The sequence below is a fragment of the Aphelocoma coerulescens genome, chromosome 3 (assembly GCF_041296385.1).
Source record: "Aphelocoma coerulescens isolate FSJ_1873_10779 chromosome 3, UR_Acoe_1.0, whole genome shotgun sequence".
Lineage (NCBI taxonomy): Eukaryota > Metazoa > Chordata > Aves > Passeriformes > Corvidae > Aphelocoma > Aphelocoma coerulescens.
In genome coordinates this window covers 92,039,746-92,111,834 of record NC_091016.1, presented here as the reverse complement: position 1 = coordinate 92,111,834, position 72,089 = coordinate 92,039,746, and the positions used below count along the sequence as shown (strand labels likewise).

Genomic DNA, 72,089 nt, shown 5'->3' with positions numbered 1-72,089 from the left:
GAGATACAGACAGAGTTCACTGGGATGAATTTCTACCTCTTGGTGATTTCTCTCCACCTTTCTTGGGAAGCTCAGCCTTTGCTAAGCAAAGCCTTAATGCATTGCTCAGTGTTACTGTGTTGAACATCCTCTAGCAGCACATTTGGCTTGACATTAAAAGGAAAATAATTCAGCTAGTGAGCTGTACAGAACTATTGCCAGCTCTAAAATTGCAGCTATGCTTGCTGTGCCCTCTTGACACTAGCACTCAGATCACAGAGATGCTAAGTTTGTTTACAAATAATTTTGAATTAATGGCATTGGTGCTGCTAGTATTTTGAGCTGACTGCAGATATAATCATGTCTTTTTTTCATGCCTAAGCTGATCAATTGGAAATTAACCTTGGTGTCCAGGTTCTCTAAGGTGATCAGCATAACGGACCCTCGTTAGCAGCATGAATTTCAGGAGCATATTTCACTCATATAACACTGTTAATATGGATCAGATTGTACAACTAGGTTCTATGATTTTTAGGGACTCAGATGTTGTCAGTAGGAAAAATGTATTTCTCTTTTCAAGCAAAAAGAATACTGCTGGCTTGTTCTGAATAGATCCCATTGAACCACCTTGTTAGCATCTCTTAATGACATCCCTGCTTCTTCTGACTCCTACCATGAGTACTTTTCTTCCTAAAGAAAAAAATGGACAGTATTATTTTACAGCAGATTCCTGCATTGCATGGGGAAGATGAAGATTAATTACGCAGTAGAACCTGAGTATCTGAAAGCCTGTGACCCAAACTTCTCCCTCTAACAAACTACTTCTTCCATTATTATCTTCCACTTTTGTATTGATTTGCATTTAGCTGAAAATCCTTGATGACGCCTGATTCAGACAACCAGGATTTCATGGCAAAGCAATGGTGCCCTAGCAATCTATAACACGTTAGAGTATTCTTTCCAGAGCAACATTAAAAAAAACTCCATGAACTTGCATCTCTGTGACATGGTACTGCTATACTGTGCATAGTCTCCTGCTCTGTTGCATTAATTGACTTAGAAAAGTTTAAAAACAAAGGAGAAAAATAAAACGATCTATGAACCAATTTGTGAAATACATATTTAGAGTTACTCAGAAAGACAAGATGAACTCCCAAAACATAATTATGTTTTCATAGCTTGTTCAGCTTAAGCAGCAATTTGAGTTCAGTGGGACTTGAATTTATTCCTGAATTGTTTGCTCATCATTTGATATTACATTGCCAAGTAATGCGTTATTCTCCACTGTCTTCAAAATGTGAGATTATAGCTTAGTGTATATAGAATGAAAAGGCTCTGTCAAGTCTTTGTCCTGTTGTCACTATGACCAGCAAAAAAGGGAAGAAATCCACAGCACAATTAATCATGCCGGGCAGTAAGACAGTAAACCATTTCCCCCCTGGTTCTGCCTTTTTCCAGCACTGTACCTACATTTGGAATCATGATAATTCTTTTTATTTATTATTTTCTGTCAAGTTCTAGTCACTGGCTTCTTCCTCATCACTGTTTTGTATTCTTGACTTCTTGTCTTACGGAATTTCTGAAGACAAGGCAGTGGTAGGAACACGAGTTCACCAATGACTGATGTAACCTACTAAGCACACCTTAATTAGAATAATTAAGGAAACCATTAAGGAAACATTTGTTAGACCCTTGCTTTTGCAAATGATGTACTGCAGATCAAATGACAAATACAGATAATTTTTCTTACAGAGGACTCTGTCCTCTATTTCCCCTGTGCATACTTTTCAGCTGTAGACTTGGGCCAGGCTCTGTCCAGTTTTTCACCCACTGAAATGATTCTTTATTTATTTTACAAAGAGCTAACAAAAAAATTACAGGTATTGTGCTGCTCTTTGCTCAGGTGTGTCAGTCCTCTATCCACACCCTCAGTGCTGTATATCCCTCCCAGCAGCACAGCTGATATTTAGCAAATATTACAGAATGATAGAAGATGTTCACCCACTCATTTTCAAAACGCTTTTGGGAATAATGTGCTCCACTTGACAGGGCATTCCTGCTGAATGAAGCTAGAAGGAAATAATGTCAGCTCATGCTCTTTGTCTTTGTTAACAGTCCCCCGTTTTCCATTAACATTAGCTGTGTACAAAGCTCAATATTGAAAGATGACTGTATGCTGATTTTCCAGACTGGCAAGCGGAAAATTGGCCAAATATATATTACGAAGCACATGCTAGACAGCATTAAGCACTAGCAGTTTAAATGAAAGAAAAAGTAAAGACAAAGAGGTATATCCATCTTCAACTGATGGACTTTCAAAGGATGATCTATTGTGAGGAGTCTCACTTGTCACCCTGGAAGAAGCTGCTTTACACCAGCACCATCATGAGTAGCTTCCAGTCCCAGCTGTCAGAGTGGGGATGGGGAACGAGTGCACTGAGTCTCTCATTCATACATGTGTCAACATTCTGGGCTTAATGAACCACCTTTTCACAAATCCTGTGAGAATAGCAGCCCTGTGGGGATAGTTGTCTGCAGGGATTAGGTACAGACCTTGGGATATACACAAGAGCCTTGTCAACCAGGCTCTTGCACATAACAAGGCTGTCCCACAACCACAGGTGAAGTCAAACTTCTTTTATCAACCTCTGCCTTCCGCTTGCCCCAGTACCTTCGGTGCTATCTGGTTTTCCATCACACATGGAATGAGAGGAATGGATGACCATCCTGGAGTGAGAAATGGGACAAAATAAAGAGTGATGGGCTTAAAACCTCCCATTCTTCCTTTTCCAAGGGGCTAAAGATACTGTGAAAATACAGGACTCTTCCATCTGGAGAGGAGAAAGCTAAGGGGGATTTTAAAAATCATGTAGGTGTTAAACTGAACTGCTAATCAACCTGCAATACTAGAACTAGGGATATATACTGAAATAAGTGATAGAGCATCTCAAAGCCCATATATAAAAAAGTGCATCTTTACATAGTGAGTAGTGAACTTCTCTGGCCACAGGGGACTGTGGGGGCAGATGGTATCAGCAGCTTCAAGTGAGGCTGGACAAATTCAGGCCAAAGGTCTGGCAGCCAGACCATGATTCGCTGTTTCTATGATTCTATGAGTCCATGACTCAGATACTAAAGAAAATGAGCAGGGATGTACCCTATGATACAGTGAGTGTGGACTATGTGGATTACCTCCATCCCTGGAGGTATTTAAAAGAAACCTGGGGACATAGTTTAGTATTGGATTTGGCAGTGCTGGGTTAACAGCTGGACTTGATGACCTTAGAGGTCCTTCCAGCCTAAACAGTTCAACGAGTCTTTGATATTGTAAGCATTGTCCGTTCAAGACCAGGAGTCTGAGATAACTTCTGGTTTCTGTTTGGAAGCCAAGGATAGCTGGGGCAGCAGCTGGATTGCAGTTTGGAAATGTGCCTGTGAAGGCTGTCCCTTATCTCATTAGGCTGAGGAGACAAGTCTCTGTGCTTGATGAGGTTGCCTTAACAGCTTCACAAACAGCCGCAACTGATCATGTTTAGAAAGGCTGTGAAGGGAAGCTAGAGCCAAGTGCTTGTCAGTCTAAGCATGGAGAGCATCCTCCCTGAATGCTTCCCTTGGACACAAGAAAATTGTGAGTTAATGTGATACTTTAATATTATACAGCTCTGCTTTGGAAGATTACTTTGAAGAAATTCTGATTTACAGCAATAATCACATAGCTAATGAATTTTTTTCAATTGAAGAGAATGAGCATAATCTAGTTATAACAACTTGAGAAGAGTGTGACCAGTTTTTACACTAAAGTCAAACAGGATGACCCAGCTAATTATAGTTTTGACATCCTGATATCAATCCTGGGCAAATTAATGGAATGACTGATATGGGGCTTGATTCATCAAGAATTAAAATAAGGGAATATAATTAATACCAGCTAACAGGACTTTAATGAAAATAGATTTAATCCTGTTACGTTGATTTTTTTAAATGACGTTTCATGTTTAATCTGTAAAGATAAGAGAGTAAGTAAAAAACACATGACCTATTATGTCATCACAACAAAACAAATACACACATATAAAGTTAACTGATATGTAGTAAAAGAAGGATAAACCATTTCACTGACAGCGTCTCCAAATGTAGTCATTAATTTGGAATCACCAATGGCCTGGTGGTTCTAACTGGTCCCACAGTGTTCATCTGAGGGGCCCAGACTTGCAACAAAATTCTGATGCTAATGATATTTGAAGACGACACAAGAGGGTGTGAAAGCAGTAAGTAACAGAGAGAATGAGACAGACAGCAGCATGGATTGCTCTTCAAGTGTGCTGAACATGCATTTCAGGACAGTCTGAGGGAAGCTGTACACCTGTGGGACAAAAGAAATGTAGGTAATGCTTGAGAATGGAGGAATCTGTCCTATTGGGCAGTGGTTGTGAAAAGAAGCATGTTGGAAAGATATAACTGCAAAGTCTGACTGTGCACAGCGGTAACAGGTGGTGCAAACTAATGAGAAAGCTCAAGTAGCATTGCTGCACTGCATAGTCTCCTTTGATTTCTTGATTTTACTTCTGTAGAAATAGTGTTTCTATAATGTGCCTTCATCTGCTTGCCCTTTGTGGAGTGAGTCTTTTTTACCCTTAGCAGCCTCATCAGTGCTGGGTTCTTTCTGCACGGAAACAAAACAAGTTTCTAGTGCAGACAGGATGAAAAATGTTCTGGAGGAGCCCATCTCTCTTCACTGCGAGGAGATGATATTTGGGAACTAGCAGAGACTAAGCCTCTTCCTTCTATTAGAGACAGTTAACACTGAATAAAATGAAGCCTGCTTGATAGCCAGAATTTTAGACATACTTAGAGACCACAAATCCTTTTGAGTGTGAATGGTGATTGGACTGTCTGACACTGAAGTGGATTAAGATTTCTTTCTAGTCAAGATAAAATGACAATACTTGTTAAAATGGTTTGAAGTGGTTGTCTGTGTTCCCTGGAGCTATCTGTGATCCTTCAGACCAGAAGAAAGAACTTACAATATTGAAATTAATACACTTTGTACCACAAGCACTCACCATATGACATGAAGAACAAACATAATGTGTTACAGAAGCTAATAGGCTGCAAATTATTTTCAAGGACTTGAATGAGTTCAGCAGTAGAAAAAGGTAAATTAGAACATTCTTACAAGAAATGCATTAAAGGAGTTTTGAATTGAGAAGCTGAGAGAGCATTTAGACAGAATTCAGCAAAACAAATGTTGGTTACAATCAAAGCTATATATTGTAAAAAGATGAATTGATGATACAACACGAAAATGTGTGTGATCCTATTTATTGTTCTAATTGGCTATGTCTTGATAAATACCAGGAAATGATTGATCTCTCATCACAGATGCTTTGTGAGTTTGGTGGTGGTGCAGCATAAGCAATTTTAACAGCTGTGTATAGTTATTACAATTCACTAGCTGAAACAGTAATTTTCTTTAAATATTTTTGATTACTTAAATTAGCTCTAAGGTTAGAGCATTGCGTTTCCTCGGGGATACTGCAGGTGCATAAACCATTTAGTGAAAAAGTCAAAACCCTTTATTTCTTGCATTTTGAGTGAAATCCTGTCAATTATTTTCAGTAAAGGTGAATTTTCATCCACTCTTTCTACTATTTCTGAATTTTACAAATATTGGATAATGACACTGAACACAGTAGTAATACTTGCCTGTGCTTGCAGAGTGGGATCTATACATGGAGAAACTAACAAGGGAATATTTGCAGAGCTTGCTCAGGGTTGTCAAGAAAACTGTTAGTGTTAGAACATTTTAAAAAACTCTTTTATCAGGAAGAGTCTGATGTCAGGCAGTTCTAAATGTAGTGAAAAGATATTTGAAATATTTAATTCCATTTCTTGCTCTTGAATATTCATGAACTTCAGAAGGAAAACTCATGACATAAGATTAATGCCATAACTTCAGGAAATCCATAGCTTGGAATGACCAACTGGGACAATGATGAAGCTTAACATATAGTGAAAAACATTGTAATATTCTACTCATTTTGGCCTCAAGCTTGACTGAGTTAATCCACCCCCCATGTGGAGACTACGCTACAGTGACATTGTTAAATAACTACAGTGACATACATTTCAATTACATCTTTATACCCAGCCTCTTGTTATTCAGTAATCAGAAAATAAAGGCCAACTTAAAAAATATATATACAAACAGAGTTAGTTACTCAGCTATTATCATTCAGTAGTTATTGAACTACTTGTGCCACAAAGTGAAGCAGCAAATAAATTAATAAGAAGGTTTAGTGGTAAAAGTGATTACTGGTAATAGAAAATAGATATGACAATTTGAATTCAAAACGAGCATGTACATTGAAAAAAATCCCACATCTAATCAATCAAAATGATGTGTTTTTTAGAAGGCTTTCAAAATCTGTTCAGCAAATTTTGTAGACACAAGTAAAACTAGCTTATAATGTCTTCCTTGTGGACACAAGATGTGGAACTAAAGAGAACAGAGAATACTAAAGGAAGCTATTTTTTTTTCCTAAAGAAGACAGCTAGATGTAGAGATAACAGAGCCATGCATCAGTATTTAGATTTTTAAATATTTTGTCAACAGTTGTATCAATTTGTTGTTGTCCTCAGTTTTAAGGATGTTGGACCACTGAGGAGCACGTGTCTTAGACAGATGGGGGAAATGATGTTGAAAGACTGTGAGTCTGAAGAAGTTATAAATACAAATAAGAGGAGCACCAATGCTGATATGTGTGTTGAAAGCATATTACAGGCAATTATTCAGAAATACATATCATTCCATAGCTTAGGAGAAGGAAGCAGGCAGGAATTTTTTCTTCAAAATAAAGCAATAGTTCATGCATTTAAAATAAAAACTCCAACGCAGTTCAATATTTGTCCCAGCTGGAGAAGAAACTAATATGGACATTTCGGTTACACTGTGCACCTCCATGAAAACAGCTGATTGAAACTTTCTGATAGCACGGAAGCAAACTTCCTACAACCATTCCTGCATGCTCCCATTCCCTAATTTACTTCACCACATTTAATGTAATTAATTTGGAAAGAAGGAAGTGCAGTTTTCCCAAAGGAGTTTCCTGACTGACAGCTGTTTTACATAATCAGTGCAGAAACAGCAGTAGTGGAGCATACTCCAGCTATTACCTCCTAATGGACATTTACTTTGCTTTGCTACTGTTTTGCTCAGCACAAAAGATTGCAACACAGATAGGAAGATTCAATTTAAATTCCTTCCCCCATAAATTGAGTTCTTTAGCTAAGTGTGCACGTTACAAAACCTTTTGCTTTGGGGCAATAATGAGCACCCAGTGCCCTGTCAGTCTGCAAGGCACCTAGGTATTCCCCAGAAATACCTAGGTGCTCCACAAACTGAGTATAAGTTCAAAAATCCTCCCTGCTAATGAGAAAATAGTAACCTCTTAGACACTATTACCATTTTGTAACTGTGAAGTTAGGAGAAGTAGGGCTCCAATAATGTTTGTAAAACCATTTGTGAGTACTTAATGAAGGGAACGATATTAATTTTAATAATTAGTCAAGCCTATTGGATTGAATTTGTGAGGTGAAATGGAAAAACACTATAAAGAAAAAGCAAGTAACAGTTTGATGCTTTTATGTGGCAAAGTTTAGCGGCGAAGGGATGAGAGTAGTAAATATATAATAAATCAAATATTTGATTTCTCCTGAGCAATGTTTACCTAATTTGTGTGAGGAAAAGAATCATATCTTTCCCTATTGGCTCATATAATATACAGGTAACTTGTAGGACTTGTGTCTTTAATTGTCTATGTTTATTTTAAATGAAATGCTGTGTATTTTTCTAAGGTGTATCTGAAAAGACCCATCACCTTTGTAGGTGTTCCCCCTCCACACTGTACCTGTAGGTGTTCAACAGTAGGTGGTGCTCCCAAGGTAAATCATAGTCTAAAATGCAAATTAAATAATGTTTATTGAGGAAGTAGAACTTTTGGGGGTTTTTAATATGGCAACTGAGGAGTATTTAAAGTGTAAACCTCTAAAAAGAAATTAAATATTACACTAATTCTAATTTTTAAATTGTGCAAAACTACATGACCACTCAAACAAACATGGAAGATGTGCAGTTTTCAGTCTGTTCTTTTTCTTCCAAATATTTACACAACAAATTGTTCACTTGGCTTATATCCTGGCTATGGAATTTCTGTCCATGTGCTTTATTGCCCAGATGCCATTCACAGTTTCTGAGAATGTACGTATGAAATCCAAATTACCTATATGATTTTCAGTTGTTAAGTGCTTAATGTGTTTTATTGGCAATTGTGCAATTTAAATGTTCTTTTTTAATTACATCCTAGATTAATAGCATGTACCATGTGATCTTAAAAAACCTGGAATGTTTTCAGTGTTATAAATAGCAATAGAAATTAGCATTTTCTGTTGGCCTTCTATGTTCTAGGCATCCTTCATTCATTATACGCTTGCTTTTCAGTGTTGTTTCTTGAATTTGGTTATACAAATATGGTCTCACACATTCTTTATATGATTAGAGACCATCACATGGGGAACAAAACTTAGTACACTGAAATTCAAGCTCGACAGAACATCCTACAAATTCTTACTGGAATATAGAACTAAAGTTAAAATTGCTGTTGAAAACAAATCACAAAGATCAAATGTCCCAAATAGCTTTCAAAGAGTAGGGTGTTGGTATTATTTTTGTTTGATTGTTTGGGGTTTTTTTCTGATCAGTAATGGACTTTCCTTGCCTGTTCATATTTCTGTAGGAGTTCAGCAATATTTGCACAATATCCTATTTGTGTATACACAACCTGAGAAATATGGTAATTTGCAAAGAGTGTATTGTGTTAATTATAGTAGGTGCTTTGCCTATTTATGTATTCGAGCAGCTTGAACTAAATTGAAAGAATAAAACCAATGGGGCAGGAAAGTCCAATTAAAAGTACATTAATCAAATGTCCCACAAATGCCTTTCCTCTCTAATACATATTGTTGCACTTTATGTTGAGTGCCTGTTTGATGTCAATTGTCCTTCTGTATCTAATGCAGAATCTTGTTCAGTCAGTGTGCAGTAATAAATGTAATTGTCGAGTGCCTGGTTTTGGGTAACTCATTTATATTTTTATAGATTTTATAGTTAATTTAAATTTTAAACCATTCTTCTTTTAAAGATTAATTATAACCAAGAAATAAAGAGAAATGGGAAAGTGACTACCACATTAAGAAATGACTGTTTGAAACACAGGCTGCTTTTCATCTACCATAGTTGCAGTAGAGTTTCTTCTCCTCTGCACTGCAATAAGTTGAAGTAGACTGTTGGTTTTCACATAAAAATCAAACTTGAAAAGTGCTTCAACAGAGCACTTAAAATTTGTTCCCTAGATACCTGATGAACAAAATTAGCTTGACTGAGCTTCTAGTATAACGCCATAAATCAAGAATAGGTCTGTGGGATCTCATGTGAAAAGTTTATTTTGTTGCACTGATGCATTTCTCAATAAATAAATGAATACTTGTGGCTGTGCTGAAACACAAATTAGGTAGTCAAGTAATCTGAGAGTTGGACATAGAATTCCACTTCTTGCTTCATTGCAGTTTCTTTATACGATGCCAGGCAAGACTTTTAGGACCAGATCTCAGAGACAGAAAAAAAGAAGGGAAATTAAAACAAGATTCATACAGAATTTAGAATCTGAATCTGCTCTGTCCAATCCTGGGCGTGCTTTTCCGTCCCTTATACACCTAAACCACACTCCCATTTTAGGGCAGCCCTACTTCAAACAAGGCTGAGTAGTCTGGTGTCTGCTCAACTATAGGACCATCCAGGAAGGAGGCAGCTTGTCCCCGAGGGGGGTGTGTCTAGCAGGCATTATCAGCACACACGGAATGAATGCTGACAAGACTGGGCTCCCTACAGAACCCCACTGTACTCACTGTTGAAATATAGACCCTTCAGGGTGGTACTTAGGTGCTGCTATGAAGATAAAAATAGAAGATTTCCAGAAAATGGCACATCAAGATAAAATATTTCTTTATCCATAAAGGGCTGGAAACCCCTCAAAGGAGTGACTGGAGTTTAAATTCTCTCAAGCTGGAGAGAGATCTGGAACCAGACCTTGGTTTAGGTTTCTCACTGTAAGGCAATTGTAAAAAGTGAGTCACTCAGCCTTCTCCTTTTTGGGTGAGAAACAGGGAGAGAGTTATGAGTGTAAGAGGTGTAGGAGTTTGTTACAGTGGGGATACTGCAACACGCCTATCAATCAACAAGGCTTGTGGAAAAGATATATGGACTGATCCTCCCTGCAGAGGGTTATCTATGGGTGTATCCATCTCTGTGTGTGGCATGGGAACCAGAGACAGGGTGGGATCACAGCCGTACGTGCTGTACTCATTGTCTCCTGTGTGTCAGCGCTACCTGGTGCTGCACTGAACGGGACAACTTTAACTAAGTGCCTGAAGGCAAGTGCATCCCTTTCTGACTTTGGATCCCTTTCTGACTCACCTTGCTATGGGTACATCCTCCTCCAGGTCTAGCTGAGCCAACGGGAGAGTTTTCACTCCACTTCTCCTACCCTCATTCCCTTTGCCTGCCCTCTCAATACAGACACACCTTCCTTTCTCTCCTTTTCCCTGCCTCTTTGCACCAAAGATCTCCATCCTCAGCCTCCCAGATGAGCTGCTTACAAGCCATTCCTGACAAGGTGTCAAAGACCTCAATGAATTCTGCTCAAGCCATCCCAGATAACTTCACTTAAGACCCACGAGGAGCGTTCATATTAGCAGGTCAGATAGATAGATTTCAGGAATGAGGATCCTGTAGGAAGACCTGTCTGATAAAAAGAGTTTTTGTGAACAGAAGGAAGGGAACATCCAGATAAATTTTGGTAGGAGACTTAAAAGCATTGCTTTACATGGACATTAAACCTGGTCTTTAAACTTTTTTGTAAGAATGCCTCATTTGCTGCACAGGAAAGAAAAAGCAGTCTATTCCTTATTTCTATTCAAATGACTTAACACAATTGTTTGCAATAGTTGAGTATTCAATAACATGCAATAATACTGACTATTGAATTTCCCTTCAGTGAGAGGATTTTCAGGAGGGTACTTCTGAACGAAGCTAAAGAGGCTTCACCATAATATTTTATATAACTAGCAATGCAACTACCCATGGTGTTGACATAGAATATTTGTAACTGGAAAAATATCATCCCATTTGTTAAGCTAAGCCTTCTGTGGGATAAAGAGGGTTTACTGGAGTACATGTTCAATATACATAATAGATGCCATTTCACAGGATTAAAACTGTGGACTTCTGAACAGTAAATTTAAACCTTCTGACTCACTTTTCTCAGTTATCATTAGCAGTTATCTTAGAGGTGGTTCAGAGATCATGGTGTCCATGTTCCCTGGTTACCGAGCTTGGAAACTGAACAAGTTGATGGCAGATAGCCCTAAATAACAATGTTTTAATGATACCATCAACTCAAACAGTCCATAAAACAATGATGACAAAAATCTGTGAAGAAATAGCAAGATAAGGTCATTACCAATTAATTTTCTTTCGCTATATGAAAATCTAAATAAAAAAGGACAGGTATATTGTGTTATTAATGAAGGGTAAGTAAAACACACTCAGATTTATGATTGCTGTTTTCATTAGTAATGCTTCTCCACAATCTGGCTTATATTAAAAACAGAAAAAAATGGTTTGTAGTACTTTATGCCTTGGGCTAATTTGTTTAAATTTGAAATATTGTACTGAACTAAAATTAAAACATATGCTCTGTGCATATGTTATGCGAGCATGAAGCATTTTATACGTGAAGTATTGCAGATAGATATTCTCCTCATAAGTAAATGAAGATGGTTTAAAAATGTATATCTCATTTCTTTCTAGGGATATGCAGGCTAAGCAAATGTGCCTTGCCTCTGTGCTCTTTTAAAAACAGACTCACAGAGAAGCTCGAATCAAATATTTGATGCAAACCTTTGACACTAAATGAGACTTCACATTAGCTTCTAAGTCTATTCTCTTATTGTCATGTCTTAAAAAATTCCAAACCCAGTGGCAAACATTAAATTTATATATATATTAGTCCATTTTGCCTCCTAGCAAAAGTAGAAGTCATTACCTATTTATAAAGCACTACATCCATTCCTCCAAAATTCTAGCAAAGTAGTTTGATTTGTTCTTTTGTGAAAAGGGAAAATTGAGGGAGCAAAAAGTTGGGAGGATTTGCCCAAAGTCAGAGAATGGATAAAAAGAGAGAAGCAGAAAGAAAACAGAAAAGGAGCCCTGACTGCTTATCTTCCACAACAAATGAATCATTCTCTCCAGTGCTAATTCTGATTTTTTTCTTGCCTCCATAGGATTCCTTCATTGTCCAGTACTGCTTTGCTGCTTAATTAGCTCAACGGTAATCAGAGGCAGGAACCCTGTTCCTTGGCCTTTAAAATCCTCCAGTGTTTAAACTGAAATAAGAAACAATTATTTAAATGAGAGAGAACCAAAAATCCAGGTTTCTTTCTCGAGGTAAAAGAACACTGTAGGAGGTAACTACTGAGCCCCACACATGCCTTATGTGGCTATAGGCTTCAGCTGTACGGTTGATTTTCCTTGTCCAGGAATAAAAAATGATGCCTAAAAGCAACAGGAATTCAAGAAGTCAAAATAAAATTATCATCCCACAGAATAACTAGCTTTCCACAAGATTTTATGAACTTTGCACTGTAGATCAATGTTCTCAGTGTGCCTGGGAACTTTTTTCTCTGAGTAGGCTCCTTGGCCACCACATTGCCTTGTTGAACTATGTTATCCTGCTAAACAATATATCCTCCCACAATATATCCACTGTGTTATTTGGCTTGTAGACCTGAGGGACTCATTCCTTTTCCAAAATCCTAAATTATGGGGTCATGCACTGATTATGGAACGTAGCCAAGGGTCTATATACAGAGTGCCTAAGATGATGGTTTCTGAGAATATATCAATAAGATCTAACCCCATTGCTTGATTCTTGACTTTCAGATGACTCCAGTCCATATTTAAATACAAAAAATAAAAGTTTCAAAGTGGAATAATTATGTTTTTCATGCTCAGCCAGTCTTTAAAACTTGGCCTGTGCAGGGCTCCATCTCCATGCTGGGTTGCTGGCTTTCTCTGCCACTGGCTGCTCCACCTCATACCTGGCAAAACTTCTCTGGCAGCATTTTGAGCTCCAGGCTATGACCCAGTACCAGGCATCTGTTCCTCCAGGCAGGCTTTATTCAGCTAAAGCCCAGGATGCCTACTGCAGCGTCCTTTTCTGAGGCAAGCACTGTCAGGGCTTTTTAAAGGAGGCCCCACCCTGTCTTCCCCATCTCAGGCCATTTTTCTCCCTCTCTTCTGGACCACGACAATTGAGACAGCTGGAAAAACCATGAAGAATGGTCTGCCTGATCACATGACAGACAACAGCACACTGGAGAACATTAAATGCAAATAAAACTGATTTTTCTTCTGGAAGTAACAAACAACTGGGTTTTCCTGCAGATCACCTCCAGAACATATTCTAGCTTTGTGCTCATCCTAGGAACCTCTGTGCAGCATTGTAAGGGCAGCCACTGACAAACAGAGACCCATATGTTCTATCCACATAGAAATGGGGATTTTTTTTTTTAAATAATCTTAATCAAGTCTTTGAAGACAAAAATCGACTCTGTGAAGTGATGGGAAGCATGTTATTTTTGGCCTGGGCTTGCATTAACTCAAAAGTTGGGCAGAAAATTGTTCTATTCTTTTTTTTTGTTTCACTATTCAAATTAGCAGATGCATTTCCTATCATTTGGTACTTTTTCTGTCAATAACACACAAATCTCATGGAAACATGCCAAAGATTTTCTTAGCAACCAAGCCTCTTGCCTGATATACACGATTAACTACAACAGTCTGTTAAAAGCTTAAAATAAACCTGTCTTTTTTTATTTAGAATTTCACATAGTGAAAGAAGACTCATTGGTAATGAATTTAGTACAGTTTCAGGAGAATTTATTTATTTTTATGGAGGCTGAATACTCAAGAGATGTCATGATAAAAGCCGGTGTTGCTGTAGAGGCAAATCTGCTGGGATCAACCCAATGACTGAGTTCAGGTAAATTAAAAGCACTCTCACCAATTGATGGTATGGGCCCCCCATGATTAAAATGTAAATTGATTCATGCCTTGGAAGTGCATAATACTGCTGCAGAAAGCATCCTTCTCCATCAAGAAGTAGCAAATTCCATTATGAAAGACGGGATTTTGACAAGCTGTTTCTTGTTCCAAGAGAGTAACCATTTTGGAGAAGAATTTGTGGATTCTGGGCACTGTTTCCTGTGTCTCTGGAAGGTGCAGACTAATCACATTTACAGAAAACAGAAGTTATAGTTTTTATATCTTCACATTTGGTTAAAGTAAAATAGAACAAAATATCACAAGTTCTATCCTATTTATAGAGATTTTTTAAATCTTTGCTTAGAATAATATCAATTTTCTTCAGTCTTCGAGTTAGACCCAGAGTGCAGGCTGATGGTATAGGAGAAAGAATTATTTTTAGAAGCAGTGTATGAAACTGCTATGAAAAGAAATAAACCAACACTATCTGAGGTAAAAGCTGTCACTTGAACTCACCTTCTTAGAGGCTTGCGTGGCATGCTTTTGTCACAAGGTAACCATCCATTTATGCTTTAGCATCAAAAAGCTTACAGACCTTTAGGTCCCTCTGTAGGTACTAGATGGAGCTAGTATTTAAATATCCTATCCTTCCAACAATCCTGAAAGTAGGTGCCCGTGAACACAAATTATTCAGGCACTGAGAAGTAGGTAAGTAGGAGAATCATAAACAAAGGAATGAGAAAACACAGCATTAAACCTTATCAGCTGAAGACTTTAAGTAGCCCTTTATTCAGGTCTTTAAATAGTTTATGGACAGTGGCAGCTTTAGTGATCTCACTGGAAGAATGACTTCTCCAGTAAACCTGTTTGTTGAAATTTAATGATATGCCTCCAAGTACAATTCTCCTGATTTCTGCCTGCTGCTGGCAAGTACGGTACATCACAACAACTCTCCCCTTCACAAGTGACCCACAAGATGTAATGCAAACAGCTGCAGTATAGCAATGTGGAATGACCTAAATGCCTGTGCTAAAGCTTGCAGCAATTTAGACATTCTTGAAGTTCTGCAAAGCTGTGCAAACCAGTAAAGGAAAAAAAAATTAATTCTTGGTTTAGCAGGTTTTATAGCAAAAAAAGTTATAAGAAACTTAAATATTACATATAACTTTGAAAACAAGGAACACTTCAGTTACCTGAGCTGAGCGGCTTGAACTGTGCTCCACTGCAATCATTAGGGGTCTGTGAAATCCTACCAGTGCCAAAAGCTAGCATGGAGAATCATATTTGCCTGTCTTATTGCATGGTAATAAAATGCAATGGCCAGTTGCAGCCATCTCTGTTACTCCCTTCTGCTGGCAGGGGACGGGAAAAGGGCTTCCACAGCCATTTTGACAAACATGCTGGCATGCCTCAGTGCACTGTGCTTTCGCCTGACAAGGTTTCTAATCTTCATACCTCTGCCACAGAGGTTTAAAATGACCTTGAAGTAACAGAGTCTTTTTTGTTAAGATTTGGTCTATGTAAAAATTTCTGAAATAGTATTGTAGAAAATAGTCTCCTAGATAAGGAATGTATTTTCAACTCCTAGTCTCACAAACACAGATGGCTATGATTTCTTACAGATCTGCTAATATATAGGGAAAACATTTCTGCAGGAATTGAGAGAAAAGTCAAACTTTTTAATCCATATGATATTTACTGTTTGACTGAAATAAGACTGGTTTTCTGCAGTAAAATCTTTTTGAGGTAGGAAAAGAAGATAATTCAAATTGAGCCATGGCACTCCTGGAGCCAACAGCTTTTAAGGCTGGGAAAAAAGTCTCTTCTTTTATGCACAATGTAGAAGTTCAGTTCTCATTAATTTCAATTAGAAGTTGATGAAGTTCTTTGTTTTATTACACTGTCATTTGCACTACATTTTCAAATTGCATCAAGACATTAAATATTCTCACAGACAGTAACTGCTCACAGGGGATTTTAAGCAGTGCAAGACATTATGAAACTCAACTCATTATTATTATTAATTATTTGCATTATTTTATTGCACAGGAGTTGTAGTCATGGATCATGACCTCATTGCATGATGCACAAAGCCAGAACAAAAAGGCCATTAATTGTTACAAATCTGAGATTGTTAATGGCATTGCTTGGGTAGAGCCTGACTTTGAATTTTCACCTTTCCCAAACTTGGGCAATGCTATTTGACCAGTCAGCTGGGCTCTCCAATAAGTGCTCAAACTGAGCTTGCAACGTCTGTGTGGAATCAGTGCTGTTGGAGCAGCCGTCCCCACTCAGCTGACCCCCAGGCTGAGGGACTCCTGTCACTCACAGCAATGTCAGTCCCCAGGTGCTCCTCTGCCCATGATCTCACAATCTCCCTGCACCTGAAGAGCAATGAGCCTCTCCCAGCCTTGCCTGGTCCATGCCATTGCCAGTTCCTTGCACAGTTCTTGTAAGTGGTAAGAAAACACCAAGGTATCTGTTTGTCTGTAATGGCCGTGGGAAGAAAGGGCAGTCACATTTGGCACCTGCTTGTGACTTCTCTATCAGCTGGTGGATAGTGCAACTGCATCTCCTAGGAGAGTAAAGCCACAAATAAATATATTTGATACATATGATGTTTGGCATGTCTACATCTATATTTATGAAAGTCATATAAGAGTCTGAATGATAGGTGCGACTTAAAGCATATCCCTGGTTCTAGGGCCCTTACTGCCAGCAGCATGGGATGACCAGCACAATCTTCCTCCACAAAGAAAGGAGCCTGGAAGAAGGCTTGACTGTGATGTGTGTTAGTTAGTTACTCTGGGAGCTGATAATTATTCAAGAGCTGCCAGCAGGACAGGATTGAACAGAGAACAGAGGCACAGAAGTTAAACCATCTCTATCACCTGCATAGAGATATTTGCTGTGTAAGGGATCAGCCAGCAGTTACACAAGGAGAGAAAAGAAGCAAAAGTGGAGCTCCCTTGGGGCATCCCACGAAGAGAAGTGGGTGAAGAAGACAGCCTGAAAATTATGTTAAGGTTTTTGAGAACCAGATGGAGAGGCAGTTAGGAATAGGTCTGGGAGGTAGGAGAGAACAGGAAGAGAGAGTATCTCTGTCTCTGTAGAATGAAGTATTTGTTCTGTGAAGACAGTTGTCTCGTTTGGGTCCTGCAGCTGCTGAATCAGACTCCAGGTATTTGTGCCTGACTCAAATATACAATTCTCCCTTTTCCCAGTGGGTCTGCAGGGGTACTGGTTTGTCCTTGTCATTATGGACTGGCTCCACCAACAGGGGACAGTCCAGATGGTTACTGCCCTTAAGATAAAGTGTATATATAGAATGGGGTCAGGGGAGAACAAAGCAGTCGGAAAAACTCAACTCATTTCAGTACAGAGTCTATGCCCTTAGGCTATATCTGGATAGCATACTTCTTAAATGAGAGGGGGAAAAAATGGCATGCAGAAGACTGTTGCCAAAACCATAATACCTTCTTGTCGGTCACCCACAACCCAAAAGAGAATACCTCCTTGGAATCATTTTAACAAGTACTGTCTGTGCATGAAAAGATGCTCATACTTCTGTTAGAAACACTGACCAACAGCTACTAAATTTCTAGTTTTCAAAGGCTATCAATTACTCTGAACACTGGGTGACCTGGAGCACATTCAGACTTCCAAGCCCCAGTATTAAAGAGCCTGAATGAAGGACCTCAGAAGAGATTTGGCATTCTGTAAATATTCCCTGTTAATAAAACCAGAAATTAGGCAGTTTTCTGAGCCAAGACATCTCAATCGAATTTCTGAAAGTGGAAAACTCCAGATTTGCTGGGGGATAGATGTAGGAAGATAATGAGTTTATTCAACCCTCAAAAACACAAAACCAAAACTGTCCTGATGGTTAACAGAGAACTGAAGCCAAGTAGTAACATCGAAAGGACTTGCACTGGGGTAAGTGAATATATAATAGCAGTATATTTGGACTGAAAACTTCCTAGACATTTTTATCCAAAGCTTGTCATCCCAGACAACAAGAAAGTAGAGGGGAAAAAAAAAAAAGAAGAAAAAAGATGTATCCTAACCTGCAGCACCAGGGCCATTTTGGACTCAGAAACCTTAAAAACAGCATAGATTCAATAGGGGATGAAGAATCCTGTTGAACTTGAGGAATCACATACAGAAATCACTGCTTAATTAAAAAAAGAATCACAACAGAGAAGATCTGAGATCACTCGAACACCCTGTCAATCCAAGCAAAATGTTTGCATTTTCTCCTTGTCTATTAAAAAAATCATGCTTGGTAAGAAGTGATGTCAGGACAAGTGCTCTTGTGCACTTCGTACTGCAATTAAGCCAGAAAAAACCCACCATTTCTAAGGATGGTAATACATACAGTGGGATTTTAGAAATATAAGGTTTATCTCCAAAATTCCATCTTAAGTAGTAAAGTGGAGACAGAAAGCAGAGAGAGGCTTCAAATGGTCTCTGCAAAGGTGTCAGCCGTGGAGCTGTAAGGGACACAGGGGGAGCAGTTCAACTCTGTCCTTCAAAGGAGCCTTCTTAGCTCCCTGACAGAATGCCTGCGTGCCACAGCAGACTCACCCCATCATCCTCCACTGTACGTGTTCTTTCCTTGCAGAGGTTAAGTGCTGCCTGCCTGGAGGGGCTCCTCTGCAGGAGAGCTTCCTGCTGCAGGGCCAGCTGCAGTGGATAGAGGCAGGAAGGGATACAGCTCAGCAATTCCACCAAAGGAAGAGCTGCAGTCCAGGCAGGTGGATAAATGTGAGCCCAGCTCTTCAACCCCACACGCCATGAGAACAGCCAGGTGGCTGAAAGGAAAACAGACTAAGCACTGCTCTGAGCATGAACCTACTCCAAGTGTGTTGATTAGGAACATTAGGTCATGAATTTTCCATGTGGGTTTTTTTTTCTGGAATGTGTCTGCTAGCAAATGTTTTTTTCCAAAGTATTCTAGTATTAATAACTATAGCAATGGCTCTTCTGGCAATATTCAATAGCTTTTGGGATGCAGGCATTGCTCACTCTGATCCTTCTTCTTCTCCTGCTCTAACAAATTCTCCTCAGCTATCCAGGTTGTTCCACTTTGTATAAATGACATATCTACCAACCAGAGAAAGAAATCTGTTCTTTACTTCACTTTGAAGTAATGGATTCAGGTAGAAGTCTCTGCCCAGGGCCACCTGGGGCAGTTTATTTAACACAAAGGTTACACAGAGCTCATAGACCTGACACAGGAGGTAGGAGAGATGTGTACCTTGCAAAGCCAGGCAAGGCAACATAGAGCATTTCAAACCCCATGTGTAGGTGACTGAATCAAGCAGCAGATCAACACATTTGTCTGACTTGGCACAGGGCACCTGCTTCCGAGTGAGTTGAACTGGCTCCATTGATACCCACCAGCTGAAGAAGCTCAGACATCTGATATGCCTCTACAACCTACAGTCAGATTCCTAAACTTAGGTTTCTTAACCTATATGTCCTTCTCCTCAGAGCTGCCTTGTGGGCCTTGGAGAGGACTGGCCAAATTCCTGCTCTGGATGAGGGTGGCAGAGTCTGCATACATGTGCCATACCCTGAACCACCTCCAGCTCTCTCAACCTGTCTGTAAACATGCAGTATCTGGAAAAATATTTGTCCCAGAATAGGATAGGACAGTTTTTGAAATCTGAAATAATTTTACAGCAAGGGAAAACTGTCTTCTACCCATCTCCAGCTTGCAGCTTGTCAGGTATCTGAGACATTTATATGTGAAAAGGAAACCTCACTATGGTTTGATGAGAAAAGCAATGAGATCCCAATCACTTTCTCAGATAAACAAATCTGAGGTCTTGCCAGGACTAGCCAAAGTAAGTCTGAAGAGAGCCAACCGACTTTCCTACTCTGTAAATAGCTACAAAAGATGCTGAGAGCAGAGACAAGAGCAGCGGTCGCCTGAAATAAATGAAGAAAGAAGAGTATGTCACGGTGAAGCATCAGTGTAAAAGCACAGCAGCAACGACTGTACCCACAAGATGAAGAGAAGCAAAAGGAATTAATTCTCTCTTCACTAAAGGGTGCTCTCTGGAAATTGATGGACTTAGTGTACAAATACATATTGCTTTTTCTGTTCTGGATGATTCACTCATGTTTTTGTGTCTGATTTTAGAAAAACACTTTGATAGTCTCATCCTCTCCCAAACTGAAAGAAGGCAATAGGAAATATGCTGGTTTATGCCAACAGCAACTATATTTTGAGATACATCTTTTGCCTTTAAAAGTAAGATGAGCAAGAAGAAAAAAACCTGTAGCTATATATAAGAATGTATCATTGAATCATATAATGGTCTGGGTTGGGAGGGACCTCACAGATCCTCTGGTTCCAAATCCCCTGCCATGGGCGGGGATACTTCCCACTAGACCACATTGCTCCAAGCCCTGTCCAACCTGACCTTGGGCACTTCCAGAAATGGGGCAATCCCAGCTTCACTGGGCAACCTGTTCCAGTGCCTCACCATCCTCACAATCAAGAATTTTTTTCTAACGCCTAATCTAAATCTCTTCCCTTTCAGTTTAAAACTCTTCCTGCTTGTCCTGTTGTTGCAGTGCATGTGGCTGTGGCCACCGTGACCAGCGAGGACCCTAAGTCCTGGTGGCCAGGCACCGAGATCTAAAGGCCAAGCCCTTACCTGTTGTGGGCTCCCTCGATCTGCTAATATTGGCTGTTGATTGGCGTGCATGGTTGACACCCAGTTTTATGTATGAGTTCGTGCCTATGCATTGCTCCTGTTTAATATACATAAGTTCTAGAAAGTTCTTCTGTACTTGTTACCCCATTGGTTTTCTGTCCCTTCTCTTTCCTCCAAGTTGTTCTTATTGGTTATCTTTGTGATAGCTCCACCCATGTTGTATTACCTGATTGGTTGTTCTCCCTTTCTCCACCCCTAATTCACTCAGTATAAGAACCCCGGACCCTACCTTCAAACTGTTCTTCATCCCTGGACCTTTCAACGGAATGAGCCTTTTGGAATCCATATGGAGAACCCCTCTCGTGCTCTTTGCCTCTGCGGACGCGTTTGCTGTCAGGTTGCTTGGGAACTTGCTCATTCTGCGAAGCCAGCCGGAGTAAACTGCGGCAGCCCAACGCGACGGCTGCAGGAAGGACGCTGTGCCTCCCTGGGCTGATCCCAGACTGCAGCATCATCCTATCACTGACTGCCTGTGTGAAAAGTCACTCTCTTTTTTATAAGCCCCCTTTAGGTACTGGAACGCTGCTATCAGGTGTCCCTGAAACCTTCTCCTTTCCAGGCTGAAAAATCCCACATCTCTCAGCCTATCTGCATAGGAGAGGTTCCAGCCTTTTGAGCATCTTTGTGGCCCTTCTATGAACCTGCTCTAACAGGTCCATGTCTGTCTTGTGCTGAGGCCTCCAGACCTGGATGCAGCACTCCAGGTAGGGCCTCAAAAGTAGAGGGGGAGAATCACCTCCCTCGACCTGCTGGCCCTCTCTCTTTTGGTGCAGCCAGGATGTGGTTGGCTTTCTGGGTTGCAGGTCCACACCACTGGCTCGTGTCCAGCTTTTCGTCCATGAGAACCACTAAATCTTTCTCCACAGGGCTGCTCTCAATGTGTTCTTGTATGTCAAAGGCATTGAAAGGATTAACAAATTAACCATTCTTTTGTCAACCTAATACCAGTTCTAGTAAATTTAACAGAAGAACAGATACAGGATTTCATTATTAAACAAATTAAAGAAGAGGCATACAATCAATAACAGTTGGGAAATAAGAAAACAAAACTTTTCCAAAGCAACTCAACACCCTTTTAGTCATGTCACAGATTTGGTTGATAAATGTGTAAACGCCAATCCAATGTATCAAATACATGCATATATTTAGGAAATTTTGGTTATTGCAGATTACATTTTCGTTGAATCATCATTAAGCTGGTAGGTGATAAAACCAGTCCACTGACTGATCTCAAAGACAAGCATTCCTGGGAAATCCTTACTGAGGAAGTACATTTTTACTGTACTGCCCTGTGTCTTCACACTATTTAACTTGTATCAGTGAACTGGGAGGAAATATAATACTGTTGATAAAGTTTGTACATAAAACAAAACCAGGAGGATTGTTAAACAAAAAAAAAAAGACTGCTGTTCCCTCTAGCAGGTGCAATAAACTGAGCACAAACAAGCAAACAATTAATTTACAGGGAAGTCAAATAGTTACATACTTGGAAAAAGAACATTTGTGCTTATGGGAGCAGAGATTGCATCCTAGGGAAAAGAAATTGAGGAGTCACAGAAATGGTGAGCTAATCCTGAAGCTTCAGTGCAAAGTGATGGCTTAAAAGATTAATACCATCCTTAAATGTGTAAGGCATGTCACACTGAGTAGGAGCAAGAGCTTCTGTGCATTTTGTATTTAACACCAGTTGCTTGAATAATAACATTCCTGACCTCAACAGAAACAATGGGAATTGTCCATCATCATAACTGCCCTTTGTCCTCATGTTTGCTAGGTGTGAAAGGCAGTTAGCCCACAAAGCTGAAAATTACGGGGATTGTGCAGGTCCCATCAGTTATCAGCAATGCATTGGATGACAAATTTCATTATATTTGAGTAACTGTCAGAGAATTTTAATATAGCTGCAGCCACATTTTCATTAGTGTTTTGAGCAAAATACTGTAAACTATTAGAATTGAAAAGAAATCAATAATACATAATAATTATTCATTATTAAGAGATGAAGCAGAGATCACATGCCTCGGTCTTAACTCCCTTAGTTTTGGAGCTGGTCACATCCATGTATCAAATTCAACTCAAAATAATACTTAATAATGATTCTAGCAGACACCTGCATGAATTTACCTCTGCCTGAGAAGCTCATAGGGAAAGGGCTCCATAGAAACTTGCAGGGTAGATGGACAGTAAAGGGGATACAGAACTGTGTGTCCAGAGGAGATAAGGGGCGCCTGACTTATTTAGCATCACAAAGCAAAACAAGAGTAGCTTCTAGGTAAGAAATACCTTGGAGTCAGTGGAAAAATCGAGGAGTGCCATTTAAGTAATTTTGAAAATCAGAGGCTTTCTTGTCACTAAAGCTGTGAGAATAGCTTTCTAGAAGGAAGGAGGCAACAGAGACAACTCAGTGTTAAGACAGATAATTCAGCTTAAGCTAAGGACAAGATGATGTGTTCCCTTGTCTGAGTGCAGGACTGGGTTTTATGATGGAGAGGTGCCTTCTGCTTCTCTGCTGTTAACACTGAAATAGAGGGCTAGGAGTTGGTGCATCTAAACATTGCATGAAAGTTATAAAAGGTCATAAAATGGAGTAAAAAGAAAATCTTTAGAAAAAAGGGAAAGATGCAACTCTATTGCTGTATTAACTACAGTCTTCATTTAAATAAAGAAAATACTGCTGAATTTGGACTTTCCAGAGAGTAAGCCAATTGTGTTTTGGAAAGGTAAGTCTAGGTTAAAATTCAAGCAGAACCCATTATAGACATAGTGTCAGAGGAACAATTTCATAATTTTTGCATCACTGGCTGCAGACCATCCAGGGACAGCACTGACAGTAACTGACTTTCAGAAGAGGAAGATCAGGAGAGCACATTTTTTGTAGAAAACCTCTCTCAGGTAGGTGAAGTGCCGCTCTGTTTGGGATAAGCCTCCAGAAAGACGAGAGCCAAGAGTACTTGTGAGACGAGAAGCATCCTCCTCTGCTGCTGAAAGCCTCTCTCTCAGCTGCTATGTGACCTCACTTGAGGATGAGAATTGCCTGTGCAGTTTTGGGGTACAAAGGTGAATTTGGAGCCTATGAGGTATCCAGGGTCCCAAGTATTTTTCTTTTTTATGCTATCTGAGCCTGTGGCAGGGAACTGCTCTGAAAGGGCAAGAACCAATACCAGGCTCAGGTTTAGTTTGTGTCTGTGGCCACCTTCTGCTTTGCTAGTTCTGTTTTTTGACAGCTGGGAACCAGCTCATCTCATGAAGGATCACTGTGAGCAGCAAGCTAACAAGATAAACACAAGATATCACACACAGCATCATTCCTGTTCCACCCACACACTGCTGCAGCCTGCTGGGCTCATCTCACTCAGAGGTGCTCCACACTCATGGCCTCAGGAGTGTTTCAGGACTTACTGTCCACTGCTTTCCCTGCAGATCGGGTGCCTGAGTGCTCTTGAACTTGGTTTGAGAGTGGAGTGTTTTATAAATGATTTTGAAACAGAGCAGGTGAAACATCTGATATCAACAGGTAACTGATTTCATTTGAATTTGGATTGTACAAACTGGAATGCTTTCAACTCTGAGTCTGGTCTGTGCCAGACCATTGAACTGTGAGAGGAGGAAGATCTCAGAAAGGGTTACAATTACTTCTAAGTTAATTGGTAATACTTTAAGACACACCACTGTTCTCACCTTTTCGAAGAGAGAGGAACAAATATACAAAGAACGTGTGGTTTCAGAGAGGTTGTCACCAACACCACTGGCTCCCATATGGGCCAAGATTAAAACATGGCCCTTCAAGTCCAAAATTGGACAAAGTGGGTGTAGTAACTGCATGGCTCCCTTAAGGTACCTCAGAACCAGGAGCTGTGGAAGAGTCAGATTCTGTGTATTTGTCCTCCTCCTGTAAGGTGGAGATACCAATAGTACACATTTATTTAATTGGGTATATCCTCTCTTATGTAGGAAGAATACAGCATTCAGTGTAATGGTGTATTCCAGCCTGAAACTCATGGTCATCTTGATGGGGAGTTGAAGAAATGTTTTTCTAAGCAAATCCAAAATCATGAATTGTTACCTTCTGTCATGAAAATGAAAATATATTTTTTAAAAAAGTACAAGATGAAATATGCACTTGGAAACTTTTATTACTTTTTCATATATTTTTATCTCTTAAATGTGCTTTCTTTTTCTTTGAGGTCTCCATCTTCTAACTTTCAAGGCTTGCTCCACAACCATAGGAAAAAACCCCACCCTGTTTATTTTTAAATCAAAGCTAAAAATCTCATGGGATTTGCAGACCCAGCAGCCCTGAAATGAAATGCAATTCCCTAAGGTTTAGGATCACAGAGATGTAAACACGCCTGCCATCAATGACCACATAAATAAACCAGAAGTTTGGTAGAACTAGATTTTCTCCCAACTTGGTTCTGCTAATTTAACTAGGAAAAAAAAAAGACACTTTGTAACATTTCAGAAGAGATTTGATGTTTTCAGTGTGTTGCAAGAGTGAGATTGAAATGCTTTTGGGGATAGAGGTGTACCAGTGTAACAGTGAGTGCCACTAACACAAGATAAATTTATGTTGAGTTTGCTGACTAAGAGGTTATGAAAATCACCTGTGACAGAGATAGAAGAAGAGGTAAGTGATGGGATTGTGAGATTCATAGGATTACACACCTAGGGACGTCTTCTGGGCTGTCTTCCAGCTCCTGCTGCTGCCCTATGGTGCTTGCAATACCCCCTTGCAATCCTCCAAAGGATGGCTTTTACACCCTCACCTGGGCTTTTCCTTGTCCTTCAGCCTAGTCCTGCCCCTCTGCCTGTACCACTCAGCCTGCTCCCACTGTGGGCCACAAGCCCCTTTCAAGCCAATAAAGAAGACAACGTTACGTGCACGATCAAAAATCCGGCTCAGATGCTGCAAACACTGAGCAGTCCCCAGTCATCTGCAATATTAGAGAAAGGCTCAGGCAGCTCTGCAGTTAATTAACTGCATAAATAGAAAATATAAACCCAAGTATGAGGACCATGTTGATGCAATTGCACAGAAGAGGATATAAGCAATAATAAGGAGTGAGAGACCAGGTAAGCATCTCAAGGACTATTTTGTTGGATGTTCTTCATGAAATTACAGTAATTGTCTGGACAAATGAGATACATCCTTTTGAGTGTTCAATTCTAAAATTAAATCTCTTTTTTTTTTTTGCAGAGCAGACTTTTATTTTCACAATTATCCTGCTTACATCACTGTGGACTTCCCTTGAACCGTGCATTGCCTGAAGCTGTGGGATTGCAGTAGGCACTTTCTATACCTCCCTGATATCTATACTTCTTCATTAAAGATAAGAAGCAGAAATGTAGATTAAAAAAATCTAAAAGCAACTTTCTTCATTCTAGAAAGTAACTCATGTCACAACCAAGCTCCTAACGCTGCACTCTTCTGGCACCACTTTATGAAGCAAGATGACCATGCAGCCACATCCTGCCCACCTTGGGAACAGCACACAAAGAAAGAAATCGAGCATGGAAGAGAGGAAGATGGAATGATACATCCAACTGCAGAAACACACCTTCTGCTGTAAAACAGCTACATTTGTAGGGAAGAAGGATCCAGTACATCTCTGCAGACCCAGTCACACAGGATGGGAGACTCTGCATCTCCCAGACCACACAGTAGAAGTGAAGACTCACTTGTGTGCTGGCCTCTATGGTTTGAAGCTGAGCTTTCCAGTCCTCTTAAAGCCTCTGTGAAAAGACACAGTTCACCATCCTGGAGTGTATGTTCCTTCCAGCATTTTGCTCGGTGGCTGAGAAAATTATCATAACCAAGGCCTCAGAAGTCTATTACAAGGTGCATTTCATGTCAATTATTTGCACACAGTAGATAATGTGCAGTAGCCTAAATATCCAAAATATTTAGAGAAAAAAATACTGAAATGTACCTCAGGGGTGTAAGAAGCCTCATTAACTGCAAGGACAATCATCAACGTAGGCTTCAGGGAAGTCAATGGTGCCCTCTAAAGGGAACTTCTGTGATACACAGGAAAGCTTGACACCTGTGGGACCCACTGCCCGTGCAGCCATAGAACAACCCAGGAACTCTTTATGTGCAATAACTTAAATAATCCATAAGATGACAAAATGCACAGTCATTAATATCTCTTCTGAATTTGGGAAAGAAGCCTGTGGAAAGCTTTTTTCAAACATTTATTGCTCAGGGTGAGAAGGCAACCTTGTCCCAAACAATGTAACTGTTGGGACCAAGACCTCAGATCATGGCTCAGGAAAGAAAGGTACATCGAACTAGCAGGACAGTCTGCACAAGTGAAAGTGGGCCATGATCTATCTCATAAAACTTTAATCTGAGCTGAATAATTTTTGCACAGAGAGATTGTGGAGCCTCCCTTGAGAACCATCTGGATGCAATCCTGAGCACTGTGGTATAGGATGACCCAGCCTGAGCAGGGAGGTTGGACCAGGGGACCCACTGTGGTGCCTTCTAACCTTGCCCACTGTGTGAGTGTGTGATAACACAGCACAGCAGCAGATACCCAGACAGTGATTACAAGAACTACTTAGGACTGAAGCATAGCAGTGAACAAGCACCAGAGAGCAGCCAGAGCACTGTAAACAGTCCTTTGTCTCAGCCTTAGCCATCAGGAGCCTGCAATTACTTTGTGATTCACTTATAAAATTCAACATGTTCCCTTACAAGAAATATGAAGTACCTTGAACAGCAACACGTACTTTTTTTCAATCCTCCAGTTGAGCTCTGGCTGATTGCACCATCATTTGGCCAAATCAGGAAAAGAGCTATTGATCTCCAATGTACTGATGTGCAGATCTTATACATGGGTATACATTATTTCAGGACAAGAGTCTGCTTCCCCAAGAAAATTAATCTTGTGTTGAATTCAAGAGGCGCTGCAATGCTTTGCTGCTAAGAAAGTCAGGACAATTATTGCCAGGTTTAGTGATTGCCACTCATTAAAATCAGGATTTACTTGATTACATTTTGGAGAAACTCTAGACCCTGAGTGTAAATTATAACTGATGAGAAGATAAAAATATTAATATTGCTTAAAATTAAGTATTTCCAGTGAATCTTGTAAATGTTGCTCATGCTCAAGCTTTAACCACACTTTTTCCCCACTGGATTGCAGGTATAGTATCAGGGGATACTGTGATTTACCAGATAAGGCAAAGGTACATCCTTTGCTCACAAACACTACTCACATGTACCAACATTTGTGGTGTAGTCACCAGAAACAAACAAAATATCAGAGAGCCATGATTTTCAGATGACATTAGAATAATCCTGGGAACGTTTCCATCTTAGATTTATGCTTTTCTTCAATAAAAGAAATTGCACACAACTCATTCCAGGGCTGCAGTATACCTGAGACTTAGATAGAGGATGCCCATACACAAACAAAACTGGGGACAGTGCCTTATAAAGCATAACAATGTGGAAATTCCTAGTCTAACTTCTACTGCCAGCCACTGTGACTTGCAGAAGACCATTTTTACCTCTCATTTCCTCAGGGTTTTCACATGGGTGGCATGAGGCCTCTAAGTTTAGAGACCACGTTGGGTCAAAAATATCTCTGAAACCCAGGTGCTGTTGTTGTTACTGTGCAAGATGGGTTATGAGACAAAGAAAACCATGTACCAGTCAAACTAATGCTTACTTGTTAAATAAAGATCATTCCCCAAGGCTCGGGTGCTTGGTTCACACAGGCAGTTTAAGATGCTTCAACTGAGAATTCAAAGCCAGAGTTAGCTTTACAGCAAGAGGAAGGTCAGGTATGGGAGTTCAGTGTGTGTGCCCTTTGCCAATTTGAACACGATTTTTTCATGCTGAGTACTAGTAATTAACTGATCTCTAGTGAATTACAGCACCTGCATTATCCATCCTTGCTACCATGAGAATTATTAAGCAGCAAACTGTGAAGCTCACAGCTCCTTAGAAGCTCTGCACAACACAGCAGCACATAGCCTGAGTCCCATGACTCCCAATATATCACAGCATAGAGAACAGCAGTAGAAACAAGAAGACTGCATAAAGAGAAAACGACTGGGAAGGCTGAGATGTGGGAGCAGCAGGAGGATTGGCAGAAGGGCTGTCAGAGGCACTCAGATTAGCAGGTCATCAAGATCCTAGCACAGCAATGTGCAGCTTTTTAGGTTACTTGGAATAGAAGGGGTGATCTATACCCAGACTGAAACAGACATGCCATTGAGGGAGGATGTTGGGAAGAATACAGCCTGGAGCACTTGGCAGTTTCAAGAAGGCAAGAAAGGACAGGGAGGAAATCCTAATGACTTGCAGAGGTGGGATAGGATGGGCAGCTCCTGAAGGACACAAATGGCACTTCCAGAGCCAGCCACTCTCCCCAGTTAAAAGAGTGAACAGAAAATCGAGGAGAACTTCTGAGCAGGGAAGCCTTGTGCTCTGGGTACCCAGGCCAGCTGGGTACACATACCTGGGTGCCTGCTCACTGGATGGAGCACTCCTGTACCTGCATCTTAGTGCTTGTGTGTGGGCATGTGAGTACAAACAAAATCAGTTCCAAAATAAGGTCTCCTCCCTTTCCAGCGTCTTTCCTACCCTCTTGCAACACTACTTCTACCCACAGGTGAGAAGGAACACAGCACAACACATCTGATAGTGAGCTTGAGAGTGTGGAATGAAACCGTGGGAGAGGAGATAAAGGGAATGTAGGGAGAGGATAACTGTAATGCTCAGGGGGTGAAAAGCAGAAGTCAGTTCAGACAGAAGGAAGGAATGATGGTCCATTGGAGGAAAGACATGGTGGAAGCAGCAAAAGGAGTTTATGGAAGTCTGAGGGAAAGTGCAGAAAGAGAGTTGTGGGACAAAGGAGGATTCATAGAAATGATGGCAAGATGTCCTGAAGTTTGAAAAAATGTTTCAGGACACAGGAAGATGGAGCTAAAAAGAAGGTGTTGGAAAGACAAGCATGCTATTGTGGAGAGAGTTCAGTTAGGATTTGCATCCTGAATACAATGCTCCCATACTCAGAGCAGATGGGCACACAGGAGGTGTCTGAGGCAACTTTGTGCAAGTGTAACTCAACGGCCTTGTGCAAAGCATTTCCACTGGAAGGGAGCATTAATACCAGAGGAATGTGTCAAGGATGACAGAATCATAGAATAGCTTTGGTTGGGACCTTGGCAGGTCATCTGGTCCAACCCCCTGCTCAGAGTGGGGAAAGAAAATAACATACAGGAGATGAAAATTCCCTTGCATCTTCACAGATATAAAGTGGAGCTTTAAGCTATAATGCCAAAAATGCATATCCAAAGTCAAACCTTCCCTTGGTTCTCTAGGTTGATGTTCCCCTCTGGAAGCAATGGTCATTTTACAGATTACTGGAATTGCTTCTGTAACTGCTCTGGATTCTTTACTGTGAAGCAGAGAGGGTTTTATTGCATTGGTTTTATTACCAAAAGGAGGAAAAGGACACACATGACAGTCAATCTCTAGCTTGCTCTAAACACACATGCACATCTAATGCACAGTTGATGCCGGCACAAAACAAAGATAGGAAAAATATTTCTCATGCAAACTGGGTTGGTGGTTAATCAAGTGAATCGTACCTTTTAGAGAGGTATCCTAGCAACTCCCCAGCAGCCACGAGTCCCGGCTGACAGTGCACACTGATGCAATTGTTCTCCTCCTGCAGACATCAAAACTTTGCAGCTAATCAAAGAGATAATTCGAAACAGGAGACCACGTTAAATTTGATCCAACAAAAGGGAATTTTATAAATGAGCAATGTCACCCGGGGCATCTCTTATGCTTAAAGTTGTCATCTTGGAACAAGAGTAGGTCAGGCTTAGTGAAGCTGTGCAATGCTGGGAACAAAACCTCCCCTCCTGCAACCATGACTCTCCTGAAGGCACTCGTGTCTGCTGCACTGGTTTTTGCTGGTCTCTGCTTCAGAGCACTGTGCAGAATTTACTAGTATTTTCTTGAATACCAAAGGCTCACCCAAAGCACTTTCTAGAGCACAAGTATCAGCAAAAGCCCTGCTGATGCACTTGTAGCCACCTGTCCCAAGAACAAATTCAGACTCCTAACATGCCAGATTAGATATTCTGTCACATCTCCTGACAGGGCAAATAGGCTCAGGCCTGGCTGGCTAAGACCTTCTGTCTTGGGACCAGCAATGAACTTGAGGCTACCAAATAGCCTAAACTCATCCTCTCTAAGTGTCCTCATCTTGGAAGCATTATGGATTTGCAATTCACCTCTTTAGGCATGAGTGCAATAGAAGAAGCAAAATCACAGACATAGGATTCTATACGGTTATGGAAAGTCACTTTTTTCACCCCACTCTTTAGCTAGCCCAAAGATACCACAGATCTGAGAAAAATATTCAAGATGTTTAAGCATTTCCCACTTCTGTTTTCTTGCCTCAGTTGACAGGCTTCAGTTCAGGGTTATGAAGGGTCTCCCGAGTTCCCCTCCAGTGGTTTACATTTCTTCTGGATTACAGAACATCTATTATACTCTCCCTGACACTCTCAACAGTTCATCTTCTCTTTCAAAGAGAAAAAATATTCCTTCTAAAAACTTCCTATTTTCTCTGTCAGGTGAGCCCTGACACCTGACCACCCTCATGAGATGTTCCTCAGATACTTTTGTTTGATGACCTTTCTCTTGGGGATCAGAACTGGAACACCACAGCAGTAATAATATCCCTATAAATATTCCACTAAAACTGTTAATCAAACTTTAATGATCCTTTCTTGTTGGAATGGAGGGATTTCTTCCATCACCTTTGGTAGTTCAGAAGGAAAGGCATGAACAGATGTAATAGCCATACTATCTAAACATCAACCAGAACCTACAATTGGACATAAACATAAAATCATACACAAATCATCATCAAAATTGTTGTGATCTACTTTTTACTGCAAAAGCTGGATTTTTTTGCAGTCAATCAAGTGCAGTTAAGACACTGCCACCACTAAAAGCAACATGCAGACTGTCCAGCTACAGTAGCTGAGACCAGGGGTCCAGAGGACTACAGGGGATCAATGTGCCCATTTGTAAGGTCTACAGAGCCTTTTAAGACCTTGCAAAAGTTACTCCCAGTGAGTAGAAAACTGTTACTCCACAGCAGAAATGCTGCTTACAGATGTTAGGACACAAATGTTTCCTCCCACAATCAGAAGATTACCTCTGCTTTTACACATCTTATCTGTAATGGTATTTGTGTCAGTAACTCTAAAACTAGAAAGTGCAGCAAGAGAAAAGAATAAACTGTAGAGATGGGCAGCCATGAGAGGAAAAGGTAAATTATACCTGTGACACTGTTCCCAGCAGATCAATTTATTTTCACCTTCCTAATGCAGAGACACCTTTTATTTTTGGTGTGAGTCACCACAGCATTTCCTTCAGGAAGAGGCTAGTAACAGGATGTGAATATTTGTGAACTTAAAAAGGAGCTGATAATAAAAAACAGCTTAGAAACTATACATTTGTAATGAAACAGCAGGGCACATCAGTTCAGCATGACAGTTGGAATTTGCCAGATGTTAATGAGTTGACTTGCAAAGAAACAAAACCAACCATCCCCTCCATACACTACATGATCCTTAATAACTGCAGCAGATATGTTACTATTTTATGCTTAGAGTCCTCAAGCACAGGAAATAAAAATAAACAACCCACCCCAATGTCATCTTCAGGAACAAACCACCTGCTTCCAGAAGGGCAGCACCACCCACAAGTAGGACAAGTAACCACCCAGTCACAAACACCCGCAGTGTTTACCCACAGCCCTCTCCTACCTCTTACACGACAGTAATCACCCCAAGAAGTCATTGCAGGGAAGTAACACAGAGTTAAATTCACTGCTGCTGGTTGAATTTTTTTCTGATATTCTGACATCTGCAGGCAAAATGAACCAGATAAATTCTGTGCTATTACAATGAATGTAACCGGGACTGTAAGCAAGCAGGTGAACACGAGCTGTTCTTCACTACTGAGCACCTGGTGAGAACTGTCCCACACCCTGGATCTGGATCTGTGACTAATTTTCTTTCTGAGTGAGGGGAGCAAAGAGAGTTACTGCATGATGCAGGACACCAACCTTTCTCTTCAGAAGAGCCACTGTGTTGAGCAAAATCTTGACTCAATGCATCTTTAAATTGTAAGAATTCTCTGTATTTTAGTGTGTTTTGAATCAGGCTCAGAGGGAGCATATCAGAGAAGCATTTCAAAATCTCTTGTTCTAGCAAGGAATGACCTTCCTCTTATTTTCTGGAATGTTTCTGCTAAATTCTTCATTGCCTATCTTTTTAATTTGTGTACACAGCACCAACCAGTAAATAACATCATGAGCAAAGCTGCAACCAACTCCCCCCCAGTATCAATAATATAAGAAGTCAGAACTTTGTGTTAAAGATGATCTACACACAAGAAATGTACTCAACTCATTTAATAAAACCATTTTGTTAAAAAATTACTTAGTAATGATTGGAATTTTACATAGAAAATTCAGAAATTACAAAAGATGGCATTGTATAACAAATATAATCTGAATATATGAGAAGAGTTAGACACATTTGGTAGTAAGGTCCACAAAAAACCTATGCAAAAGGAGAGAGCAGCTGTTCCTGAGTTAATTGTGCTTCTGTTGATATTCTTCTGAGATAACATGACAGCAGTGTAAAATATTCTAAGAGAATTAGTGCTAGAAATGTCTCTTCTACTCATTTCATGACTGATATTACACATGCCTTCTCCTGGCACAGTTAAGAGGTTCTCCAAGTGCCCAAGAAAGTATCTGAGGCCTAAAAGAAATACTCCAAATGAAAAGCAGTGTACTGTGAGCAGCCTACAGGTAAAAAAACCCCAAGCATCTCTCCTCTGCATCTCTCCTCTATACACATACCCATTTATGTAAATTATTCCTTCATAAGGCTTTACAATAAATCTGAAATCTTTCAAATCTATATCTAATAAATATTACATGAAAATAGTTTTTCAGTATTTACATATGAAACATACAAAAACACGATCACTGTAAGACTACTTCTTCAATTTCATCTTCTAAAGAACCAAGGGTATTAACTCCTGGCTTGTTTGTAGTATACTGAAAACGGTGTCTGTTTAGGCTTCTTCCTTCACCAAAAAGCCCATTGTCTTCTTTTACTTTGACTTTACTGTTTTTATCAACAAAAGGCTTATTACTAGAGTCCCAATCTATGTCCAAAGGTGGAGTATTATTATTTTTAGGAAGAACAATGGTACTGGCACTGCTTCCAAAGAGTTGCTCCATTAAATTGGACTTCTTTTCTTTCTTACTATCGAAACCTGCATTTTCCTTAACATTTTCTTCTAATTTGTCACTTTTTTGAGTGAGCCAACTTGGTCTCCCTGATCCTTTCCCAAACGAAGGTACATAACTACCAAATGTTAACTCACTACTTAAATCTACAGTCCTTACATTTCGTTGCTTCTGCCCTTGTGCTCTTGTGCCATCATCCTGGCTCTCCTTTACAGGAAATCCATTAGTAATCTTCCCAGGAAACTCAAAGAATGGATTAGTTTTCTCTTTTTTCTCCAGGGAATCAGATTTTCTTGCTGTATTTATGAGTGGTGCTTGGGAAGTTGGTCTCATGTTTGTTGTATTTTGGATTTCTCTATCAATTTCTTGCATTTTAGCAAGGAGGAACTCTCTTTTTCGCTGTTCCTCCAATGTTTCAGTGCTTTCTCTCTCTACTTCAGGTTTGTGGATTTCTGTCTCCATCTTTATCTTCTCTTCTTTATCCAATAAAAAGTTGCTTTCTTTTTTAATTTTGTCATATTCTTTCCTTTGCCACTCTGCAAAAATGTTTGAACAATATTTAAAATGTTTTAATTTTAAAATATCCTTATAAGATTTTGAAAACAATGCAAGCAAAAGCCATTGAGTCTTTAACATGCTCTTCCATGCATAATGTCATTTTCCTGCTGCAAAAATAAATTCTTAAAAAAATTACAACTAAATCCAGTCCCAATTCTCTGATGAGATATAAAAGTTTATTGTCATCTTCCAAAGGCATTAGGACATTACCCATGTTTTAGAATTTTCAAAGCAATTTGATTTCTGCCAATTGCCTTCCCATTTCCTGAGTATGAATCAAAATGAATCCAACATTACTGATTTTAACAGTTCTGACTTGCACAGTACTTTATTTTTGTCATTACCACTGACATTAGGGCAGTCCTGGGATATATGTGTGGGTTCTTTTTTTTTTCATAAAGGCAACTATTTCTGTGAAGCTATCAGGACTCAAAGTCATAGGAGTCATCACCTGTTTCAAGCAGTAAACGATTTAAAATACACTGCATCAGCTGCATATAGAAAAGACATTTACATGAGTGTTCTGTGCATCACTGCATGGACTCAGAATGAGTGTGCACAGCTACGAAGGAACACCAAAGGCAGCAGCAAACCAGCACCTTAGAGACGGAACCTAGAAATGCTTATGTGTAGAAGAAAGGGGAAGCTTCTCAAATATTTCTCTCTTCAAAATACTTTTTCCCCAAGATAATAGATGTGTATTTGGCCAAAAGTTGAAAATGGCCTCTCCAACCTACTGACACTTGCCTTTGAACACTTTACTCAAATTTCTGACTTAGGCTTTCACAGAGTTCTATGTTATCTACTGTACTTTGGCTCAGGCTTTCAGAAACAACTGCAATAGTTCAGTTAATATATTTAACAGAAATACTTTTTCAATAGAAGATCGTTATACAAGTTAAGTAAAGAGCCATGTTTCTCTTTGTAAGGTAGGGAAAATACCAGCTAATACCCTATGATGGGTAAGTGGTTAAATCATCTTGTTCAGAGACATAAAATCAGATTCTTGGCTTATGTAAGTTGTGATAGAAGATTTTTCACAGATTTTACCTCTGAAAGCAGCTATAAATTTTTAGAATTCTTGTCATATAGAACAAGTACTATTGTTCATTAACTATAATCACTGAAAGAGTTCTTTAACATGACAGGGTGTGGTCCACCTAAAATACTTGATATTGATTTGTGCATGTAAGACGTTAAGATGCTGTGAAAACCAAATGAATAAAAAAGCGGTATTAAAATATAATGACAGAAAGTGACATTTCCAAATATCCACACCAAATGATTCAGATAATTGGACCTGAAAAGAGAAACTAAAATTTCAAATTATATAAGGCAGTAGAAAGTACTGGAAAAAAAGGCTATATAAAGGAAAACAGATTTGTTCTACAATAGTAAAAATCTACTTCCTACCTCAATAACATTGAGCAAGTCAGAGATAACATCAGCATTTACCTTCTATGTCATTCTTGTTTTGTAAAGCACAATCTCTCAGACTCCAATGCTTTTTTGTGGACAGCATATTTTGCTGCTGCATACTTAATCACTGCTAAGTACAGGGCACAGATTATTCTATATCCTCTATTTCTTTCTGATTCTTCTTTGCATAATGTAACTGAAAATAATTTTCCACTGTAGTGATCTCTGCAAAATCATTTTGCTCTTCTCACCCGAAACCAGCAGCCTCACTTGATTAGTATTCTACAGTGCATTTTTCAGCCTTCAGCTGCCCATTTCCTTACCGTCAGGAAGTTTGGGAACCCTCTCCTCTAAAGACTGTATTTCTTGAAAATGTTTCAGTTCCTCTTCCCTCTCCCTGTCTTGGTCTTGTCTTAGGAGTTCTGTTTGTTCTTTCCATCCTTTTTCTTGAGCTTCTTTTTCCTGAAATAAATGAATAGAAAATTGAAGCTGATGGGGAAAAACAAGCAACCAACCTAACAAAATCATAAGAACTTCCATGTCATTCTGAAATCACATTCTTACTGCCAAACATAAAATGAATAAGTCACCTAAAACCAAACCAGCTCTGACAACCCAGGGGTTTGCCCCCAAAATATTATCACCTCTAGTATACTTTATACACTTGAAACAAAATGAATAGACAATCAACTCTGTCTTGTATTACACATTTCAGGGAAGTTGCAGTTCCAATGCCATAAAGCAAAATTATCACTCTCAGGGTAGTTCTCTTTAGAAACCAGAAGTTGTCTTCTTCAAGGAGTTTAATAGAAGGCCACATTTCATCACCTTACTCTTTTTTAACAAGCAAGCAATTAGTTGCCCTCTACTTGCACAATCTGACCTTTTAACTCAAACGAGTGGGTTGTAGATTCAATTTCATTTTGGTACTTAAATTTATAGAGTATTAAGTAACAAACAATCAAAGAGAAAGGTTTAATCTCAGATGACAATTTCAGCTAGTGACTATACAGACATATATATAAAAGGCAAGAACAAGAACCTGCAGAAAATATATTAATAGCAGCATCAAAAATCACCAACACAGAAAAGTAGTGGCAATGAAGTGAAGAGAAAGTCAGCATAGTCCAACACATGGGAGTTAACTTTGTAGGTTGTGCTTATTTTAGAACAAAATAAACTTCTAGACTAAAAATACCCTTCTAAGAGAAATAGCTACTACTTAATGAACAAAGAAAAGATGACTGTTAGCCAAAAAACCTTCAAGTATTTTCCCTTCATTTACAAGGTTATCAATTTTATATTAAAAAATTAAATATGTAAGGAGATGGTGGCCAGGTACTTAAAATGCTTGACTTTAAAAACTGACAAAAGTACAGACTACCCAAATCTAATTTACATTATTTAAAGCAATAGCCACATAGAGAATACAGAGTTGGGCTCCATGAGCTGCACTTGTACCAACTGTCTGGTTCTGTAATTCACACACCCAAGCAGAGACTGGAAGAATACATTAAACGACATCTGTAGTTACAGAAAGGGTTTGGGAAGAGGGAACACACAAATGAAACTGCCATGAAAAAACTTCAGCCCTAACAGGAAACCAGCCAAGACCATCCTCAGAGCATTATTTCTGAAAAAAAGTTCTAGCCTCATGTAATCAGAATTTGTACAATTTGTAGCAGAATCTGTATCATTCTGATTTGTAATACCTTACAAATCTCTGTTTTTAGCCTGGGGTGACAAAAGTATAAGTAATACTTCTAATGGTACTATTATCTACTAAAAAAGGGAAATGGAAAAACAAATAAACCCAAACATATTGACACAGCTGGAAAACCAGAATAAATACCAGCACTGTGACAATAAGAGGAAGCTTTAGATTTATGCATTGTGAAGTAATTCTGGAAAGTAAAAGAAACCATAATTAAGACCAAAGAGAAAACCGAGAGAAGGCAGCCATCACTGTTCAACAGATTGCTTAAATAAGCATTAGAAACAAAGAAAAAGGGTGAAAACCAAAATGAAGTCTTAAAAACTTCAAAGTAGTAGCAGTGGCAGGAAAAAAAAAATTGAGCTAATGGCTCTCACTAAGACAAGAGAATATGATAAACTCATAAAAATTGAGTTTATTTCTAGAAAGGTAGAAAGAAAGTTGTCTTAAAGAACAGAATGTTTTTGAAATATATCTATTTTGTACATATATATATATATGTATTTTCTATACATTTACACTTGTATATTTACACATTTTATAAAATATAAGCTCTGCATTATACAAACTGATAGGTGAATTATCTGGACTGGGTCTCAAATTTTTATGGAACTTACTATTTTAGGAAGAATTCCTTCTTTCTTGTTTACTGTGTTACCACAGACAAGTTCTGATTCTGGAAGAAGTTCTGCTGGTGAGAAGTATCCACTGGTTTGTATACCTTTTGTGAGCTGTGGTCCCTTTTTAATATTTTGGTTGCTGGCTGTAGAAAATACAAACTAATTAAATTGTGTTTTCTCTGGAAAATATCCTGCTATATACCTGTCTCTCATTTCTCATGATTTGCAGCAAACAAGACTGTATTGAAGTCAATGGAAGTGGAAAGTATTGATGAGTTTCACACGGTTGTTTTCAGCATCTGTAAAACCTAATCATAAAAAAATATGCATGCAAAAATTCTACTGAAAAAGTAATTTAAACTCCACTTTAATGCTACTTATAGGGTCATTACAGTGTACTGAGTATTAGTTAAAAAGCCCCACAAAATATCTCACTCATCTTACTGCCTGTCACAGAATCAAACTCATAAAATTAAAATTCACTTACTTGAATCTTTGAAACACATACATTTATCTCTATGGAATGACATTAAAAAAAATCTGAACCTAAAATGGAATAATAGTAGAGCATCTATAATAAAATGAGCAGCAGACAAACTGTTTGAAATACTGGCATTAAATATTTAAAACAGTCCCATAAATTTCTGCTTCTTCTGACAAGTAGATTCTACTGATCCAGTGAAAATAGTCTAAGTACACACACAGACACACACGTGTTTATGTGGGTAGGATAAGGTTTGAGACTTGTCACACCAGAAGAAATCACTGTACTGATACTTTTAGATTATGTTCTGGGACATATATACTCTGAGGAAAAAATGAGTGCAGCTCATCTGACAGACAATACATTTGAGTTAGTAAAAAATAAATAAAACAGATCACCAAAATATTCTTAGCAGTGAAGACACATATTTTTAAAGCCTCTGTAATTTATTGTCAAGTAGACATCTATCATCTATTGGAGATTTTACTAACAATCTTCCTCTCCTCCTTTACCCATGAACTTCTGGTATGAAAGGAGTTAAAACTGCTGTTTGGTGAAGTTCTGTGTTCTGGCTCTGCTGCAGTTACAGAAGAGTCAAAAAACCACTGTGCCCTTCTTTGTAACCAGTGCTGTGTTGAAAGAAGTGCAAAAAGATAAGTGTGCTTGAACAAGCAGCATCAGGGTTGAGCACTGAGTGGCATGAAAGGTATAACCCAGCTGAGACATTTCAAAATGATGCTACTAATTTTTCTGCTTTTATTGCTTTATACGAGTTACCTCTTTTTCTTTGTACAATATCCGTGTCTTTCCTAGGTGATGACTTCAACATACGATTAGCATATATATTTTTTGCTTCAAGTTCTCTTTCTTTTTCCTGTGAATCAAAGAGGTAAGTATAAAATTGAGTTATTAGTATTTAATTTACTAGTCACTAGCAAAGCTGTAAATTAAATTAGATATGGTAAATAGAAACAGAATAAACAATTGTTTAATCCAATGTTTTAAGGAAAACAATCACATTCCTAACTCTGTTTATGATGTGAGAAAGCAGACCACTTTCTCCCCACCAAAAACTCCTTATTAAAATATTATAGGGGAAAAAAAAGCAGCTCTCCGCAGTGAAAATAAAACTAAATGCCAGTGTTTCCATAAACATGAACAGGACTTACACCATGTGTATAGATTGCACAACTGAATTTTAAGTGTTGTGAAGAGTTAAACATTTCAATGCAAGCAATGATACTTGCCACAGGGCATGTCAGTATTGGGGAGCAGAGGCCCACTGCATCATAGAGGCATACTTCTCTTGTAGCACACTTACTGAATAAAATACAGAAATGAACAGTGAGTTATCAGAATTGATCTGATAATGGAAAGGTTTTCAAACTGTAAACTCTCCACTAACAAATCAGGCTTAAAACACATCCTCTAAACAAGTACATTTTAGAGGTACTAACACTACTGCTACTTGCTGGATAGCTGGGAATGTGGCGAACTGGTGCATCTCCAACATATAACAAGATTTGAGACTTGGAAGTCTCAAATTCAAGAAAAATTCTCCCAGAAACTAAGTACTTTAGCTCGAATCTCGCTTACTTTTTTTCCTAAAGATAAACTAAGTAGAACATAATAATATTTTAAGAACTTTTATTAAGAGTTTGGGCAACAATGATGGTGGTGTGGGGTGCAAATAAACGTTTGCACAAATTTAGCAACACATGTGGATATCACAAACACATTACATTAATCTTCATGCAAACCTACTGTAATGCAAGTATATTAGTAATGAAGTACTATTTACACCTGCAGATTTAATTTTAAATTCAAGCCTTCAAAACCTAATTTTCCAGTAGATTTTGTGGTTTATTCTTGGCTTGGCTATGTATTTGATCTTGCTTTTCTTAACTAGTGCTAACAATAATGATTTACACAGAGACATTCCTGTTATAAACACTGTAGGGTCAGAGCACAGAACATTTCAATTTAATGCAGGAAAAGAACTCACACGTGGTATATAATTAAGTGCACATCAGAGAGTGCAGTCACTGGTAAACTACTCAAACCTGATTACAGATACTTCTAAAGATAAAATCCCAGTACATGGTTAGCAGCTTCTATTCCTTTCACATTTTACCTTCAGCTTCTGATTTAGATGATTAAGCTCTTCTTGGAGAACTCTGTTTTCCTCTTGAGCCTCGTACAACTTTTTTTTCTTTGAATGTAACTCTCGTTGAAAACTGCTACCACTTAATTCAAGATTTCTTTCCAGATCCTTCAATTAAAACAAAATAGTATTTTTTAATAACAGAAGTAATTTTTAAGGTCAAGTTACTTAAATAAAATTACAGTAAACCAGTGTCTTGGGTTTAGATATGGGCTCGACCATTGCTGTAACACTGAATACATTTAAACCTTTAATCCTAATTTTGAGGGGGCAAAGCACCTGCAGATGCTGCAGCTCATCCTTTTGAGTATTGAGAGGTGATTCAAGGACATAACAGAAACTCACTCTACTTTCTGCAAGGCTCTTGCCACAGTGGACCTCTGGATCTCTAAGACATATCTCCTACTGATGGGCAAGAGAGAGAATTCTTCCCTGAAAATGCAGGATTATAAAGAAGAAAACAAGAAAGAATTTTTAACCTTTCTAGTAGACACTAGCTTGTGGTTATGATTTCAGTTACATGCCCTTGTCTTGTAATAGCTGTTTTAAGTGAAGCTGTGTTGGTGAAAGAAGGAAAAAAACTAGAAGAAAATCCCTTACTTTTTAAAGCATGATTCATTTTAACACGATCCAGTACTACAAATGCTGAAATACCTAATCATAAAAGTACAGATGACAGATGGTGACACTACAGGATGAGGTACTTTGGCTAACTCAGCCATTTATATCTTGGTACTTTGGGATTATTTTATGAAAGCTTAGTTTCCAGCTTAATCCTTGGATTTCCAGATCTATTATCTCTGTAATGTAATTTAGGTTTAATTACTAATATAGACACCAAACCTTAAATCCATCTTAATGACATAATTTAAGCTTAGTATAAAATTTATATATTATATATAAAATATCTACTATCAAAATTGTACAACTACCAAGAAATTTAATATTGTTAACATAATTTTTAAGTAAAATGAATTTATAGACATATTTACAGTGTAGACATGCTTAGACATATTTACAAAAACATAAACATTTTTGCTGGACTAAATTAAAATACATTGGACAAATTTCTTATAATGGATACCCATAAAAAGGTCTAAAGATTATTTCAGTATTTAAAAAACATGCTGTAATTTTGTCCAGCTGAGCTCTTAGATGTGCAAAATAGTGGACAATCAAACACTGTATGAATGCTGTTCAAAAATTGAAAAAGAATGACTGTATTATTTTTTTTTAGAATTTTAGTGTAAAGTTCCCTAAATACCCAGAAAATTTTACAAATTGTTTCCCTCCAAAAGGAGAAACTGGATTGCATAAAGCTCTATTACAGCTGCATGCACTTTGGAAACGTTATTGCTGGTATAAAAACACTTAAAAGCACAAATCCACAGGATATATTCTGACAAAACAGGCTTAATTTGTAAACAGAAATTTGAATGCACAACCACCTCAAGTGGAACTATACAATCACCTTGGAAATAATTTACTTGATTCTACTTATGGGTAAAACCAAAAAATACTGGTTTTCTATTTGCTCCACAGCTGTGTAAAATTACAATTAATTGTGGTAAGAAATATCTGTACCAGAATTTCTTACAAAAAGAAAGTCATCCCACCTTAATTCTTTTTTCCCTGTCCTCCAGCTTGCTCTCTGCTAAGGCTAGTTTCTTTGCCAGGTCATCTCTTTCAGCAAGGTGTTTATCTGCAGACAGCTTTTTCAGTTTCTGCAAGACAGTTTTTTTCCTGTACAGTTCATCTTCTGTATCTTTCAGCCGTCTCTCAGTTGCACGTTCTCTCTCCTGAGATTTTCGTAGGCGCTCCCTTAATATTCTAATCTCATTGTTGTGCCGAGCAAGGAGCTGAGAGATTTCGTTTTCCGTATCTTCAAACTTATTCAAGGCTTTCTCCTGCCTGTGCTGAAGCCTCTTCAGTGCCCTGTTTTCCTTTTGCAGCTCATCCAGTTTGATGTGGAGTTCAGTCAGTTCATTTCGGAGCTCATTGATTTTCAGCAGTCTAGCAGAAAGAACTCTTTTTGTAACAAGATCTATATCTTTTGCAGGAGAATCCCTAGTGAGGCTCTGGGAACGGAAGCCCCACCGTGTCCCTCTTTTGCTTGGTGCATATTTGGAATCCAATTTCTTTGTTGCTGAGAGAGGAAAAATAAAAAGCATGTTTACTGTTAGACAATGCAGTTTGTCTATTCAGACATCCTTCTTGGAACCAAGCTCTGCCTGAAACAATCATACAATACTAAGCAGAGATGGTAGCTTTCAAACCAGACAATAAAAGGCATATATATGATAGAGTTATGCTCCTTTTGATAGCTGAAAAATGGAGATTTATGTCTGTGATCTACTGTAGGAGGTAATAACTGCAACCATTAATATAGGACCCTTGTAAAGTAATCATCTGCAAATCGTATCAGAAATAAGAGTCATGTTTTGTTAATATTTGATATTGTTTATTAAAATGGTTTAGAAATACTATAATGCATACAAAATTATCACATGCTTTTAAAATGGCAACAATTAGCTGAGCATTAGCTAGTTATGTATTATGCAAGATGAAATTCTCCCAGACAAATGCAGTAGTATTTTCAAATCCAGCTGCCATGCTTACAGACAAAACAGCAGATTTCAAAGGCTCAATGCAAAAAGCCTCCAAAGCGAAATTATAAATCCCATGAAAATTCAGTTCTCCCTGAATAATTTATTCTTGTATCACAAGTTATTTTCCACACAGTATTCTCCTTTGATTACTTGTATGCACCACTTGCATTCCTATTTATTACTATTATTATTATTTTATTGTCATTCCCACACATAAAAGCTGAACATTTTGTTTCTATCTTCTGTGCCTCTCATGCCACGCTCAAAGAATGAATCATATAATCCACTAAAAATATCTCTTAAAACAACTGAATTAATAGAGGGTGCATAATTCTTTAAGGTACATCAGTGTTCGAAAGAAGTACACTGAGCAGCAGTTTGTAATTCTGGCTTGAAAGCTGGGATACAGCAATAGTGCAGTTACCTACACACAGACAGTGAGTGTGTGTGACAGCAAAGTCTTCCTCCCCTTTGCCACTCACCATGTTTCTACTCTACTGAGAATACTTATCAGCAAAAATAACAGCTTAAAAATATCTTCTTATCATTTCCTATAGACATTTTGCAAAAATACTCATTCATTTTCTGCTCGGCGCTCATTTTTTCCACAGCTTGAGCAAACAAAAGAAGGTGTGTTTTTTTCCTGTACAAAGACCATTTATGTCACATTCAGGTGTGAAAAGATTATCTAATACATGCACTGCAGGAATGATGCCACTCCTATCACCAACTAAGGGAGTTCCCATTAACCCTAGACTTCCAGCCCCTATAAGAATTTCTCCTTATTTAGGGCAAACATGAAATTCCACTACCAAGTTTGTACTTTTGATCATATAGTTAAACTGGGGAATAGTGTATTCCAAGACAGTGTAATATGACATTCACAATACCTTCATGTAATTATTATCTTCAATTCTGGCTATGTAATCAAAGAACTGGTCACACATTGGCCCCCTCCAAATTAAACAGCATGGTGGAACTGCAGTTTCTGGTTCCCAGACAGCTAACCCATGACTACCATGGAGGAGATGCCACTTCTGAACACAGAGAAGCTCAGCAAAATAATAGTTGCACCAGGACTCCCACACTGTCAAGAAACTAAAGAGATACATTCGCTGTTCAAATTAAAAACTTAAGGTCAGACCTCCTGGCACAGCCTAGACTGTAACATTGACCAAGTGATTCACACAATATCAAACACTTGTGAATGAACTAGAACACCTGCCCAAGAAAGGAAGGACATGCTAAGACTTCACCAAAAACGGTACACAATTATTTAGAACAAGCTGTCAAAGTGTGGCAGAAAGCCTTCACAGCCCTATTTCAGCCCAGGGCCTGCATAACCATTCTCTCCTTTTTTGCAGGGATGTTCACCTCTCCACAAACTGTATCAAGAAAGCAGCCTGTATCTGTGAGAGAGCTCAAGGTGGAGTTATGTCATCTCAAATTGGAAATATTTTACCCTCAGGGAAGAAGCAGGAAAAACTTTCTTTTGAATCTCCATCTAAACCCAACTTTCATCAAAAACACTTTCTCTTTTTTTGCCACATTAGTAGTCTTTTGTTTCTTTGTTGAAAGTCACAGTATTATCCTGTAAAACGGAGTCAACTGGACTTCCACAAGACAGATATCTGCAGGTTATTTGATCAGGGAAATTTTAACAATTGTCTCCCTTTTACAGATTGCATAGTAAGGACTTGCCTTGGGTTCTTGGCCTTGAGATTTTTGTCACTGACAAAAACCAAGCATCAGCATGATTCAACAGAATGCTGGTACAAAAGCCATATTCACTTGTTAAGAAAATTATGAAGAATTCTGAAAATCACCAAAATTCATCCTTATGCAGGAGTGGGTTAATTTCAGTTTTCAATGGAGCAGCTACTGTCTACCTGCCATCTGTAACATAATTCACATGAACTGTATTTGTAGATGCTCATAATGCTAGTTTCTCACTTTTGAGTTTTCAAAGATAATTAAGTCTTTGGAGCAGTTACAAAACAGCAATTTCTGCTACCTACCTACCTTGGTAGTGCAACAGGCTGTTTGAAGTCTGTGTTTTGTGATGTCTTTTTTCTTGGCTTGTAGATGGAGAGCTTAGTGCTGGCGACTGGCTGGATGAATGAGATGCATTACCTTCATCTGAATAATAAGAGTCACTATTTTTATCCTCATCTGATTTCCTCTCCTGTTCAGAATCTGGGCTCCTTACTCTTTCTCCCATTTTTCAGATTTAATGGCTTTCCAGATTTTTCTCAAAGATTGTTCATTTTGGCACAAAGGATCTTTCAGTTGTTGCAATGGCAGCAGTTGGATTATTTCCTCTGGTTTATCATCTTCATCTCCAAGCACGAGATCTCTGCAGTTCAGTTCAGCAAGCAGCAGTTATCATTCAGAATGCATTTTTCTGTAACAATTTAGAGAGAAAAAATGAGAATGGTTTTGCTAAGAAAGAAAGTTGTTTAAGAAACAAAGGTAAAAACCCTGTAAAATAATTCATAATTCCTATAACCTTATGCTACATGCTGTGCTACCTATTGTTTATATTAGTAATTATATTTATATTAATTATTTATATTGAATGTGACAGACATCACTCTAGGAATGTTACTAATATTACATTCATAGTCTGAGGTACTTCAATCCCAAAAAAGAAATCAGAATATTAACACACCTAAATCTAGAATAAGACACTACTCTCAAGTTAGAGAATGGAAAAGAAGAATTCGGAAAACAAAACAGAAAAAAAAAGAAAGCTTGTTGATACTCAGGAAACTAATTTAGACATGTTTTAAAACTTTTTAACCAAATGAATTAACAACTTGTGTGACTAGAATTAAGATATTTGTAAAATTGGACTAAATCTTCCATTTCTCAATTTCTGACATTCCAATGATGTTAAATAATGTGCTTGAAAATAAATTGTCCCATTTGCCTGGAAAATACCCAGTCCCTAAACCCTAATGAGACTGTACCTATCTATCACAATCTTCATCCTGTGAAGTACTCTCATATTCTACAACATCTGGTGCTTCATACCTTTAAGGACTGGCCAGAGCACACACATTTGTGTCATGTATTTATACATCTATATCTACATATACACACACCCTCTTATATCTGATAAGAGAGACCACACCACCAGTACATGATAAACATTACACCTGAAGCAGGTATAAAATGAGAAGGACTGCTCCTGCAGCCTATCTTTTGATGCAAACTGAAAAATCCTATCATCTCAAGGTGAAATCACCCCACTGTATATTTGGAGACACTTCCTGAGAATGTAATGGAGCAAATAAATTCAAAATTTTCTTCACCTTCTCAGTCAAAACAATTTTCTCTGCAGTTCAGGAAGTGTTTTACTGACGATGCTCAGCCTCCCTCGTCTTTTGCCTCTCTCACCACTCTTGGCAGCTTTCAAGCTTAATTTCACCATCTCTCTTTTCAATCCAACTTTGAGATATCAGGCCTCTAATGGGTGAATAAATAGGACTTGCACCAGAGCCCATCAATTCTACCTGTTGAATGACATAACTTCCTAGCTAATTTCTAAATGGCAAAGCAAATTACACACAAAAAAATTCAGCTGCTTTCAGTCAAAACTGCTCTATGCTGCAGGACATTCAACATACCTGTAAATTTTTCACTATATTATTTCCCAATAAAATAAACTTGGCCTGCTTCTCAGCCTTCACTGCCTACACATGCCTTATTGCATAGCCAAGCAGAACAGAAATGTCAGCTGCCAATATAGTTTTCATTACAAATTCAAGCTTTCTGGCTCAGTTCACGGTTAGCACAACTCTGCCTCCAGTGACTGGAATCCATTTGGCCTCATAATCTATAGAGAAGGAATTAGAGGAATAAACATCCTATCAGGTTTCTAAACTGGGAAGATGCTTGGAAATTAATACTGAAGTACCTGGAAAAGAGTATTTTTTCATTACTTAGGAAGTAACTTTCCAAAATAATGGTTTTTAAACACCTAAATATTTTCAAAGTGGTCCAAAAAATTAGATGCCTAAAACTTATGTCAAAGGATTCTGATGAAAACTAAAATTTCACTGCAAAGCCTAGAAAGTAACTAAGCTATTACCTGAGACCACCTGTCCTAGAGATTGCTAAACACATGCTGGAAGGTATCATTATTGTGAACATTCAAATGATCAGGAATGATTGTTCTTTTTCCTTACAAGATAATGGAGTTATTAAAATTATTTCAAAAGATATACCTAATCATAACTGTAACTAAGATCATGTAAGAATACTAGAACATATCAGGGTGCTTCCCTACTCCCAAACAGTTCCTTTCCTAACTCCTGGCCCCACAAACACCTGTGCAGAATTGATGTTATTTTGCTCCTTGAAGAGCAAACCAAGCCCAAACAGGCAGAGTTTTGGGGACAATCTGTTCTCTAGAGGATGCACAGACAAGACTGAACCAGGTCTGTCTCCACAGGACAGAATTTCAGGGAATGCAAAAAAATAGAAACCAATATATTTATACTAAAGTACTAAAATAATATGACATATAAAAATAGTACTCTGGAGGCACAGATCTCATATCCTTACACTCAGGGAAAGCATAAATGCCTACAGTTCATGTCTAATTATATATATAAAACAAGAGCACTCACTTTCATGTACCAACTTAAAGCTCATCAGTTATTTTATAGCCCCACAAGAGTTCACTGAAGAGGCAATAATCTTTTTGAAGAATGCTTTTCATAACTCAATGTGTTTAAAACAAACAAATTGTAAGAACTGGAGGATTAGAATTATCCATCACTTCTGTGCTGGATATTCCCCACTTTTGAGAATATTTTGCTAAGTATCATTTTGACATACAGCAACATAAATGAACAGAAATTGTCAATGCATTCTGGAAGTACTTGAAAAGCAATGGAATGAAAACAAATTGAAAAAGGTAAAACAAAGAAAGCTCCCTTGAGGACTCACCAAAAACATCTTTTGGATCTTCAAATGGTTTTCAGTTTTATAAACTGGTAATATTATAATATTTTCCATACACAAAAAGAAATCTTAGTCTGTGAAGTCTTGCCAAATTATTTTTTCCACCAGTTTATAATGCAATTTGATTAACAAAAGAATGCACAGTTTATCCTGAGAACAAAAGAATCACTAGGATATTCAAGTTTTACTTCAGTGACCCTAAGGACTGTTTAATTAAGAAATGTTTTGGTTCCCTGACGTCTCAATTGTTACAAACTAGTTTGAGTTGATTATAAAGCAAGTTTAACTTATGTGAATAAGATCCACAAAGATATCTATTTTCCCCTTGTATATTTAATAAGTTGTGAGGAGTGAAAAATTGTGGGTTAGCAGTGGGTCTAGTAAGCTGCACCATCACCACAATCCCAAGCCTTTCCCCTCAAAAGCAGGTATGTTTTTAGAAGCCTAATGAACCAAGATCACATCAATATAGAGTGGCTGAAGTAAATCTGGGACTTGCACAAACTTTACAAAGAGGTTTTTTTTCCCCAGAATTTCATACTTCTTCACTTCTATCTGTTGCTATTATTTACATATATTATATTAAAAACATGTTTTTCATTACAAAAACCAATCAAATACTGGGTCACTGCAAAGGACATGACAGACAAAAGTGAGAACAGAAAACAACTGCAACAGTGACAGGAGATTCCCTATTACTCCTAAGAAAATCACAGAAAGAGAAACGGAACCACTGGATTACAGGTATTATTCAATAGACAGAAACGAAAATTACTTAGCTATCCTTCTCATGCAGTGCACCCAGAGCTCAGTTCTGTAGTGCAAGACTCATGAAACTTTTTATGTCCTTTTCAGTATTAACACCCTTCCAAGACCAGGGGAAGCTCAGTGCTTTTGCTGGTCACCGAATGGCACTTCCCCCGTACAAACACTGACCTCTAACGGCCTGCTCAGTTCTTCCACCTATTCTGAGACAGGGACAGTGTAAGAAAGCCAGCTTCAGACAAGTACAAAAAACATCAACCCAAATTACTGAAGTGCTGAACCTAAGAGCAAAGAATAATTTCAAAAGAAATGAATCTCCTTCTTCTCCCTGCATCCATCTTTTCCATATCCAAATACTGTAGTTTTTCCAGAAGAGAGCTGAGCAAAATAATTTACTTTTATGACATCCAAACATACTGAGTGATGAGCCTTAGTGAGGATTAAGTATAACTTCATTAGGTACGGCAGCTGCTGACTTAACTGTATGCATTTCTTCTAGGTTTACTAGCTTTTCACAAAATCACAGAATCAATTAGGTTGGAAAAGACCTCTGAGATCATCAAGTCCAACCTATGATCGACCATCAGCACATCAATTAAATCATGGCACAACGTGCCATGTCCAGTCTTGCCTTAAACACCTCCAGGGATGATGACTCCACCAGCCTGAGCAGCCCATTCCTATGTTTAATCACCTTTTCTTCGAAGAAATTCCTCCTAATCTCCAACCTAAACCTCCCCTGGCACAGCTTAAGACTGTTGTCTTGCCCTGCATTTTGGTGAATTAAAACGCTGTGTGGTTTTAAAAGCCAATGTTACGTTTACCTGACTCTGTCACAGTAAACCTCAACGTTACTTGTGTCAGATCTCAAAATGAAGAAGCTGCTCTAAGTCCCAGGTCAGAAATGAGGAAATGGCACTTCAGACAGAGCGCATGCAGGCCAGTCCTACAACGGCGAGGAGAGATTATGTTTCTAAATCAGACTCCATCGCGGAGACCCACGCCGGCGCTCATTCGCACCCGCACCCCGCTGTGAGCGGACTTACCTAGTGCAGCGCAGCCACCGCCGAGGGCACCCCTCCGGTTCCCGAAGTGCGGGCAGGCAGCTTTCCTTCACTCAGCGGAGACCTTCTTAAAGAACATATCGAACGTTATTTTCAATCAGCACTTCGCTACGGCACATTTTAAATGCGATCACCGAAACCTACATACACTCCATTACTTCGGAGGAAAGGAACTCAATACCAGTGGCCCGAGACCTTTCGGAGGCCAATCCCAGGCCTAGGCCCGGGCCCGTTCCCAGCTCCCAAAGAAACACGGTCCCGCGGCGGTCCTGTCCCACCCCCGGGCCGCTCCCTCCGCCCCGCCATGTCCCCGCCGGCCCCGGCCCGTCCCGGCGGTACCTGCCCGGCCCCTCGGCCCGCCCGGAGAACGCGCCGACGGTTGCCGCGCTACGCTTAAAGGGGCCGCGCGGCGGCCATTGACAGCGGCTGCCCGGCAACGGCCGGCGGCGAGGAGGCGGGCTCTCGTCGTCAGCCATTGGCTACCCGCCCTGCCAGCTCGGCGACAGCCGCTCTTCCCATTGGCGGGAGGCTGAGTTCCCGCTGCTGATTGGCTGAGGCGCGGCTACAGGGGCTGTGTCGGGGGGCTGAGCCCTGCGGCGCTGCCTCTCCGAGACGCGGTGCCCCGGTGGCGCCTGCAGGGGGCGCTGCGGGCCGGGCCCGGGGCGGGGGAGCCCCGTCGAGCTCCCGCCCGAGGAAGGGATGGAGCTCAAGTGCTGTGGTGAGCAGCTGAGGGGAGATGAAGGATTTCAGCCTGGAGGAGTCTCAGGGGAGACTTTTTGGCTCTCTCCAGCTCCCTGTAGCCAGGTGGGGGTCAGCCTTTTCTTCCAGGCAGCTAATGACAGGACAAGATGACAGCTTCAAGCTGCTCCAGGGAAGATTTAGGTTGGACATTAGGAGGAATTTCTTCACAGAAAGCGTGATTAGATATTGGAATGGGCTGCCCAGGGAGGTAGTGGAGTCACCATGCCTGGAGTGTTTAAGGAAGGATTGGATGTGGCACTTAGTGCCATGGTCTAATTAACAGGGTGATGTTCGGTCATAGGTTGGACTTGATGACCTCAGAAGTCTTTTCCAACGTAATTATTTCTGCGATTCTGTTCAGAGAGCTTCCCGGGAGCACAAGGGTAGAGGAGCAGCCCGCCGCCGTGCCGGGACCCATCACGTCCCCTCACAAGCCCTGCGGGCAGTGGGACCAAGGAAGCCTTTGGGGAGCCTTGGGCACCTTCTGGCACTGCCAGTTTGAACACAAGGCTTTGTGTCAGGGCAGCATCTGGGGATTATGAGGGGCCAGGGGTGAGGGCAAAAGGGGTGAATGGTGTCTAATTATAAAACACCCCAGAACTTGAAGCAAAATGGATTGTACTGACAAAAGGATTAAAGTATTGCCTAAAGCCAGCAAATAGGCTTGAATTCAAAGGCAGGGCCAATGTAATGAGGCTGTCGTGGTTTATTCCACAAAGAAGTAAGAGGGTTTCTAAACCTTGGCTTTTATTACTCCAAGTTCTTGCTATTATTTTTCCCTAATAATAATCTTTATTAACAAATGTGGTTAAGCAAATTTCTTTCTGGAGAGAGGAAGGGAAAAGGAAACAGGAGGTCTTGCTTGCTTCACTTGCTGATGAAATATGTTATGATAGCACAGTGATGAAAGTGACACAAGAATTTGGGTGGAGTAGGATAGAGTAGAACATTTCACATGAAGATTATAACCTGCCTGTGTGGGAAAGCATAAATGGGACATTCTTGAGAGGGAGACACATTTGCCCTTGGCAGAATGGTGGCTCCACAATTCTGAATGTTCAAAATGAATGCTCAGTGACCATTAAATGAAAATAATAAAAATGGAGGAAACAGGACAAATTTTTGGTTTTGTTTGCCAGTTTTTGTTTACCAAGGCAATATTTTCAGGCACAACCTGTCAGTTTCTTCTGAAATATAAATAAGGAAATATGTGAGGAAAATACAGTTTTAATGCACTTGAAATTAAAATATTTCCATCCGCTCCTCCCTGACTATAAATTTTAGAAGGAAAAAGAAAAAATTATGAGAGACTTGAGAGATTCTCAAAACTGATGTGTATTGTGCACAAGAACTCTGAATATGCTTAATTAAATTACTGGAAAATGTAATTTAGTGAGTAGGCTAGAATGCTATCAGAAACATGTCAGCATAAGCTCCTATAAAAGAAGAGATGTATATTGGGATTTCAAAAGCACAGAAGTAGCTGTGCAGTATAAACCTGACATGGAGTCTCCCAAGCTGAATGGAGCTTTTCCTTTTTTTGATCCTAATATCCAAGAAACCAGGCATGAAGCATGCAAAAAACCCTAACAATCAGTCTGTGAATTTCCTAATTTTGATTGTCTCCATAATTGCTCTTAATATTTTTGCTATACTTGCATTGCTGTTATGAAATTGGTTTCAATAAACAATAAAAACTCATGTGGATCTTTTTTAAATTCATCCTCCATGGCTTTGTGTAGCTCACCCTTGTGCTAAACAGCGAAAGCATATAATTCATCACAGCAACGCTGGCAGAGAATCATTGATGTCCTTCAAAAAGATCCAGGGAATGACAAAGACGGAATAATTTTATTGCTTGCAACTGGAGGAAATGTATTGCTTGTATCTGGCAGTAAGCCAGGCCAGAATCTGAAATGCTATTGCGGCTGTAAATAGGATGAAAGGGATTCATAATCCATCTCCATGCCCACCGTAGCTAGGAAAATTGTAAGCAGAAAAAGCAATTAAACAAACAAACAAACCAACATAAGAAAGCATTAAAATACATGGGAGAGACCTTTTTTTTTTGTGTTGATAATTTATAAACTAATTCCCATGGCTAACCATTTGAGGCTTGGTTAGTGACTAACTAATCCTTAGTTATTGAATATGGGTAACACAGGTACTGAATTTAGGCAGTGTGTATGTGTAATACAGGTATTGAATACAGGTATATATAATGCAAACAGGCCTCTTGTCACAGCAAATAACATCAGATTTCTCCATCAAATGCTCCATCCAGAATAATGTCAACAGGCTTGAATCAGCTGCTGATCTGGAATAAATTCAGATATTGTGAAATGTTGGCACAGGGATTAATTGATAAAAATTTGTTAGTCTAAAAACTACAAATGACGTATTTTAGATATTGTCCTAACAACCTAACAGTTGATACACAGCAGATAATTGATGGTGCTGTATTTCACATTCCCTTGGACAGGACAAATAGATGAATCACCTGAGCAAGAAATACAGTTTTGCAGTCTTTTTCTGTCTGTGTAAAGCAAGTCTGATGTCATAACTGCTTGCTTGGTTGGGAAGGTCATTTAAACAGAGTATTTAATTCAAAAGCTGGAGGGGGAAGTAGAAGGCTCAGAAGGAACAGCCCTAGCCTCGGAGCTTAACTGAGGGGAGGGATGCTCTAGAAAGGGGGTGGAAACCTTCGAACACTAAATCAGGTCAAAATGTCACACAGTTTGATACTTCCAGAGGTTCCAAAAGGGATAAAGCCACTGGGCTTATTCAGATGAGTGGAACCTGTGCTCATTTAATTGTTGTACATAAATATTGATGGGAAATCCCTGATGCATAGAAAAAAAGGCTATTGATTTCCACTGCACCATAGAAATAGCTGTGGCAAACAGGGTGGGAACTGTTGCAATAACTGCACCTCATGTAAAGGATAAAACAGATTCCCTGAATTGACAGAACAAAGATGACATTCAAATTTGAAAAGGGAGTATGTTTCTAGTATTGCTTTCAATACCACAACTTCTATAAGAAGTGGGGACTTAAAGAACGTATGGTCATATAAATGAGGGAGCCAAAGTGATGTGCTGCTTGCTTTAACCAGAGTACACAATGTGAAAATTCACTGTGAGATTCAGACTTGGACATTCAGTTTCTGCAAAAGATCAAAGGCTGGTTAAAACTATCAGACTAGATATGAAGTACCAAAGATGACCCCTTTTGGCTCCTTCAGCCTTCACATTTCCTGATGTTTTCTCTCAGAGTAGGCCATATGATACTGCCTTGTACATGCATAAATCTTTATATACATCTCCCTGCATATAGTACCTTGCATACATGCTTGCAAAAAGTCTTTGTTCAGAATGGAGGGGTTTGTACTATAGAGGTTTTGGCTCAAAGCAGTTTCGCACGTCTGGATAGCCAGGAGTGCTAGTTCAGGCTGCTGTTTCTAGTAACAAGGGAGATATTTGTGGAATAGAACCATAGAATCATTTAGGTTGGAAAAGACCTTTAAGATCATTGAGTCCACCCATAATTTATTCCCTCTTTCCACTGCTATAAAGGTGGCCTACAAGGTGACTAAGATCTCTGTATTAGAGCATGAATATGGATGTAGCTAGGGTCCAGCTGAAGGTTTTTTCCATAATATATGTTGGAATATTGTCCTGAATACAAGATACATTGTGTATCAGCATGTACTTCCCTTTGCTCTCAGCTATCTGGAATCATATAATCAAAATATTTCAAATTGTAATGCAAATAAAATTAAATGTCAGTCTGTTTTGACATTATAAATATTCATGGTCTCCTTGTACTTTTTAATGCATGTGTCAAAATAGGCTGTGGTTTTGTTGGAGGCCAGTTGCTTTTCTTACTGAATGCTCACCTACCTTGAGAAATCAAAAGCCCAAGATCACTTTCACAGCTTGCCTCCCATGTCCTGGGCTCTGAAGTGACCCAAAACATCTCCACTGTCTCTATTCACAAGTGCTCCTTAGTCATCGGCTGAGAAGAGACTGCTCACCTTTGACAACTTAGTGTTATAATTCTTTGAAAGAATGTCTTTTGGTGTCACTTTTCATACTATGACTGGTTTCAACCCACTCAAGAGGTTTTTCTTGAGCATTCTCTGACCGTGATGACACTGGAGCTGCTTCAGCACTCCTGACACCCCTTTTGTGTCTCTGACAGGCACCGGAGAAAGGGCTTCCGTGAACTCAGCTGAACTTGAGGATGTATAAAAGAAGCATGTTGGGCATTGTTCATGGGGATTTGTTTTTAACAATACAATTTTCCAAGGCTGTGAAATATTGAAATATTAAAAAGCAGATATAGTGCAATGAAAGAAACATTTATGTATACTTCACAGCACTAGTTGATTTCAGAGGTTTTACAAATTTATTAGAATTCTTTGTGTTAGTGTACCTGCTTGGATTTTGAGCTCACAACTGCCTTGTGGAGAAATACTAGGTGAATAACATAAAGTGATTGAGGGTGAGTCACAGGAATACAATTTACAATGTGATGAGTTAACACTTCCACATAATAAAATAAGGTGCTCTGTTACTATAATACGAAGCTTTAACTGCTCTTGTTGTGAATAGAAGTGTGTTTTAGCAGGGACACAAATTAAAACAAGGTAATTATTGCCAATGGTCTAGCAACAAGTGTTTTATAAGCAATTTAAATTAAAAAAAAAAGCCCAGTAAAGCCTGGGAAGGTAGAGAAGATGCTGAGCAAACAAGTATTGAATGCTTGATCAGAAAAAAAAAATATTATTTGAGGGGGACATTTCCATAAAGACATTTCCAGAAGACATGTGCTATGGGGAGGAAAATTTCACACATATTATTCGGGATCTGGCAGTGTTATGTTAAATGCTGCATTTGTTCTTGGAAGGTTTTAGTAATACTTTTCCAGAAAACCACTATTTGAAGGACAAATGTGACATCTCTGGACTTGTTTCGGCTGCTTTTGCACAATCTGCAATTTCATATTCACAATGTGTGTATTAGTCTTTGACAAAAAAAAAATAAAAGCAGTGACCAAATAATTTTGAAAAATTCTTTAATCATATGCAGTGTGTGTTGCTTCTGAATATACACCTCTTGGCTTTAAAATTAATTTTTATCGCTAGGATAACAAATTAATTTTCTTCTGTCTCTGTACAGTTTTGTGATATACATTATGTTGTAGAGGACTAATGTCAAGTGTATCTTTGATACCAGCAAAAAGAATGGATGTTATATCAAAATAAATTTGGCTTAGTGTTCTCAATGTTCAGTGTGAACTGCTGTGAAAACAGTTTTATTGCTTCAGTTACACAGAAAAATTGTCCCCTTAAAAACATCTTTATTCAGAATGTTGACACATCTTGATTATTAGTGTTAAACTCAGAAAGAGATCTGAACAACTCATGCCACTTCTAGACACTTGATCATCTCATCAATTTTTTTTTTCTTTAATGCAAAATGGAATGCTTCCCATGAAGAAGAAGTGCCAGCATGTCAGCCCACAGTCTTGTGTATCACAGGCTTTGGGCAAGTAGGAGGTAGGTATTTGTACCCATTCATAGGAGGGAGTTGAAACTTGGGTCCTTGGATTTCTGGGTGTGCCTCCCAAGTCAAACTTGCTAAGGGAGTATAGGCAGACTGAAATTATCCGTGAGATATGTCCAGAGCTGCCCATCACTGTGAAGGCTTAGAGGCCTCTGAGCAGAACATGTGCCTTGGGCACTTTGGGCACCACTGAGTAGGTCAGCAGCTTGATGACAGCATTTTTGACTTCATGACCTTGATTTGATAAAATCCTATATAGGGTGCATTTGAGCCTTTACAGCTTGTAGTGCATAAACTCTTGCAATGTATTAACTTACTGGAATTCTCCTTATTAGCCTTAAATAACATTGGCTTCACTCATCCTTGTGGGTCCCTTCCAATATTCTATGATTCTATGAACATCATTTTTGTCTTCTCAGGATTTGAAGTAGTTTAACTTCCACACACCAGCCTCCCCCCCGCCCATGCTAGAATATGATACTACTCACGTTGTGCCTCCATACTGTTCTGTACTGTGCTTCAAGGATGCTTTGACTGATGAAGACTGCTTTCTGCATGTTTTTTTCATCTTTTGTTTTATAACCAAAATTGTCAATCCTCTTCTCAGACCTAGTAAATAATGAGATCAGTCACTGTGTAGTTGTCAGAAAAGCAAGGACAGTGATTGAACTAACCTGGACTGCAGGGGAGGGATGTTTCATGTAGTCAAAGAATAATCCTGGGTCTGCTCAGACAGATTGAAGGACTGCACAATGGATGTTTACAAAAGCTAGTGCTGGGTTTGAGGGCCTAGTCCTCTGACAGCTCATGTCATCAATAAAAAAGGAGATGTCCATCCAAACAGTGGGTAAGATAGGCTTTACTCTCACTTGCCTTATCTTTTTCTGGTCCCCATGTGGTTAAAGTAATAAAAAAAACATAAGAAGTATTGATCGTCAGAGATCTAGTCCAGTTCATTCCCTGGATACTGCCAGGAGATAACAGTTTGGAGAGAAAAGTGGCATCACATCCTTCTGTGCCACAAGTCAAACCTGTCAACTGAAATAAGGTAGGCAGTTGTGGTGTCCACACTTGGAGAAAGGTGTTGAAAAACTGAAAAGGCTTCACAAACACACGTCAAGAATCACCAGGGGTCCATAAGACTCAGTGTTACAGGGAGAGACACCCAAGAGAAGATTCAATACCAATAAAGGTTGCAAGATTGTTTGATGGTGAATTCTGTTGTTCTTCTTGGCAGAGGACTTTTAGTCCAGAGGTAAAAAGGTGTAATAAACCTTAGTGGTGAGAAGCTGGAACTGGTTCGAAGCAAGAAAATGCACATTTTTTAATAGTGGAAGGAAGTGCTTCTACCCAGATGAACTGAATGGGAGAGATGTGGGAGTTTTAAGTTTAAGTTAAGTTTTAAGGCCCCAGCCGCCTGCTCTGCCCTGCTGCTGCTGGTGACTGCTTCTATGAGAGCCTACAGAAGGAGCAGAGTGGCTGTATCTCAGGTATTCTGAAGTAAATCTGGTTTTTTGAGTCAAACTCATCTTCACTGGTGACTACAGCTGCCTTTCCAGGGAAGTGGGAATTTTATAATGATAAATTACCTTAACAGTGTTTGTCAGAGCTGGTGGGTTGTGTCCTTAATGCTCTGAAAGTACAACCTGTAAGACCTGGTTGACACTGATTAGCTGTCACTTGGTGAAATAATTGTGACAAAGCAGGCTGGAGGCGTTCTCAAAGGCAGGATGTCGAAATTAGCTAACCTCATGGTTTTAACTGCTCCCAGCTCCAAGGTCACTTCCAGTCTGGACCAGCCTCTATGTGACAAGAAAATAGGTCCTGGGTACCTGTGAAAATGGGTACCTGTGCCAGGGAGATAATTAGGTACAGATTGGTTGAACATAAAATATAGGTAAGGTTGTGCTAGGATACATTGTGCGTTATGTAAGAACGTTAACACAAGCCAGCAATGCACCCTTGCAACCAATGCCACTTGGGGCTGCAAGGGGGAGTGCTGTCAGCTGGTGAGGGGAGAGACCCTCCCCTCTGTTCAGCACTGGTGGCACACTTTGGGAGTGCTGGGACCAGTTCTGGACACCCCAGTAGAAGGGAGGCATGGATATACTGGAGTGGGTCCAGTGAAGGACCATGAAGGGATTGAGGCATCTCAGGTACGAGAGGCTGTTCCTCCCAATAAGGGGAGTAAAAACAGAGAAATCAGGTGCTTCTCAGGGATGCTGAGTGGCAGGACAAGAAGCAATGGCCACACTTTGAAATACAGGAAATTCCATTTAAACATAAGAAAACACTTGTTACTGTGCAGGTGATCAAAGACAAGAAGTTTTCCCAGGGAGGCTGAAGAATCTCCATGGGAAATCACCCTGGAGATACTCTAAAATGTGATTTGACAGTCCTGAACAACCTACCCTAGCTGACCTTGCTTGAGCAGGTGGGTGTTGGCCCAGATGATATCGAGAGGTCCCTGGGACCTCAGACACTCTGTGATTCTGTGATATCAGAATGCATACTATGGACAAGGAATGCTGGAGCTGATGGCACTGGTCCTACTAAGACACCGTGTCATTTAAATTCTCATACATGCATATCTCATGTATGAATGTTTTGATTAGGACTTTTAGTGTGGCATCAGCAGTCAACTGCTCTTGATTAACCCCTTTACTTCTTATAGGCTTCTTTGGTCATTTTCTGTTGCATTTTAGGAGTCAGCCCCAGATCTAGATATTTGGTTCTGGTTTTGGTTTTTAGGTGCATGAGCTTGCATTTGTGACCACATCTGAATTAACAAAACTGGACAATTTTTTAAAATCTCAACAATTGATCAGTCAGTCTGTATAATAGAACTGTTACCTTTATTGTTTTTCACATTAGCAGCAATTTGTGTGTCATATTCCAAATTTTATATACAGTCATGCTGGTCTCATCAAGGGCATTGATAAATGTATTGAAAAAAATCGTACCCAAAAGATTCTTCCATAAATTTGAAAAATATGCAATCCCTTGACCTGAAAACACTTCAGCTCTAGTACATTTTTATGACCTAGCTGTTAACCAGTTTTAAAAATTAACATGTAATATGCTACATTGATTTTGTTTACAGTTGTTTTTTAACGCAAGATTATGTCAAATATTTGGCAAAGACAGTATTTCAGCCACAATCTTCATTATCAGTCTAATGCTTAATCTCATTAAAACAGTATCAAATTTGTTTGACAGTCTGGGTTCCTGGGAAACTGTGTCGACTGACGTTAATAAACCTGTAATCCGTTAATTCTTTCATTAGTATCCCATATCAGCATTTCTATTAGTTTGCTTGATGACACTTGCTAACTAAAGCTGCCTGTAGTTACCCAAGCGATTATATTTATTGCCTGAGAAGGCTGGTTCAACATTAACTTTTTCTATACAAGGTCTGAAATTCAAATTACCGCGGTGCCATTGCCAAGGGCCCTGACAGCAGAAGCACAGGATTGCCGAGCAGGCCATTTTGTCTTCGGTTTGTCAACCCTTCTCCACTTCCTTAAAGGCGACGGAAGGTTTTTGTCCCTCGCCCTGGCTCCCCGCCTCGGAGCTGCCGGTGCCCGGTCCCGGCGGGGCGGCGGGCGCAGTAGCGCGGCGATGCTCTAGATGGGGCTTCAGCACCGGCAGAGGTAGCGAATAAAACCAGCCCTTAAAGGCGATGGAGGGGTTGGAAACAGCCTCGTCCCGCCTTTAAATTCGTCCTGCTTCCTTTCATCCAATTGCCTTTTTTCACAAGGGCTTGCTGGTAACTAGAGGCATCCCTCAAGGACGGAGGCTGGAGCCAGTATTGTTTAATGTCTTTATTATTGAGCTGGCCAAGGGATGGAGTTTGTTGGGGCTTTGGGTATATATTCCCACTCCTGAGGTTTGGCTCTTGGGCTGGGGGCTAGTTCCGTGCCTTGGCAGCCAAGAGCGGCCTCTGGGGACTGGGGGAGCTCTCCAATGTGCTGTGGAGGGGCCAACTCTTGGCCATCGGCAGCTGCTTTCAGCTGCGTGTCTTGTGCCAAGGGCACTGCCCTGCAGATGGGGCCTCTCAGCTCATGCACAGGCAGCACCGTGACTGTGGAGCAGCCTGGTGACCGCGGGGTTTGGGCTGACCCCATCACCACCCCAGCCCGGCTCTGCTGGCTCTGCAGGCACTGCAGCGCTGGCCTCAGTCAGTGGGACTCTGTAGTCCCCACTGTCACCCTTGGGGACAGAGTAACCCCAGGAGGCAAGCATGGGCCAGGATGCAGTTCTCCAGAAAAAGCCCTGGGATCCTAGTGGGCGGCAGGCTGAACATGACTCAGCAATGTGCCTTGGGATCTCCAGTACAAGAAAAACATTTAAAACGTGGATTGAGTCCTGTAAAGGACCACCAAGCCAGTTGGGAGCTGGAACATAGGATATTCAAGGGCAGGCTGAGGCTGCTGGGTTTGCTCAGCCTGCAGAAGAGATGCTTCAGGGACAACTTGGTGCTGTCTACTGTTACCTGGTGGGAGGATGTGGGGAAGATATAGCCACACTCTTCCCGAGGTGCCCTGGGGAAGGATGAGAGGCAGCTGAACACACATTGCAACATGGGGAATTCTGACCAGATCATAGGAAAAAGAAATTCACCACGAGAGTGGTCAAACACTGAAGCAGGATGCCCAGAAATTTTTGGAGTCTTCAACCTTGGAGATATTGAAACCTTAACTGGACACAGCTCCAGGCAACCCAACCTAGTTGCCCCTACTTTGAGCAGCTTGTCTGACTGATGGCCTCCAGAAGTCCCTTCCAAATTATGTTAGTCCGTAATGCAGTGATTCTGAAGTTGTGTTGCTGTTTCCAAGCCAGCAGTGTGCCCTGCCCTGTGCTGCCTCCCAAAGCATGCACAAGGATCATTGTGGAGTGCTAGCTGAACCATGAAAGCCATGGCACTGGCTGTGGTCACATTTCACAGGGAAGGAGACAGAGTTCTAGTTCTGAAATAGTTTAAGTAAATAAACAGAGTTTCCTAAAATATAAATTCAGAAAATAAAAAACCTCTTTATTTTCATGCAAGTGTTGTTAGCTCATCCATTCCATTAATCTGATTTATGACAATAGTTACAAATGTGAAATCCTGATCCTTCTGAGGGTGTGTTCTGGACAGGGATCATCAGTGGCTTGTGTACACCAGTACAACTAAATACAAATATCTTTTCATTATCAGAGCTAATTACTTTGTACTTTTATTAGATTGAAACCTTTTTGAAACTGAAATTTCAGAACCAAAGAGTTTTTAACATTTGACTGATTTCCTGTAATAATACATTTAGATAATTACTAATTCCTTATTCCTGGTTAAGATTCACTCATATCAAGATTTATGAAACATGATGACTTTAATGATTGCTCAGTTTTTCACATACAGAAGACAGTATTTATTTTATACATATTTTTAAGCAGGTTTTCTGGGGAAACTGAGGAAGCTAAGAATCTTTCCTGCACCTTCCAAGTTGACAGTGTTGTTCCTAGGGGAAGAATGTAAGCCAAAGGAACTGAAAATACCTTGCCATCAGCCTTTCTCTGTTTAATCTATTAGCTACTCAGCTGTATAGTGTATTATCTGTCACACAGCGATAAGCAGCTTAGCTCTCTGAGATCATATTAAATATGTTCAGTTTAGCCTAATTCTGGAGCGCTCCATCAGGAGACACCCTGATGTCCACCTGGAGTGGAGCCCTTTTGAAGCCAGTGCAGCCCTGCACAGGGATGGGGACCCTCCTCCCTGGCTCAAGGCCTCAGAGGAGAATATTCTGACTGTCTTCCTTCTTTTCTAAAATGCTTTCTTCAGTTCCTGTTCATGCATTTTGAGAAATGAAATATTCAAGTGAGCCCATGCCCTAGAAAACAAAAATATCCCTGTCGCAGATCATCCAGAAGTTTATAGGTTAGAACTGCCTTGATCTTGTTTAACAAGCTCTGCTAGAAAAATATATTTAAAAAAGAACTACTCAGCATTTTCCATACTTTAAAATTACACCTATTTAATATTTTGTTAATAGTTCATTGGAAGTTTGACATCACATCTACTCCCTATATTGTCTTTAATTACCTGTAAAATTCATGTCACCTTGAAAAAACCCTGAAGCCTGCTGAAAGTCCTGATACTAATATGTAGGTAAGGTAGCAGTCTTTGCCTTTTTCTGACACCTCTCTGAGGTCGATGGGATAAAGACTGTGTAATGACAGATCCTCTCAGCCCCTTCTCCACAGTGACTCCAAGTGTTCCTGGCACGGATGCATGGACTCCTTTGCTGTTCAGGGAGCTCCATCTGCAGCTCAATGATCACAAGCTGGATTTTAACCAATAGATATAAATAGATTTGATGGAGATGATGAATGTGATAGTCATCCCTAGACAGTCACTGCCAAGAAAACTGCAATATTATTAAAAAAAAAATTATCCTAAATGTTTGGCATTTTTGGAGGGGCAGAATGGGGACAAACTGAGGTGGAAGGCAGCAGTTAAGGCAGATGTGGAACTTAAAAATAGTATTAACTAATATTAATGTTGACTTAATAGAATAAATACAGCACTGGCTAAAATGCAGGTGTACCAGTATTGGTGGGTGACCCTGAATTAAGAATTGGTGAATACTGCTTGTGGTAGGAAAAGTAGAATGAGCACAAGTTTCTGCTTTTTTATCTTGACATTTCTGTTCATTCTTTGCATATTTTAAAACACAATCACAGACCTCAGTTCATCAGCTTAAAAAAAAAGGCTGCTGCTCAGGCTTCTTCTTGTAAATTCTAAAATGACTATTTTAAGGGTATTGCATATACTCCTTTTGGTGGGAAATTACATTCAACATTGGAGTTAAAGGTCATATGACCTCACACAAGATGGGTGCCAGTGCTGAGAAAACTGAATAGAGTGGTACAATTTCCTCAGGATTTAAAATTAACCTCATTGGATGATTGGCTTACATTTCTAATCCGATATATCAGGCTAAATATAGACTTTGAAGACAATTTCTTTCCATGCAAATAATCACTGCAGGCTAAAAATGAGTAAAAATTTAAATGGAGAGAGAAAAATGCTAATTAAATTATAGACAAACTGCCATCTTGCTAGAATATTGACCTGAAACTGCACATACAAAAGGTGCCTGCAAGGAAGAGAAGGCAAAATTTAAAAAATAGAAAGAAAAACTATTATATTTGGATATATATTTATAGATGGAGATTTTCTGATGCTGTCAGCAATTTCTGTCAAAGATCTACCTTCAGAGGCATCACTGTTGACTTTCAAACATTTCATTACTGCATTTTAATTATTAATTATGAAAGGCGTCCCTGAATGATCTGCAGGAGCTATGAATCATTCATTATTACTAAAACAACCTTTTTTTTTTCTTTCAAAACAAATAGCAAAAGGACAGCAAAACCTTTAGAAAAGAACTAATATTTTAGAAAATGCTACAAATCAATACTGCAAGGAACTCCAAGGTCACAGAAGGAAACAGAGTGGGGAGCTGAGATTAAGGCTGTATGCAGGGTTGCTTTTTTTTTCGTTGGTTTTTTTTCTCCTCTATTCTCCTAAATTCCTGAAGAATATAAATATCATAAAATATATTATGTAGGCAGATGTAACTTGAATTTAGCAAGTCCATACTAATATTCTAAGTAGATAAGAGAGATGCTTCTGTGCAAGAACCCACTCTATGGCACTAAACCCATTTGGGAACAGTCTTTCATTTCCCATATTAAAACAAGACATGAATTTCCATATGACAGACAAAAAAAAAGATTTGCTTCACTGACAAAGGGTCCTATCTCTACTGGAATTCAGCAAGTTCCAGACATAGGAGAAATATTATAACCCAGTTTACTGGGTTTTATTTGTTAGTGTAACTTCTACCAAGAAATATAAATAGCCTTGGTTCCTGGGGAAACTCACAGCACTGTTTTTGATCAGTCTCATGAGAAATTTGCCCTGAATACTTAAAGGGTTTATTCTTAAAACATGAATTCCACCCTGTGAGAGAAATTGTGTCATCAGCCATGATCTTTATTATATCCTAGTCCCATAAAAATCATTCTCATTGGTTCAACATCTATGTTGAACCAGATGCAATTCCAGACTAACAGGTGACACAGCCCAGCCTTGGAAGTGCCAGCAACATGGAGACAGAAAGAAATTACCACAGGTAAAGCTGAATCTGAGTAAGATGGAGATGTCTGTAGGTATGAAGACCATGTCTAACATTTATTTACTGATTGTCATGCTTAATGGCTACATCACAGAAAGTGACAAAATGGAAAGATCCTAAAAGAAATACTGCAAGAGGGACTGTCTCTCAGAAGTTGCTTTCAAGAAGATATGGAAGGTATATATGATCCTCTGATTTTCTGCCTGCTGCAGCTAGGTTGTCTGCAAAGGTCAGAACCAAGCCAGGTTTCTCTAGGCCAGTGTCTCACCACTGGGTCATGCAATAGAAGGTTTGTAAGGCTGTTGCCAGCCATATTCTAAAAAGAAGTCTGCTCTTTGCATTCATGATAATTCACAGTTGTTTCCCAGCCTGAATCTGCAACCCATCTTGTGGAGTATCTGTCTTTCATACAAAAAAATCGCATTTATTTCACTGAATGCTACTTGTCTGAGTGAGGTCTACTCAATGGGAATAAGGACTGCAGCTACAGGCTATAGTGATTCAATGGGGATTTGAAATGAAAGATTTGAACCGGCTCTGTGGGTATATGAAGCAATATTTTTCTCTTCCATGAAGTCTCCCATGAGGTCTTTGCTGGACCCTTGTTTGTCTTTGAACCCTGATGATGTGAGGGATCTCAGGAGGAACCCCTCACACTGGCCTCCAGTGCAGCCTATTATGTAGTTCAAAAACTCTGAGAGTGGGTCTGTCGTATGTCCTATTATCTGGATTCCATTGAGAAATATTGCATCCAGTTACAACACTATTGTGTTGAGTTTAATATTCCTCAGACTTTCCTAAACTTTAGTTATCATCACTAAAAAGCTAGTATTGAATCAAAGTTATCTCCTGTTGTTTTAAATAGAACTGTTGTGGTGGGGAGGGGGTTTACATGTTGAAAGTAGACCAGGCATCACAAATACTTACCCACTTTGAGCCTGATATAGCTATTATATCATATTTGTCCATTTGTGAACAAATTGTGGTCAAAAGACAACTTTCTGTATACAAATAAGGAAATTTTTACAATAAAGGCTTTTAAAATACTTCTTAAAATAGCTTCTTTCTCAGGAGTTTTCTAAAAGCAGCCTATGCTGACTATGGCTAAAACAGGTTGTGACTGGACAGGTATGCTCTCTAAAATAGGTTTAGCAGCATAGTTGCTTGGCTATATCTTCATTATTTATTTTATATCTGCTATTCTGAAAGTAATTTTAGTTCAGTCTAGCTGCATTTAGAAAAAAATCAATGGCAGATTTTACATGCTTGCCCTTGCCATGCCATTAGCAGAGCAGCAGACTTGACCCTGCTGGCTGGATGATGTCTGTTGCTTAGTGAAATAGAAAGTATGTATCTTGAGAAGACGGTTTTGATGAATCAAGGAAATAATATTTCTTGCAGCAAGATTAATTTTGCTAACCTCTCATAGCTTCTCATTTGGCTTGCCATGTTTGTTTTACAGATTTCCTGTGAAGACCAGTTGTGTGTCTTTCATCATCCTTTTCTAATTAATAAAAAAACCCCAAACAGGGCAGTACTAGCTTTTTGTTTTTACCATCCAAGTCGTGCTCTGAATAGTCTGGAAGCTGGCCTAAGCCGAGCCTTCACTGACAAAAGTCATACAAACTTACTGTGTCAACCAGCAGTTCTCCCAGCAGAAAAACATGGATGTAAAGAATGTCATTTTTTTTTTCTGCAAAGAAGAGATGGTAAGATCAAATGTGGCCAGGGATAACAGTACTGAGTTTTGTAGCTAACTTTTGGGAAGTGCTAAAAATTCCACTTAGCACTTTCACAACTTTACATTTTACAACTGAACAACAGTTGCAGGTTAATTAGTCCTCTATGGAAAATATTACTTTCCAACTGCTACCTCCCCAGTACCTTTATAGCAGGGGAAAATAAATTTCAGCTAGCTCTGAGCGTAGCAGCTGCACCAAAGATCTGATCAGGGAAAACATTGTGCACAAAACAGGACATGGAAATGCAAAATGTTACAAACTTCGGTCTACAAATCTAAAAGGAATAAACAAATACTAGCAAATTTTGCAGGGTTACACTACCAAAGAATACAAAATGTCTATCTACTTTGACAGGCAGGTCCGTGTTTGAAACAGTTTGGGTTGAGACTTGTAAGGTGATGCATGGAAGGACAGTGGTTTCTCTACCCATCACCTGACACACTATATGGTTTCTCATTTATTTGGCTGTCTTTTAGTTTGGCTTACACTGCCTCCTACATGTTCCTTTGTTCAGTGTATTGGTTGCACAGGTTGTATCTACACGAACCTGATGGTGCCAGGCCAGGCACCTGGTTTCCATTCTGTGTGCTCCTCCTCTCAATCCACATCTCTTCAGCTTCTGTTCAGGCAGTAAAGGGTCATCTTGGTTCAAATAGCCTATGACATTGCAATCACTTCCCATGTAGGTCAATAAAGCCTGTCTGCAGCACATCCCTAATCACTGCTGCCACTCTTTCCTTTTCTGCCTTCTCCCTTGACCAGCTTTAGCTCTCACTTGCTAGTCCCCTGTCCAAATTGGGTCATCCTCTCTCCAGTTTGATAAACAGGACCCATGTGCCTTCTCCATTCTTCCATTCTCCTTGGGCCCTGCCCAAGAAGCCAGCAATGCCCAATGTCAGGGCATCACTCCCCTGGTCTAGAAGAATTCCAGCAGGTTGGCTGCAGCTGTCTGCACTGCTTTTATGGAGTTAAATTCTTGCTGTTATGCCTCCTGTCTGTGGGGAAGGGCTCTGTCAGCTCTGTGTCATCTTCAGCAGAGAGATGGGCTACACCTGAGACAGGGTAGGGGCCAGCAGACTCCCGGGCCACCCACGCTGCACATGTGGACACCTTTGGCCTCTGAGATAAGGATTAACAGTGGGCAAAAGATTTTTTCCTGATGGCTCCTAAAGATCATCTCAAACCTGTGACCGAGTACAGTCTTGTGTGCCCTCAGTGGGAGAGTGGCCTCCATCTGTAGGCTTGAACCCATGCTTGAAATGCAGTGTACACATAATTATCTTCAAATTTACATCAGCTTTCCACGTTTGAGATGTTTCCCCACCTCTTTGTTCTGTGAAACTTCTAAAAAACTCCTAAATACTATAAAGATAATAACTATTCTTAGTTCATTTAGTGCATACACTTTAGGAAAGTTGCCAAAATTCATGTACTCAACTGCTCCTTATTCTCCACGAGATTACTCACTTTTTGTCCTGGTATATGTAAATATTATTGCTGATCCACTTCTGCATCCTGCAAGAAATGAGTCTTCTAAAGTGCCTTGTCAGACTGGAACTGAACAGATATGGGAAAAGAGCTGAAAAAAAGCCAAAATGAATGTGGTGGTAGATTGTTTTTCCAAGGGCTTGGCAGAAGGTTCCTCCTGGAAAGGGCTGGCAGGAATGTAATGCTCTATGGCTGCTCTTTGAGTGCACTTCACATCTTGAGTGATTTAGGTTTCATTGGAACTGCAGATGGGGAAATGAGATTTGTGGGGGCTTTCATCCCTCATCCTTGTGCAATAATGTAGATTACTAAAGGTTGTTCAAATTAGCAGAAATACAGATACAAACCTGCTGAACTTGACATTGTTGGGCCTGATTTATTTGCAGTATCTTGTTCTGAAAGTGTAGACAGCGTAGAAGGCTCGACACTGACCGAAACCTGCCTGGATTCCTGCTCCTCAGTCAGAGCCACCAACTTCAGTAACAGTGGATCTTTAAGGACACAAGTAGAAAATGAACTCTAGAACTTCTTACACAACGTAGCTGTAAGTTTAAGGAATGATGAATGATTTAATAGAGAACACAAAAGATGTTTAAATCTCTGGGTTCAGTTGACTGAGCAAGTCAAATGACTGACCTATATCAGATGTGGAATTTCACATGAAAATATTTTTCTTTCCAAAGGTCCTTAGTATTAGGAATTCATGGAGAGAATCAAAGCAGCCACAGATACTAAAACTAGTCATGTTTCAACTAAAGAGCAGCAGATTGTGACTTCAGCTAAAGGGCAGCAGCTGAGAAGAATGGACTCATACAGCTTTGTAATTATCCAGGTACATTCAGATTTAAATGACACGAAGGAAGGTTTACTCAAGATCCCTGGAATCTTTTTTTTTTTATTATTTGTTTGGGTTTATTTTCTTCTGTCTGCTATAGAGATGGTACAGAAATAATTCTGAAATGAAGAACAGCTGTACCTCTGCTCTCCTCAACATGCCACAAATTTATAAATGTAAGAATCAAAACCTTTCTCAAAATTGTTCCAGCTCTGTCTCTTCCCAAGAACCTGCTTTAACACGTGGGCTTTGTAGTAGCTTCAGAGTAATTCAAGTCAAAAGAGAAGGAGCTTTATCTTGGGATGTTATCTCTAAAATCTGACTGTGGGGAAAGCTGAGAAGTGCCCTGAATACAAACCTCTGGCCACAGTGAAGGTTCTGGAAGGAACAGAGTCTTGCATGAAACGGAGTTTGTTGTTGAGAAACATCAATGATTAATAAAACATCCAAAAAAAATTTGCAAAGGATAGAGTGATCTTGATCAGGAGCCGCTTGACCTGTTGTGCATGTAGAGGAGGATTCATAAGAGTATGCATAGCCCACAGCTGCAGGCATTTAAGCACAACTGAGAAAATGTACCCTGGAGGTTACTTCTGTGAATAAAACAATACCTTAAAAATGCAGTGGCTTCTAGGATGTATGCAGACAATCAGGCTCCAAGCAGCATTGTCTCATATGCTTTCAAACTGTGTCTGGACAAAATGTTTATGGGCTATCAGCCACCATGCCGAGTGCCATTACGCAACAAGAGAAACAGTCCTGTACTTACATCACGTTACTTTGGCCATTTGGTATGGTTTAGAGTCTTTAAGTTATTTTTCTCTGCTGTTCTGCAGTGCAAGAGCAGGTGATGATACTCTGTAGCTCTGTTGAAGCTGGAGCATTGTGTTTTCTCTACCCTTTAACTACATTTTCTGCTCCGTACCATGACACATTTCTACCAAAAAAGATTGATCTGAACTGTCAGAGCTTTTAATGGCATTCTAAATCTGTAATTTTCAACATGTTTTGATACTTGGAATTTTTAAAAAGTGATAAAGACCTCTTTAGAAATTTAAAGTATCTGGTCTGTTGCAGAGTCTATGAGACTTCACTGTTTCTTAGCAATATTTCACAGAACCCAGAGAAATAATTGATTGGTACCAGCAACCCACAAACCAGAAAACTTCTAAAATGTCTCAGACAGACTGCTTCTTTCAGGTGGAAATAAAGCCATCTTAACCATTTTTTCAATCCTGAACATAACATTCTGTTTCTCCCATATTTTTATCCTATGCCTGTTGTATCTTGCTATACAATCATCTTTTATCCTAACTACAATGTTCTTTATTCAAAGTTGTACTTTTATACTTCTGTTTCCATATACTCGTAAGCCTTGGTTTTGTGTGTACTTTGTTACCTTAGCAGCAGTAAAGTTCTGTTTAATCTTCCATGAAGATCTGGCATAACAATGAATCATTCTTACCACAAAATCTTTAGAAACTACCCCTGCCCCCCATAAATTCACATTGTCAACTCCAGCCTTCCTGTACCTCCTGTAAACATGGGAAACGGCTCATAAATCATTTTAGCAATGTTTTTAATTTATTGCATTTCTTCTACTTAACTAAAAGCTCACACCATTTTGTCTTCAAGTGTCCAGAATTGTACAATAGAAATGGAGTTAAAAGCATGGCCTCAGGACATTTATCAGCAGCAGCTGCAGGACAAAGGGGATGTCCAGTCTTAACCTGTACACCACCTGGGAATGCAAAACATCACATGGTGTTGGCCAGTAGGTTTTACACTCCACAGAGGAATAGTTCTCTGCTTAGGAGCCACATAAAGTAAGAGGCTGCTCTACAAGGTTCTCAGTGTAATGTTTATTTTTCCTAACTTTCTGGTTTACTTCCACAATGAACTAGCTTCTTTATGCGTATGGAAAGATTGGCAAAAGAGAGACATGAGAAAGCTGTCTGGATTTTCAATGCCCACATTGCATTAAAGTTGATACTGAAAAGTCATAGGTGCAAAATTTTTAGCCCAAAATATTATAAATATACTTTAAAAATTGAGAATTACAAGAAAATTCTTTGAAATACAGGCTGAGATTGTTCAAAATCAGTTCCAAAGACTGTTTGAAAGGATGCTAAGTTGTTGCATTTGTTTTCAAGTTGAATGTGGGCAGGGAGCCCCCAGCTCTTTGATGATTTCTCTAAATACGTGTGGAATAAAGATGCTGAAGCTTTGGCTAAAGCTGTTTCAAGTGTGATAGAGGGAAGATCTTCATGAGCTCTGGTACTTTAGCTCAATTTGAGTCTGTCAGCTCTGGCTATGAGTTTAGCTGCTCAGACTCTGTTTTGACATTCAAACTGTAGGAACCTATCAACCCAAGGGCTGCAGGAACAGAAGGGAGACTCTAAAAACAATAAAAAAAGAAAAATGTGCATTGTCTTGTCTGTCATTTTTTTCCCATAGCTTTTGAGAATTTATGCAGCTTATAAACACTGTCGAGTGAACTGAAATGAAAGTTGTCTGTTTTCCACATGGGAAAGGAGACTAAATCTGTAGCTTTTGGAGCAAAGAAAATAGAGGATTCTTATAGGAAGAGGAAACAATCTTAAGTTACAGTTCTCACATTCCCATTAGAATTCTTAATTTTCTTATTTACAGCTCATGCTTTTTCCATATAATGCCATTGCCACATGCTTTCTCTAGGTTACTGGTTACGTGTCAAGGCTGTCTCTGAGATGTAGGAACATTCTTTTCTTCTGTTTAATGAGAGTTAAAGATGTCCAGCACCCTTCAGAATCAGTCTTGCTCTTTTTTTCTGCTTTGCTGTATTTATGAAATATATTAGCAAGCAGGAGTTAGTAATATTATAGTTAAAGCTACATATTAGTGCTGTGAGCGAATCATGTACAACCAACTGCAATGAGTTGCCCTGATTTTATCTGTTTCATAAAATGGGAGTACAGCCAAAACAGAATATT

At 39.4% G+C, this 72,089-nt stretch overlaps 1 protein-coding gene across 4 annotated transcripts; it reads right to left on the bottom strand.

Annotated features, from left to right (window-relative positions):
• Positions 1 to 33,317: 33,317 nt before the first annotated feature.
• LCA5 (lebercilin LCA5) lies at positions 33,318 to 50,982 on the bottom strand. Of its 4 annotated transcripts, none has more exons than XM_069011276.1 (9): positions 50,895 to 50,982; positions 50,538 to 50,622; positions 45,775 to 46,156; positions 42,760 to 43,289; positions 41,114 to 41,251; positions 39,757 to 39,853; positions 38,493 to 38,638; positions 36,485 to 36,623; positions 33,318 to 34,720 (listed from the first exon to the last, which is right to left on the bottom strand). In XM_069011276.1, exons 3-9 carry the CDS (start codon positions 45,971 to 45,973, stop codon positions 33,915 to 33,917), a joined length of 2,055 nt encoding a protein of 684 aa, XP_068867377.1. In that variant the 5' UTR covers positions 45,974 to 46,156; positions 50,538 to 50,622; positions 50,895 to 50,982; the 3' UTR covers positions 33,318 to 33,914. The 4 variants fall into 4 exon arrangements, with proteins under 4 accessions (XP_068867377.1, XP_068867378.1, XP_068867379.1 ...); XM_069011277.1 differs by having other exon boundaries at positions 50,538 to 50,619; positions 50,895 to 50,978; XM_069011278.1 differs by lacking the exon at positions 50,895 to 50,982 and adding an exon at positions 50,700 to 50,740 and having other exon boundaries at positions 50,538 to 50,619.
• Between the last annotated feature and the right edge of the window lie 21,107 nt (positions 50,983 to 72,089).

Bases quoted from the DNA above. Each gene is read 5' to 3' on its own strand.
- LCA5 (XM_069011276.1), bottom strand. From the start codon at position 45,973: ATGGGAGAAAGAGTAAGGAGCCCAGATTCTGAACAGGAGAGGAAATCA. The intron at 38,639-39,756 runs GTAACTCGTATA...TATTTTCTACAG, and splicing joins TATTGTACAAAGAAAAAGAG to CCAGCAACCAAAATATTAAA. The intron at 34,721-36,484 runs GTAAGGAAATGG...ACATTTTTGCAG, and splicing joins GGTTCCCAAACTTCCTGACG to AGTGGCAAAGGAAAGAATAT.